The sequence below is a fragment of the Pituophis catenifer genome, unplaced genomic scaffold (assembly GCF_029215685.1).
Source record: "Pituophis catenifer annectens isolate HBS135680 unplaced genomic scaffold, rPitCat1.0.hap2 SCAF_8, whole genome shotgun sequence".
Lineage (NCBI taxonomy): Eukaryota > Metazoa > Chordata > Lepidosauria > Squamata > Colubridae > Pituophis > Pituophis catenifer.
Genome location: NW_027256888.1, coordinates 44,193,816 through 44,265,904, shown reverse-complemented (window position 1 = coordinate 44,265,904; position 72,089 = coordinate 44,193,816). Strand labels below are relative to the sequence as shown.

Genomic DNA, 72,089 nt, shown 5'->3' with positions numbered 1-72,089 from the left:
GTTTTTAGTTTGCAGTCATATCTCATTATGCTGCTCAGTTATAACCATAATTTTAAGGAAAGAAAAATGTACCAGATTTTGGTACTTTATTCTTCAAGCTTTCTACTTAAATATATTTCTTCCCCTAGCCTATTTCCTGCCTAAATTATTGATATCTTGTTTTCAGATGAAATAAAATGGTTTATCATCTAAGGGTGATAAAAATAGAATGCTGCTAACCTATTATTGTTATTGAATTCAGGTAACATAGTATATTTTCATACTAAATTCAAATTAGTCATATCAAATTGCTTCATATTTTTCAGCATAGTTATATGTTAGCCTTACTGACACTGTGTATTCCCATCATGACCCTTTCACAATTTCTTTGAAGTTTAAAAAAAGTTCTCCTTTCACAATTTCGTTTTGCATCCTTTTTCCTTCTTTTCTGTTTCTGATATATTAAACAGTAACAAATGGGGTACCATAATTTAGATACATTTGTGTTTCTTCTTCTAGATACTTATGATCTATTTTAAATTCCAACTTCTGTTGTATTATTTACCATTCTTCAGAGTATGCTTTTATTGATTAAATTAAACTATTAAAATTATTTATTTCACAGTCTGGTGAATTGTGAAGTATTGCTCACCTCTAGATTGTAAAGATTTCAGGTATTTCTACAGAAAAAAGAACAAATAGTCTCTCAAGTATTATTTTATTTTATTTTATTATTAAATTTGTTTGGCATCCATCTTACAGAGTATTTCTGGGTGTTAATAAATTATTAATTTATTAATAAATTATATATGTGTGTATATGTTTGTGTGTGTGTGTGTGTGTGTGTGTGCATGTGTATGTATGGATGTATGGATGTATGTATGTATGTATGTATGTATGTATGTATGTATATGTTTGTATGTAGGTCTTTGGTTATTCAGGTTTTCTCCCGCGTAAAATTGGAAGTGTCTTGGCGACATTTCGACAAAGTCTCATTCGTCATCTTCAGGCTGGTGTTTTCGGCTTCATGCTTCTAGGAGCAATGTGTGATTGCAGCTGTTTCTTCCTTTTAACTGCCAGTGGGGGTGTGAACTGATTGGGTGGGAGCTTGGCTGTGTTCTGATTGGGTGGAGGTGTGTTCTGATTGGTTGGGAGATTGTCTGTGCTCTGATTGGATGGGGGTGTGTTCTGTTTGGGTGGGGGCTTGGTTGTGCTCGAGATAGTCTGAGTTGCAGGGGGATTTGAGCTGGTGAGCTGCGTTGCTGTTGCTGTATCCACCATCCTAAGAAACCCCAAAGACAAAATTGAGTTAGAAAATCAAGGAGTATATGAAATCCCATGCACTGCCTGCCCCACCGCATACATCGGACAAACCAACAGAAGAATAAGTGCACACATTGAAGAACACAAGAACTCAGTCAGAAAAGAGGAACCAACTTCTTCCCTGGTCCAACACCTTAAAGCCACAGGACATGAAATTGATTTTAAAAAGACCAGAACTATCGCCAAAACTGAACACTTTAACAACAGAATAATCAGAGAAGCCATCGAGATAGAAAAATGCCCACACAGCATGAATAAACGAGACGATACCTCCCGCCTACCAGCCATTTGGAAACCCACCCTTATTGACAAATGAGTCCCTAACACAAAGAATGACACAGACCCACACTCACAAAAACCACACAGGATGTCACCACCACACATCCACGCAAAAAGCAAACTCAAACCCACACCGATGATGAGGCACGACCACAAACCAGAAGCCAGACCACAGCTGCATCATTAGCCACTTTAAACCCCTCCAATCCATACATGAAACAAACTGATACCCACCATGGAGATGTGCCACGACCATGAATGCGAAGCCAAACAACAACAACGCAGCTCACCAGCTCAAATCACCCTGCAACTCAGACTATCTCGAGCACAACCAAGCCCCCACCCAAACAGAACACACCCCCATCCAATCAGAGCACAGCCAACCCCCCCCATCCAATCAGAGCACAGCCAATCCCCCACCCAATCAGAACACACCTCCACCAATCAGAACACAGCCAAGCTCCCACCCAATCAGTTCACACCCCCACTGGCAGTTAAAAGGAAGAAACAGCTGCGATCACACATTGCTCCTAGAAACACGAAGCCGAAAACACCAGCCTGAAGATGACAAATGAGACTTCGTCGAAACGTCGCCAAGACACTTCCAATTTTACGCAGGAGAAAACCTGAATAACCATAGACCTATATATATGTATGTATATATATATATATGTATATGTATATATATGTGTGCATATATATGTGTGTACACGCACACACACACGCACACACACCGTGTTTTCCTGAAAATATGACATGCCCCCAAAATAAGGCCAAGCCTGATTTTTGGGATGGGTATAAATATACACTCTCCCCCCAAAATAAGCCCGAGTGAATGGGTGGGCGTGGCCAGCACAGGAAGCAGCCCTTCCCTTCCCCTGTCGCCTCCTGGAGGTTCAGCCCCTTAATTGCTTCCCATTGATCAGCTGAGTCAGCGTGGGCTGTGCAACTCAGCCCAGATCTCCAGAGCACCTCCCCAGCTGCCAGCCTCCTCCCCCTTTTCCTGCCGATTGTTCTTTACTTGGGATTGCAGCACAGACACACATCCCCAAAATGCTCCATCTGAAGCCTTCAGTCTTGCAATCCTGGGAGGGGCATCTGTGCTGCAATCCCAAAGAAAGGACAGGCTGCAGGAAAATCCCCCCCCCCTTTTTTTTCCCTGCCAATTGTTCTTTACTTGGGATCGCAGCACAGATGCCCGTCCCAGGATTGCAAGGCTGAAGGCTTTGGATAGACAATTTTGGGGATGTGTGTCTGTGCTGCAATCCCTTTTTTCCTGCTGATCGTTCTTTACTTGGGATCACAGCACAGACACACATCCCCAAAATGCTCCATCCGAAGCCTTCAGCTTTGCAATCCTGGGAGGGGCAACTGTGCTGCTATCCCATAGAAAGAACGGTGTGTGTGTGTGTGAGAGAGAGAGAGAGGGTGGGGGGAGAGAAATCCTATCCAACCTCGGAGAGTTATCCAGGGCTGGCAGCAATGTTCTCTCCATCTCCCCCCCCCTCTCACTCATAGAGGTCCCTCACCCCCCCCCCAACCCTCCCAAGGCAGCCACATCCCTTCACTAACCTGCTTTCCAGCTCCGTTCTCGACTGTCACATGCAGGGCAAGAAAAGTAGTCTGTGGGACTACAGTAAAAACACCTTCCAACTTTGCGAGATTTTTTTTTCATGAGAAGTTGGAAGGTCTGAACTACTGGTATTTTTTTTTTTTTACCATAGTTCAATGGACTACTTTTCTTGTCCTGAACATGCAGTGGAGAATGGAGCTGGAAAGCAGGTTAGTGAAGGGATGTGGCTGACCTGGGGGGAAGATTTGGCAAGGGTGGCCTGGCTGAAGAGCCTTCAGGTAAGCCAATGCAGGCCTTGGGGTAGCTCCACAGCCCCTGCCTTGCTTTGTCCTCCACCACCACCCCACTGCCTTGCTTCCTTCTTTGCAACATGCAGCCTCTCACAATAAGGAGAATTGCGGGCAATTCTCGTTACTGTGAGATGCTGCACGTTGCTTCTGGGCAAGAGAAGCTTGGTCCTCTTGCCTGGTTCCCCTCCACAGTTTCTCTTTTTCTCTTTCTCTGCCGCTCACACACACAGAGAGATATTTGATCTCTTGAACTGCCGCACCCTTTTCACCCAGAGGGAGACAAAGCGGGTGAAAAGTGTTTGGGCCCCCAATAGGCACTGGCCTGCACTGTGAAATGTTTGGGCTGCTGAGTGCCGGCCTGTATGCCTATTCGGTACTGCAGGGGCCAGGCTACAGCTACGCTGAGTCATGTTTTTCGGGCCCTAGTCCTGGTGGCTGCTTCAGCTCTTGTGCCAACTGTGCGAGAGCAAGCAAGCATGCAGCTGCCCTGGTTTCCTGCAGTGGCTCTGCAACCACCTCGCCTTCTGCCCAGTACAGCCTACTGCCAAGCCCCGGTTGCTACCCAGCAGCATCCAGTACCTCCCACTGGAACTACAGCTGGCCCGACAGCTGCAGCACCTACCAGACCCAGGATTGTAGCCTGGTACCTGAAGCACCAAGTAGGCATGCAGGCTGGCACTCAGTAGCCCAAAGGAGACGCCTTCCTGTTGGAGTTCCATGTCCAGCCAGGGAGCGGTTCCCAGGACTGCCCAATTCTCAACCAGCCGGCTGCATGGTAGGAAGGGGCTTCCTGCCCACCTGAAAGAGAGGCTGGGTTGCGTAAAGGGGCTTCCCCCCCCCAAGAACCTGTCAAGCACTGGGCTGTGGGCTCCACCCCAGGGAGTCTCAATCAGGGCCAAGCTCTTGGCAACCGATTGAGGTACAACTGTGCTTGAAGGGGGCGTGAGATGTGTGGGACCGTGATTCTTGCAGTCTCTTCTCCCCCCCCCTCGCTGAGCATGGCAGGGCTTCCTGCCCCTTGCTTCTCCCCCACCCCACCCCACCCCTCCCCACCTGCCACTCCCAAATTGTGCCCCAAAATAATAAGACCCCCCCAGAAATAAGGCCAAGCCTTTATATCGGGGTTCAAAAAAATATAAGACAGAGTTTTATTTTCAGGGAAACATGGTGTGTGTGTGTGTGTGTGTGTGTGTGTGTGTGTGTGTGTGTGTATGAATGAATGAATGTATATATGTATGTATGTATGTATGTATCTCTGTGAAGGATGACAGAGTAGAGTTTGTCTTTTTATATATAAATAAAATGAAAAAGTCCTTATCTGCTATGTTACATTTAAGTATGCTATTCTATTAATATCTCTATGCACTATGTCAGAGCTTATCTACTGTTATCTAAGCTATTCATGATGCTGATAGAATGTGAGATAACACATTCTAATGTCTCTAAGCAATCCAAGTCCAAACCTTGAAGAGAACAAGAACAAAAGACATTTTATACCCACCAGGAACTTGATTAATTGGGAATGACATTCTCTGCCTAATACAGGTGGTCCAATTATTAGGTCATACCCTGAAGCCTTATGTATTTTCCAAGGACATCAGTAAAGAAAGCATAGTTAACTGATACCAATCAATTGCTGTTTACACTTTTCAGAGTTTCAGTTGGTTTAATAATGCTGGCAAAGGTAGATACAAGTTGAATTGGCATTTGAAGTGGCAGATAGATTACCAATGGTCAACACTGATGCCAGAGTGCTAGAATGAAAATTACCAATGACATTGATGATGTAATATTTCTGGCTTCTCATCATGAACTGAACAAATGTGGAGGGTTTTTTTTTTTTTATTTCAGCTAGACTATAAATTATATTTTAAATTTATAATGTGGTAATAGAACTACATTAGGGGAGATTTATTTTCTCCTAATTGCTCTAAATAAATCAATACAAAAATGATCATTTGTGCAATCCCACTGGGACCAGAACTAGCAAATACAATTAGTTTCCTGCAGCACAATGCACTCAGATGGGAAGAGTCATTATATACAGAAACTCTCTGATATTTGTTTCCAATGCAAAAAAAAAAAAAAAATAACATGAAACTCTACATTTTCAGCCTACACTGTTGGTAGAGGTTCCTTTTAACAAAATTAAATGATCCCCTTTACTGATTGTCTAATATTTTCTCTTCCTGATGGCAAAGTTTAGCAACTTCATATTTTTGATTGATTGATTATGACCTAAAAATTGATGTTGACACTTAGCAACTATATAGTTAGAATTTTTTTCTGGAAAGCAATTTAATATATTGAAGCATAATAGTCTGATTTTTTTATTAAAAAATTAATATTTTAGTTACTTTTTTAGTATACCAGTGAACCAAAATTTTATGAAATAGACATGTATGTTATCATGCATGCCAAATAATAAAAATGTTATTTCATACTTTTTCTATTTCCAGTTTTGATCCACACTTTATATTTATCATGTATGATATTTTTCTAAGAAATGTTCAGTTTGGCTTGCTGCTGAAAAGTATTTTCTATAATCAGTAGAATAATCTTTTTTTTTCTTTATCTACTGAGTTTATCATTTTTTCTGTTGCAATATCTTTTCACATTAGATTAAAAGAAAAGAATCCATGTTTTAATACTTGAAGTAGTCAATTACACTTATCAGTGCTGCAATATATTTGAAAATAAATTATGTTTCTGATTTTTCTTTGTACTTATGTATAAAGAAACTGATTTTTCCAATCAACTATGAAAAAGCTAAAAATACCTTGTTAAACCAACTCTGTAGTTATAGCCATAATGAATTGTTGACCTTAGCAGAAGAAATATCTTAAATAGGGTAGCTGCATAGTCCTTATAGTTTTTGGTTTTCTACTAGTATTATGTAGTTTTTGAAATACTTAATATTTTTTTCTAAGTATAGTGTCTAAATAAGTTGCCCAGAATTATTAAGAAGTCAGAAGCCTTGAAAATTAATTTTAAAAATAAATGAATAAATAAAAAAATAAAATAAGTTTTCTTTGTTCCTAGAACAGATTTTATTTTTAAGAATCCATAAACTTAATAGGGACTAATTAGTGTAACATTAAAATGTTGTTTCCTTCGATTTGCCTCTAGATAAATCATGCTCCAATTATTCTTTTTGTGGAGGGAATTCATGTGACCTTGGTGGAATTAGAGCAATAAAAAGCTTGACATTATAATTAATGATGAAACATTTTTCATCATTCATTTCAAATATTGAATACTTCAATATCTCTTTTATAAACTGTACCAATGTATATAATATATTTAGAAGAAATTATAGTCTTATCATGGGAATGTCTGTTATTATAATAAAGTCACAACAGTTTTTAGCAAGGCAATCCAATGCCTGTATGTTCAGAAATAAGTCCCACTGAGTTTAATAGAACTTATTCTCAGCATGTAGTAAAAGATTGCATCATAAGGAGAGAGAAAATTGCACCTGCTTATTTATAGCGAACAGCTCTTCAGAGGGAAAAGCATAAATTTTATAGAAATTATTTTATTTTTAGATTTCTGCAATAAGTTTCACCATTTTTGTATAAGAAACATTAGAGAATAATTATGAGAAACAGAATATATAATTATATTTATTTCTGTCATTAAACAGTATGGCAGGACTAGATGGAAGATTTAGCAAGAAGCAGAACCTATCTTATTTTAGTTGATTTCAAAAAGCTAAATAGCAATAGCAATAGCAATAGCACTTAGACTTATATACTGCTTTATAGTGCTTTACAGTCCTCTCTAAGCGGTTTACAAAGTGAGCACATTGCCCCCAACAATTTGGGTCCTCATTTTACCCACCTTGGAAGGATGGAAGGCTGAGTCAACCTTGAACCTGATGAGATTTGAACTGCCAAATTGCAGGCAGCCGGCAGTCAGCAGAAGTAGCCTGCAGTACTGTACTCCAACCACTGCTCCATCATGGCTAAATAGAGTCAAATCTGGTTATTCTTGGAAAGGAAAGCAGCAGGAAATACCAAGGGTATAGATTAGACTGGGACATTTTTTTAAAAAAAAATCATAAAAAAGCAGTGGCAAACTGTGTCTGTATTATTGCCAAGAAAACTACACATGAAAACATGCCCATGTAGTTATAGATGTTAACTAGAAGAAAGGTTCATTTTCACTTTATGACAGTGTCATAAAGTTAAAGGATGTAATATTACTATATGCAATTTTAACTTAATTTAATCCCAGACATGGCAAAATATTCAAGTCTGCACTGGAGAATCTATAGATGTACTGAGCAACCTAAAACAAGAAAAATGCACTATGATCATTTCTTTTGTATTTTAATGAATAAACTAGATATAAAGAAAGGCAAAAATGAGACACATAGTACAAAACATAAGAAAAAACCCAATAAAATTATTCCTAAATATTATTTTCTATTCATTGTAGTTAATTAGTCTTTCATATTCATATCATTACCATGAAGCAGAACAGAACAAATGACCTTATGCATGAAGTGTCCCATGGAAAAGGAAAGGAGTTCCTGCAAATTTTATTCCACTAGTTGTTGACTATAGAGCATGGTGCTCATCTCCATTTCAAGGCCATGAGACAGTGGTGTCTGAAGACATTTCTGTAGTCATGTGGCCAGCATGACGTCATGGAGCACTGTTTCCTTCCCCCCAAAGTGGTACCTATTTATCTACTTGAATTTACTGCTAGGTGGTGAGGAGCTAGATGAAGATGGGCACTCACCCCACTGCACAACATTCCGATCCAGAGGTGGTATTCCCTTACTTTCGCTACCAGTTCGCAAATGTGAGTGCACATATGTGTGCGCACACTTCGCTCGCAAGTGCCACCTCAGCACATGCGCAGAGCGTAAAAAATGGGATGTCATGATGTCCGGGAGGGTGGGCAGACCCTCCCACAGCCGCCGCTACCGATTTGCCTGAACCGGATAGGACTGGCTGAATACCACCACTGCTCCGATTTCAAACCTGATGTCAACTTGCAAAGTTTTCCAGACCAGCTTTCAAGTTGCCATAAGCGGGGGTGGGGAGAACTGAGGGAGCTGCTCGGCTGCCCCAACTGAAATCACATTCCATACGTGCCTTTCTCCAGATTGTATTTTAGGTTACTGGAGTCAGCAGGAGGGGTGGGGTTTTACAGCCCGCCAACGTGGTCCATTGGAGAATGTGATTTCAGTTGGGGCAGCCAAGCAGCTCCATCAGTTCTCCCCCCACCCCTGCCTATGGCAACTTGAAAGCTGGTCTAGAAAACTTTGCAAGTTGACACCTGAGTTGTCTGCTTTCCAGCTGACAAGCCCAGCATCTTATTCGCTGAGGCATTGCATAGCCACATGGATGCATTTGGAATTTTCTTTTCCCATTTGAACTTCAACTTTTAGAAGCCTCTGACTGATCACTTCTTGAAACAGAACGTTTTTTATTGACCACACTAATACAGCAGTAATTTCATGAATGGGCATCCTCCATTATCCTCATTCTATGGTTGTGGCCACACACTTTCCAAAAAATATGATTTTTAATACAAAATATAGGATTTCATTTGAAAATTCTCTGGTCTTCCAAAGTTTCCATTTCTGCCATTGCTTTTTGCCTTTAGCCTCTGCCACATAAAAACAGTTAGAAGTAGACAAAGTAGGGTTATGAAAACAAACATGGCTGAAGGCTGGGATGTACCATACTAGAACTAATATCCCTTATAATATAGAGTAATTTACATTTCAAAGCATGTTAAATACATTACACCTAATTATTCCAGATTCTAGTCATATTCTCTTGCACAGGATAAAAATAAAAGATTTTATGTATATGCACTAGTGCTGCTCAAGGAACAAGGCCAAGTTTCTCCTGATACATGATGTGCTCAGAAAAGGAGTTAATGGCATACATGTTTGCTCTTAGTAATCATCCCTGACTCAGAAATTAACACCCTCTTTAAGTTTATCTCCTTTTTCTCAGCTCTCAACAGATAAACTAAAAACAGCATTAAGCTTCTAAAGTTCAACTTCATATACAATATTCAATCATAATTTCATAAACATGATAGAGTAAAATGACCTCAGGCAGTAACAACTGGATCATAACCAGTAACATTCTATTTCCCATCTGGCAGCATTGATTTATCCTCTTAGCCTCCTACTGAGGATTCTCCATTTTTTTCACTGGGGAATAATGTAGCTAAAAGCTAAAATCTGATATTACAATCTTTTTCATCTTGAACTGGAACACGGGCCAGCTTGACTTGATAGCAAACATCAGTAGGTTATAGTTTAGTATTATATGAGCATCTATCACTAGGAGAACTGTTCCTTTACTCGGTGGATAACTAAACTATGGCTGCAATAAATTAGAACTCTCTTCTCATTTCAGTTGTTCTTAATCTACATCAGGAAGGTATAGTTTTGTTTTGCTTTTTAAATTTCTGCCATTTTATGTTACTTTCAACTTTTAATTTGTACAAATTGTGGTAAGTTGGCTAGGAAGCCGTTGAGGGATTTCAGTGCTTTTGTTTACATTTCTTTTTTTCAGATCTGTTTCATTGAATAATTTCTCATCATAGGAACTCCTCAGATTTAAACCACAAGAGAAATGCCTACAAATATCTGCATTGTGAAACATGGCCAGGAGATATTGGCAATGTTTTTTATTTGTATAGCTTGATTCTGCAAAGATAAGAGCAAAATTTAACTATTGCTTTGAAATCAGCCTACTTTTCCAGAAAATTTATGGACTGGGAAGAGAGATAAAACAACTTTTCCTAGACCTGTGATGGCGAACCTATGGCACGCGTGACACAGGTGGCAAGTGGAGCCATATCTGTGGGCACGCGAGCGTTGCCCTGGCTCAGCTCCAGCGCACTGGCCAGCTGATTTTTGGGCCTTCAGAAAGTTGGGAAATGGGCTGTTTCCGCCACTCCCAGAGGGCCTCCGGGGGGATGGGTAAGGCCGTTTTTGGCCTACCCAGGCTCCAAGAAAGCTCCTGGAGCCTGGGGAGGGCAAAAAATGGGCCTACTGGGCCCACTGTGCCATCACGTGCCAAAAGCAGAGGGAGCGGGGGGTCACGCGTGCATGCAAAGGGGGAGGGATGCATTGAATTATGGGTGTAGGCATGCGTGCGAACCACCCCACGCTCCCCCTGCTTTTGGCACACAATGGCAAAAAGGGTCACCATCACTGCCCTAAACTAAGCTTCTAAACAACTCTGGAAGATTGGGGAAATGAAGAATCTTCCTTCCTGTTTCCTTTTTTAAATTACCTAGATATTGCGAGTGCAATTGCGGCAAAAACGATCCAGAAAAATGAAGGGGTTATTTCTATTTTCCTTTTGTTCTTTGGGCAGACTTTCAAAAGCTTACCAGTAAGGCAACTGGTTTTGGAAATACTCTAACAATTATCATTTTTTCATCTCAATAAACTGTAAAACTCAGCAAAATAATTGTGTTGGGAATTGTAGAAAAAAATCTTCCTGTTCATGCCACTGCCATTGTGACTCTTCAGATTGGAAACTGATCCATTAATATTAGTATTTTTCTTAATATCCATGACACACTGTTTTTCATCTATTATATATTATGTATTGCATTAAATCAGCTTAATATGCTTAAGGTTTTAGCCTTCATTTTGCAGGAGAGTACCCTAAATTAAGAACAAAACATTTTTAAACATCACCAGGTGAGGAACTTCCCAATCCACGTTCTTCAGGAATCATTTAGTCTTTTTACCTGTCCACTATAACAAATTGAGAATCGGGTTTTTTGTGTTTGTATTTAAGGAAATATTAAAAAGGGGTTTTCTTAACAAGAAAACAAAAGAAAAGACATTTACTTAACAACATGTTATTAAGCAAAAGACATTTGCTTAATAACAGGCTCACACAAACATTCACTACATATATTTGGAAATAGGGACACAATTCAAATTTACTAGATAGAAAGGTTATGCAAATATCACTACTACATGTGGGGCAATAACCTCCTAAGTAATCTAAAAACTGCTTCACACTGTCAGAATCAGAAAACCTACCAGTCACATTTTCAAAAAGATTAGCCCAATTGAGTTTCTATATTTGGCCAAAGACTACTATTTGAGGACATGTTACTTTAAATAAAAGAAAAGGGAACAACAATTATTGTCAACTATCAATCAAAATACACTATAAATACAAATAAAAAAAAAAAAGGTATCCCTTCACTTTTCCCAAAGAATCCCAATTTGCCCAAATGAAACTGACACAAGTATATGTTTAATGGATTATGGAATAAAGAATAGTAGATGTCATTTACTTGTGTCATTTTCTGTTTATTTCACCAGAAAAGTAGAAGTATAACAATATAATTAACTAAAAATGTTTATTTTGCTTTCCCTCTCAAGAAGGAAAATTATATAATTCTCAGAAATCTTTCTTCAAAAGTGCTATAAAAAACCCTTTACTTTATTTCTTTCCAAAAATAATGACAGTATTAAGAGTGAACCCATACATATTGTGTACATATGTGCTTACCTGAAAAGCAGTATGGTGCAATCAAGTAGCTGGAAATTGAATGATAGCTTTATAGAATTCACAAATAGTTGTATTATCTATATATTCTTAAAGTTTTTAATTCCACTAATTGATTTAGTTAAAGTAATAAAGAGAATTGGGAATCCATTTAAATTTCTTCTACTTGCAAAGTGTGAAATAAATATTTCTGGTGCATCACTTTCTCACTTACTCATATGTACCTGCAGTGTAATAGCAGTTGCTACTTTCTTCAAAATCCCTTTTAAAAAAAAGAGAGAACACATATACTACAGTATGTTATGCTACTACCATCTACTGGACAATTTTTAATAAACCTTGTCTTTTTTAGGCCTAGAAATTATCTTCCCAAAACCATTATTTTCAAGGCTGAAAACAAAAATTTCCTAATCTTAGCTACAAATAGATATCTAAAATAAAGCACAACAATTCTTAGGTATTGATCAGTCTCTGCACACTTTACTTCTGGCAAAGTGGCAAGTTCACTTCATAACCAGGAAATGTGATTAATATTAAATAAATGTTTTAATGCATATAACAATAATTTTTTTAATAAAACAGCAAAAAGTCTAATAATTATTAAAACTCCATACATAAAAGGAACATTACAAAATTTAAGAAAAAGAAACAGAGTATTTAGGGAGTTGTGATGAATAAAAACAAAGCTTTCAACATTGGTATACAAGACTCATTGGCAAATGAGTAGACTATTCAGTAGAAAGGTCAGGGAGACTAGAACTTATTTTCAAATATGTATCAAGTACAAAACAGTCTCCATATTGCTTGATTTTAACAAGAAGACTTCAACAATCTCCATACAAGATGAGTTCAGCAGTACTCTAGCCAAGCCTGAGATGGGTATTACTATCACACAGATATTGATGCTACTGAACATGAACAAAAAGATTGCCTCTGACAGTTCCATCATAAATGTATTAAAGAGCAAGGGGGAGATAAATAAGCCTTGCAGCAACTTCATCCCAGACTGAAGTTAATGCCCTTCAGAGTGGTTGTTTATTCCCCAGGCACCTCTCAATAACCTTTCCCCCAAAAAGTAGATTGGAAACAGGGTAATAGTTGTCAGGCATAGCTAGATCCAGTAGGATTTCTTAACAGGGGATTGAATCACCATGTCAGGATGATGGCATTAGCTCCTCTCAAAGGGAGACATTAATAAAGTAGAGAAAGCAAGCAAAACATGCCTGCTTGAATTCTTTCCGATGTCTTATAATCGTTCAGCTTTGGTTCATGCAAATGGGAAAGAAGATAGTGCAGATGCAAGACTTTTTTTAAAAAAAAAATGCTTGCTAGGATGAAAGTGTCTGAATAAATTGTGAATGATAATGGTCTGCTATTTTACTCAGAGCACTTTAGGTATATTGCGCAATGCAATATCACTTAGCACTTCAGCTATGGGCATACTACTTAGCTACTAATATTTGCACAATGCTGAAGAAGCTCTGAAGATCAGTTAGTAAAAGCTTGTCCAATCTTTATTAATATATCAGAATGTGTGATATGCACTACAGGTCAGTAACCTAAAATATTGTTTGTGGGAAGATGTATGTTCTCTCACCTGGATCTATTGAAAGCACACCTGTGAATTTGTATTAAAAATAAACAAGCTAGCCAAGGATCTACAGGTGAAACTCGAAAAATTAGAATATCATGCAAAAGTTCATTTATTTCAGTAATGCAACTTAAAAGGTGAAACTAATATATGAGATAGACTCATTACATGCAAAGCGAGATAGTTCAAGCCTTGATTTGTCATAATTTTGATGATTATGGCTTACAGCTCATGAAAACCCCAAATTCACAATCTCAGAAAATTAGAATATTACATGAAATCAATAAAACAAGGATTGTACATAGAACAATATCAGACCTCTGAAAAGTATAAGCATGCATATGTACTCAGTACTTGGTTTGGGCCCCTTTTGCATCAATTACTGCCTCAATGCGGCATTGCATGGATGCTATCAGCTTGTGGAACTGCTGAGGTGTTATGGAAGACCAGGATTCTTCAATAGCGGCCTTCAGCTCTTCTGCATTGTTCGGTCTCATGTCTCTCATCTTTCTCTTGGCAATGCCCCATAGATTCTCTATGGGGTTCAGGTCAGGTGAGTTTGCTGGCCAATCAAGCACAGTAATCCCATGGTCATTGAACCAGGTTTTAGTACTTTTGGCAGTGTGGGCAGGTGCCAAGTCCTGCTGGAAAATGAAGTCAGCATCCCCATAAAGCTCGTCTGTGGAAGGAAGCATGAAGTGCTCCAAAATCTCCTGGTAGACGGTTGCGTTGACCCTGGACTTAATGAAGCACAGTGGACCAACACCAGCAGATGACATGGCTCCCCAAATCAACACAGACTGTGGAAACTTCACACTGGACTTCAAGCAACTTGCAGTGTGTGCCTCTCCATTCTTCCTCCAGACTCTGGGTCCTTGGTTTCCAAATGAGATGCAAAAGTTGCTCTCATCAGAAAAGAGGACTTTGGACCACTGAGCAACAGACCAGTTCTTTTTGTCTTTAGCCCAGGTAAGACGCTTCTGACGTTGTTTGTTGTTCAGGAGCAGCTTGACGAAGAATACGACATTTGAGGCCCATGTCCAGGATCCGTCTGTGTGTGGTGGCTCTTGATGCACTGACTCCAGCCTCAGTCCACTCCTTGTGAAAGTCCCCAACACTTTTGAATGGCCTTTTCCTGACAATCCTCTCCAGGCTGCGGTCATCCCTCCTGCTTGTGCACCTTTTTCTTCCACACTTTTCCCTTCCACATAACTTTCTATTAATGTACTTTGATACAGCACTTTGGGAACATCCAACTTCTTTTGCAATTACCTTTTGAGGCTTTCCCTCCTTATGGAGGATGTCAATGATGGTTTTCTGCACAACTGTCAGGTCAGCATTCTTTCCCATGATTGTGATTCCTACTGAACCAGACTGAGAGACCATTTAAAGGCTCAGGAACCCTTTGCAGGTGTTATGGCTTAATTAGCTGATTAGAGTGGGACACTTTGAGCCTAGAATATTGAACCTTTTCACAATATTCTAATTTTCTGAGATTTTGAATTTGGGGTTTTCATGAGCTGTAAGCCATAATCATCAAAAGTATGACAAATCAAGGCTTGAACTATCTCGCTTTGCATGTAATGAGTCTATCTCATATATTAGTTTCACCTTTTAAGTTGCATTACTGAAATAAATGAACTTTTGCATGATATTCTAATTTTTCGAGTTTCACCTGTATGTTACTCAACTGCTGGCATCTAGAAATTGTCTGTAAATAGACAATTACCAATAACTTCTAATATGGGTGGTAATGACAGCCAGATATAGAAATCAAATGTAATTTCAGCATGGACTGTCAAGACAAAATTAAACTTACACCTTCTTTTATGCTTTAGGAACAACAGGAACAGCATGGATATTCCAGCAAGCAATTTGATGAACATTCAAGTCAGCTGAGATGTTATGGCCAATCATTGATCTGGACTTAACAAATCCTAAGGACAATGTGCAGAAGGCAAATATTCATTACTTGGGGGGGGGGAAATGCAAAGTACATGAAACACTTCATTGTAATTTTAAAGTTTATTTTGTTCAGACTGTTATAATTATTCAGGTGGGTCACAGATTTTAGTCAGCGTGTCCATATATAGAGAGTGAATTTGCAGTTGTGTTTATAATTCACAAATTATGTTGAATCTGCTGCATTGTATTATATAGTGATTCACACAATTAATGTGTCTGTCGTATATAATAAAAAGATTTGAATGGAGAGTCAACCTGGTGTGAGTTTCTCCTTGAATTTATGTATATCAGGCCAACAAATACACCATACTCATCAACAATGTTTTAAAGAGTAAAATCTTGCTTTTTGTAGAAATCACAAGTCACTTGTAATTTATCATTGGGCTAGTTGCATCGGTGCAATAAAACAAGTGGTAATTCATTGAAGCCTATTGTGTAAGAAATATTACCCAAATAAATGCCATAAAGTGCAGTACATATTGCAATCAAATTCTAGGCTTTAGAATCTTAAATAGCTCTAAAATATGCTCAAATCCAATCTTTGATCAAGACCTAGCCTATATATTTCCTCAGTAATTGGTTGAATCTCTTTGTTTATATTAATATATTTCTACTGGCTTAAATATGTCCAAGATCCTTGAATGGGAAACTTCCATTAATCTCTCCATATGCAAATTGAAGGGAAAAGAAAATATTTGAAAATTTAACTTTTCAACACATTTAGAAACATGGTAAAGAATAAACCTCTTACTGTATTCTACAATAATAATATTTGTCAAATATAAATGTGTTACCTTATAACATTGTTTATCATGATAGAATACATTTCATGCCTTTGTTCATTTTCTTTAAAAATATGTAATCAACATAAAATTATTCATTTACTTTTAAATAATTACTCATTTTGTGCAGAAGTACAGTATAATATATTTCCATATTTTTTTAGTATGTGTATATGAAGATGTTACCTGCAATTCTAAACTGCCTTGTCAGTATATATCTCTTTTATTTAGTTAGTTCCTTTGAGCCAGCATTGACTCCTGGTGACAATCGGGACCAGTCCTAGCATTTTTCCTGGCAAGAATTTTGGAAGTAGTATGCATTGCCTTCTTCCTAAAGTTGATTGAGTATGACTGGCACAGCTGATTTGTGCCTAAAATGGTATTAGACTTCAGTTTCTTAATTCCAAACCAAACTGAATCTATAGAACTCATTTACTCTAGATTAATCAACGTACCATACGGGGTAATATTGCAATTATAACTCCTTATCCTCTTTGTTTCCATCATCAATAGCTACCCTAAGTATGTACCCAACATGTTACTTGTTTTTGGAGAAAGCAATGTTATGGAAATAGAAAAAGAACGATAAATATTTTAGATTTAAAAGACATGATACAACAGAAAGAAAAGGAAGCATAGTTAAAATAGTTTACCATTACAATTCATTATACTTTTCCATGTTTTCTTGCAAAGTATTTTGGCTTTCCACATTCATGAAAGGATTCATCTATTGCCTTTTATTCTTTAGACTTTTTACTTCTAATTTTGAAGAGCTAATCAATTATAATAATTATCTTAGTCTTTGATATACTTTTTATTTTGATTCTTATTCAACATTTCTATATGAACAAACTATCTCAAAACATTTCTTTTAATTGGTCATTCACTTTTATGTTCACGTTTATTCAGAATCCATTCATTTTTAATTGTATTATATATCTTCATTATACCGCACACAGGGCTGAAAGGCAGCCTTTTAATCAGCTCATTTCAGCAATGAATCAGTGAACTAACCTGAACTACCAATTCATTTTTTTCCCTTAAAAACAGCACAACACAGTCTTGTAAAATTTCAATACGAGTTTTATTCTCCATAACTGCTGGCTGGGGTGACATGAGGTGTAAAATAGTCAATTGAGTAAATAGTTCTTGCCACTCATAGTTTTCCATCCATGTGAAGAACAAACAGTTGAAATGACAGGAATCGGTGTGAACAGCAGAAAAATTATCCAATGAGATACTATGATATCTGCAGTCTGGTGTGTAACCTTTTCAAAATATTGCCAAACCATTTCAGTCTGGACAGGTTTTTATTAGACTTAATTCAGCCTTACGTTGCCCTTAAAGGGACTGAAAATATGCCCTGAAAATGTATACTTGTATATTGTGCTTTTAGGAAATGTAAAGGAAGCAAACTAAAACTTGTGTAAAAAGATGATCTTACTAAGAATGGAGCAAATCACAATTATAGGTGTGTGTTTCATAGAATAACTTTGTAGCTTGGCCCGTGACTCTTTCTAGTCATCTTAGAGAAATATTAATTGCCTGCACTTCTACAACAAAGGGTCTAAAATTCAGCTTTCTGTTCCGGAAGCCTCTGTTTTTATATGAGGGACTTGGCTCAATTACCAGTGAGGAGACAAAATACAATCTGCAGCTCTCAGGAAGTAAGCTCTAGTATATGAAACATTTTCTTATTTTATAAAAAGATTATTAATTTATAAAAATTAACTTCAATTAACTGTACATTTGTAGGATTGTTTTATCTTGCTCTATGTTACAATTTTGGTTGTAAGCCTATACAATAGAATATTGCAAAGATCACTTCTGGTGGCTCCGCGAACGCCGAACGGACGCTTCTGTAGGAGCTCCAGCCCCGCGATCTGTATAGCCGCTGGAACAGCGAAAATCAGCTGTCTAGCGGCTAAAAAATCTCCCCCTGGGAAAAAGGGGAAGAGAAGAGCAGAAGGGTCTGGGTAGAGCTCCCTAGACCCCCAGGTTTTTTTCTTTTTAAGCCTGGGGTTTGTAGGGTGAGAGCTCTCTGAAAGCCCTTCTTAGCTCCGGATCCGGGGTTGTTGAATAGATAAAGGTACAAATATAAAAGCAAATGTGGGGAAAATGTTACAACAAATGAAATGATAATATCAAGATATGATAAATATTGGAGGAGTAAAAGGAAAAAAGATGTATTCAGATGATACACTGATTGATTGATTATATATTGTATGTATGCTTGTTTATAAAATAAAAACTTTTCAATTAAAAAAAAAGAATATTGCAAAGACCCATTAATTTGGTAGCAATTTTAAACTGTTACAAATTCAAAAAAAATTGCATTTTTCATTATTTTGAGATGGGAAGGTCCAATGCGAATAGTGGAAGAGGAATTAAGTATTTGTTTCTCCATTATTTGTCACATTGTGTTGACAACCAGGGGAACTTTATTGTTCCCACAGATAAAAAATTATTGTGCATTGACAGAGACATCATAGATAGAAAGCATTTACTGCAGGTTCTTTCCAATATAAACAATTAGCAACTGTCTGTTAGTTCTATAAATGAATGTATGCTTGTTTACCATGTAAATGTCTGCAATGAAAAGCCTTGCTCTATTGTATGTGTTGCAGCTCATATGGAAGCGATCACATGCAATGCTGGCTGACCACTGCAGACAATCATATTCTAACCATGAAGACCAAAGGCCACTAGAATGATTAAGAAGTGGGAAAGTCTATTCCTCATGACTTGGAAGATTACACCAAAACAGGGCTAAGGTAAAGCAGCAATTTCTGGCTGCATTTAATTTGTCATTTACTGTATGGGAAGTAAACTGATTTTGTAACCTATGCAACATTTTCTACCTGCTATTTATCATTGTTCTATCCTTTGTACTCATTTATTTTCCTGTGATGACTCTAAATAAGACATTAAAGTGAATTGAGTTACATTGTTCTAATTTATGACAAAGAAGCATAAGGTTTGATTAAGTTCAATTGACAATGGAGGAATTAGAATTTTTCAGAGAGAGGAGAAACTGACAAAACTGGATTTATTACTTTGAATTTTAATATATTCCTCATATGATCAACAGTTTAACATGTTTCAAACTAACTTTTATTAAAAAAAAGAACTTCAGTTTCTAACTTAACACATTTTAAACATTCAAATTATGTTTTGATGAATGTTTTAAACATTCGTCAAACTAATACAAATGGGAAAACTAATGCACCTTTTTTCAGAGAAAGTATTTTTAATGTAAATCTTATGCTGAACAATTCCAAACATATTTCATGAAGTGCTTTAAAGCCATTATAATGGTTTAAGTAATTGAATTCATTACTTCAAAAATATAAAGAGTTGAGCTGTTACACATTATTGGAGATATATACATTCATATATACATATATATATATATCTGTAACACATATATGTATATGTATATATATATGTATATGTGTGCATGTATCATAGACAGAATGACTAATCATATATAACAAATGAATTATATTCATTGTTAATATAATATATTAATTTGTATATAAAATAATTAGGTGCAGCTTAGACACTAATGTACATATTACAATGGAAAACAGCATAATATATCCCTTTGGCTTATAAAGGATAGGATAAACACATATTCAAATCTTTAGGCAAATTAAAGAGGTAAGAAATAGAAACTGACAGTAATATTATGGTTGATTTTAATTTTGCTTTCTAGCCATCTATAATTTTTTTTAGCTGTTTCTCTACTTCTTCCACAAATGCTGGAAAGTGTTGATCCAACAGGCACAAGCGAATAAAGCTGCTTAAATCTTCAGCACTCCATGTGGATTTTTGATATGCAAGAGGAAGTTGATTATCTGGTATCAGCACGCACTGCCAAAGAGAAAAAAAATAGTCAATTTTTTTTTTAAATTCCTAACAATTTAAAATAAAATATATTTTACTGATTTTTTTTTAGTCAACATGGATTTTCTATCTCCCTAGGAGATATAAGTTGTAGCTAAATTTACTTGTTTTTATTAGTAAGAATCTCTAATGTGTTTAATCCCAATAAAGTTTCTTTATCTTGATATTTAATTGACCATTCTGGACAATATTCATCCAGTTTCTAATTATAGAAAGTGTATGTTGCTTATTCAGAGGACCCTGGAAGAACCAGATTATCTGGGTCCCTTTTAGTCAAGGTTTGGGCCTAGGGACTGGGATGGCATCAATTGCACTCATAGCAAAAGCAGAATGGAGGTGATTCTTCTATTCTTACTCGGTTCTTGACCTGTCAGTGACTTTTGAAAGCATTGATCATAGTGTCTTTCTGAACTGGCTCTGGGAGTTGGGGGTGGGCAGCATGGTATTGAGCTGGTTCTCCCTCCCTCCCTCCCTTCCTGATGAGTTCCATTTGATGTCGATGAAAGGAGATATTCACCAGTGGCTTCTCCTTTGCGTGTTGCCTTAGTGCTCAGGACTCTTTTCCCTTCTATTTAACATCTACATAAAGCCACTGGGTAAGGACATCCAATGGTTTGGGGTGAGTATATTGTGTGCAGATAATACGTAGTTTAATATCTTCACTCCAGGCTGTCTGAGTGTTGCTGCAGAGGTTCTATCTCAATACCTGAAGGCTACGGGGGCCTGCACAAAATGAATTTTTAGTTAAAATATCTCATTACCCACAGTTCTATTAACCATTATTAAATGGCTGGAACAGAACTTCTATAAATAACAAGGGCCATTTCTGTGTAGATTGTCATTTACAAATTTTGGTTCCATCTTTAAGTGTTTTCTGTTACAAATCTGAAATATCTTAAAAGTAAGAAACCTTTGGCTTCTGAAAACTTTTCTACAGTAATAAATTAGCCTTTCTTTTCTAATAGATAAATATTAGGAATACCTGGGCTAGCTCTGCTACAGACATTGTTCCATGTGTTGGAGATACGTTTACAACCTAGAAAAGGTTCAAAATAAATTAAAGATACAAAGCAAAAAAAATGCTACCATAAGCTATTTAAAGATTAGAATATTTCCCCATACAGTACATTCACCAGCTTACAGTATCTTGTAATAGGACATTTTGTTCTGTATCTTTCAGTTGACTTTCATCAGTGAGAAGCAGAGAGTGGCTTTGGTGTAGTTCCTGCGTTAATGCATCTGTCACTTGAATTGGAATATACTCAGCTAGTTTCTGCATGCAGTTATGGCAATGCTCTTCTGCCTCGGTTTTGGAGTCTCCAGTAAATTGTATACGAAACATACGATGTTTGCTCTAAATTGAATCCACAAACAGAAAATAAAAGCTAAATTTCATTATTGCTGCATATTAGTACTTACAGAAATATTTGTTAAATTAATGCCCATTACACATTTCAGCTTTATTTAACTAATCTTTTCTGTGTGATCTAAAAAGCTATTTGAATTTCTAACCAATAGTTCATTTTTTAGATATTATCTTTTTAATGTTTTCTTGTGGCAATTCCTTCATTTTTTTCATTACATCACTACTGCTTTTATTACATTTTAACTATTATAGCTAAGGTAGCATTTTGTGCAATCAAATATTTCCATCTTCATGAGATGTCACTGTGTATCTCATAGTGACTATATATGATATATTAGAAAAATCTGGTCCATATAACTCCTCCCAACATTAAAAACGAAAAGAAAAGATATTTCAATATAGTCAAAGAACAGTGCTAAGTGCTAACAGTGCTAACAGTGCTAATTGTTTCAATTACAAAACAGTTGAAATTATTTCACATACTCATTAATACTCAGGATTTTGAAGACTTAATAAATGGAACAATAAAAATGCAAATACTGCAAAGGGTATAAATGGGATTCAGGAAAGGTAGTGCCCACTATAAAAAAAACAACAACCTAGTATTTAAGAGAAAGGCAAGGGAATTTTTAAAAGTAATTAATTACATAAAAGCTTTTGACTGTATTCACTGTATCAAGCTATTGACAACCATTAAAATATATGATTCATCTATTTATAGAAGAATTTTTAAATGACTAAAAACAACAGGGAAAATAGAATTTTAGACAGGAGTGCCAAACTTGCAGTGTCATGTTGTCGTCACATGACGTATGACTTTTTTCCTTCGCTAAACTGGGGGTGGGCGTAGCCAGTGCATGATGCATCCGGGCCACGAGTTTGACATCCCTAATATAGGACAACTAAATAGTTCATAATTGGGAAAGAATTATGTCAAGGTTGAATATTCTCACCATATTAATTCAATTCAATTTCAAGAGACTTATGAGCATCCAGGAGTCAATCGCTAACCTATAATGCTTGAGAGGAAAGGCTATTAGATTTGAACTTCAAAAATCCAGACAACAGTGTTTCATGGATTTTTTTGCTGCTATCTAAAGGTCATTCATTGCAGTGTAGACTGATAACTCTATTGTGCGGTCTACCATATATATTACATTACAACTGGGAAATAAAAAATTCACTTTGGTATGCTCTGATTTCTTAAATACAATGTTACCTTCTTTTAGGTTGTGTTCAGAATAAACTTCTCAATGGTCTTTTGGAGACATTAAGCAATTGAAAACTTCAAATTTCAGAGCCTGAACACTAGTCTTACCCACCACTCATTTAGTGACCATTTGACATTATGGTGGTGCTGAAAAAATAACTCTAGGGCCAATTTACAACTATTTATGATGTTCACAGCATTCCCCAGTCATGCCTTTATAGTCAGTTCACATTGTTCTGTGCTTAACCTGTGTTTCTTTTTCGCCTCCCTTCTTGGAGGGAGAATGATTAGACAGGAAGGTATTGCAAGAGAGTAAGCTGTTTGATCTTCAAAAGCAATCAAAACATCAAAAGCAATATGGCTGCACCAACAGTTGGGGCTGGGAGCTATGCCATGCAAACAGTTACAGTACTCTTTTGAAATCTCTTCTCCAATTTTTCCACTTGTGGAGTAGGATGAGGGGTGGGGGGAGAAAAAAGGCAAGCAATTTCTGTAGGTAATCTCTTTTTTGCCCGACCCTTTTACAATCTGTCCTAGAACAAAGAGATTGGAAAGGGATTGCAAGAAGGTAAGCTGTTTATTCTACATATCAAAAGCAAAAATGCATTACTTTCTGTAGAGTACAAAGCAGTAAGCAGAAACTCAAGCATTTCAAATGGTGGCAGAACTGTTAGAAGGCAAACAAAACCTAAAGGTATGAATTAAATAGTCTTGCTTCTTTCCAGCTGGAAAGCACAGTCATGATCATTAGATTTACTACTTATTGACCCCTTTGCCTATTGGTGGAGTTGTTGGTCCCAATTAGAATTCTTAAGTGAGCATTACCCAAATGAAAATATAGGTTTTACCTTCTAAGATAGCAAACTAACACGAACAGAAATAAAAGCTCCAGTACATCCAAAGATACTAACTCTGCATATTATGGATATCAAGCTTTATAGAAGCTTGCTCAAATCATTCTTTCCTCCAGGCATCCTTATTCTCCTCCAAATCTGTACTGCAACCTTGCTATTACTATACAATGCAATGATACAAGAATCTTGTTCAGAATCTTAAGTTACTTACATCATACATACTGCATGGACTAATTTTAGTATATGAAAACAAGTCTAACAATAGAATGAGCAGGAAAAAAATAACCAGATTAACATTCAGAAGAATAATTCAATGAAAAATATAAATGAAAAAATATTTTAAGTAAAATATTGATATACTGTATGAATAAACGTACCTTTAATTTTGAACCAACTAACATGCAATCTGCTTTTCGTACTACCTTTAACCACTGAGAAGCACCAATTAATGAAAATCCTTCCTGAAATAAATGCAAAATTTACATAAAGGTGGAGAAGCTCTGAAAATCAGAGATAATTTAAGTGAAATAATACTGCTCCAATTCTTGGACTTATTAACATATAATTTAGTAATAAATTTAGGAAAATTAGTAATAAACTCTAAAATAAAGAAATAAATTATAAAGCCTGGTGAAATGATATTTTATATCATAAATCAAAAATTATGTTCCACAATCTTAATTTTTAAAAATTATTTACAGTTTTTCAGAAAGGGTTGAAAATGATTCCTTACACTGAAAACTATATGCTTCAAAACATTTTAATGAAAGTTCATATTCTCAGGATGCATAATGACTCTGCTTGAATAATAAAACTTTGGCAATTGCCTTGTACATCAATAGCTTTTGATTATAAAGTGTCAGATTTTCATGGTTAGTTTCAGGGAATTAGTGACAGGAAATAATATACCTACAGGCTAGATTTTTAAAATGGTTTACATTTATCATTTGGTTTACTAGTTTCATCTTTCTTTCTAACACTATCCAAATATAATGATTTTGTGTTAATGGTAATGCTTAACTAGATAAAACAAAAATACTCCAGGTACAGATTGTTAATCTTAATAACCCTTGATAAGGTTCTCTTGTTTTTCCTTCTTATTTTTCTCTCCTTTTATACCTAAAGGTTTCCCTTGTCAGTTGTGTTAGACTCTAGGATGGGTATCAGCAACCTGCAGCTCAGGAGCCACATGCGGCTCTTTGACCCTTCTCCTGTGGCTCCCTGCCGACATGGTCACGCAACCTGCTCTCCACCCCGAGACACTAGTCCAACCCGGCTGTGGCTGATGCCAACATGAGGGCTGGTGGGGTGGGAATGGGATCCAGAGGAGGATATGACAGAAAGGGTGACAGGCATGCAGCTGAGGAGTGAGCACGAGCCGCAGTGGCAGCTTCTCTGAAGACGAACCTGCCTCTTCCTTCTCACACAACCCTTTGGGAGAGAATGAGAGAGAGGAAAAAGAGAAACAAATGAGAGAGAGAAGGAAAAGAGAGAGAGAGAGAGAGACAGGGCAAGGAAAAAAGAGAAAAAAGAAATGAGAAGGAGGGAGAGAAAGAGAGAGAGAGAGAGAGAGAGAGGGAGGGAAGGAGAGAGATGGACCCATTTCCCACAGAAAACACCACAAAACCTGGGAAGGCATGGAAGATCATGTGACTGGGTGGGAGTGATGTTGGCCACGCCCACCCAGGTTTTGAGGCTACCGGTGTTTTCTTTTCTGTGGGAAACGGGTACAAATGGCTCTTTGAGTGTTTAAGGTTGCAGACCCCTGCTCTAGGGGATGGTGCTCATCTCTGATTCACACCTGAAGAGCCAGCATTGGCTGAAGATGTTTCAATTGTTATGTTGCTGGCATGGTTATACACTGATGACACACAGAAACTGTTAACTTCCCACAAAACTGATACCTATTTATCTCCTTGCATTTAGAGTACATGCTTTTGAACTGCTAGATTGGCAGGAGCTGGGGCAAGTAACGGAATCTTACTCCATCACAGGCTACTTAGGTCTCAAACTGCCAACCTTACAGTCAACAAGCCCAACATCTTAACTGCTCAGCCACCATGTTACTTGTGAAATTTTGTTATAGAATTATGACAGGGCTTTGAGATAAATTCTACCTCATCACTGGATGAAAAATTGTGCAACATTTTGTTGACTGGTTCTTGAATTAGGGTTTGTATATCAATTCTATTCATATAAGTTTTATTCATATAAGTGCTAACGGTGCCTGGGAACTATGCTGACTTAATTCACTTATCAGCCGAGACTGTGTAATATTCCTTTCATGAAAAGCATTATACCAATGAGAGAGGATATGTTTAAGAAACAAAAATATATAAAAGTTAATATGTCAATAGTTACCAGTACTTCTTTTCCTCTGGAAATGAAGAAATGGCCTGAAATAACTATACTGAGAACAAGAAAGCCAGATTCTTCGTTTGACTCCAAAACCTTTTAGGAAAGAGAATGTTAACATGACAAAAATATAAAGGAAGTGTTTTCCAAAAAATAAAGACATATTTTTTTTCTTAAAAAATATTGCATACAAAATATGTTTATGTTGGATATCTATTTACAAGAAATAAATATAACTATATTCATCATTATAAGCAATGGAATAAGAAATAAGAATGTACTGATTTAACATGCTTAGTTTTATCAGGGTGTAGAAAATTTGTTTTGTTCTCTTTTTAGCTAGGATTATTTTCTATGCAATTTCCTCTTTATTTTAATACATTATTTTTTGTAAGCAACTTGGATATCTTGTTTGGACTAAAAGAGATACTATGATATATATATATATTTTACAAAAATAGATGCTAGTATTCTGCAATGCTAGATATTTAGTCAAACACAGAGGAAAGACAACTAAGCTTAAGAACATAGGAAATATCATGCTGAGTCAAAGAAATAATTCAATTCAGCTTTCATTTTTGCACTTCAAACAAAACCAGAGATGCCAGATTAGGGATGCAAAAATCCTGATGATTACCAGAGGACAGACATTGTCTCTTTTTCTTCCATCTAGCAAACACAACAACCAAATATGGAAGTCCTTCACAAAATATTTCTCAGAAGAAACTCACAAACAAAACTTAAATATTATTCATGAAATTTTAATCTTTAGGAGCTGAAACAAAATGAATTTCTAAATGATGGCAGATCAAATACATAGCAAATCCTAGCATTACATCTCCTGATCTAGATGATGTGCTATCTAATATACTGTAAGATGTGAGAAACCTACGAGTTGTTGAAAAACATGAAAACTGCACATTATAATGTACTCACAAATATTTATATATTTTAAGGAACAATATATAATTCTGAGCCCTAATGAAACCTTTTTCAAAGAAAGATTTGCTTCTGGTTCTTACATTAATTCAGTAACATATAATTTTTCCCTCAAGACACAATGAATTCAGTTTACCTTCCAAGATCCTGAAGCAGTGCCCAAAGCTCCAGGCATAAATCGGCCATAACGCCGCAGTGGCCACTCTGCAGCATTCAAGCAGGAAGTATCCCGTGACTGTTCTGTCATTTGGTCTAAAAGTGGCTGGTCGACTTCAGACCATGAAGCTGGATCACAATTATTTAGTATATGAGCATTATTATTCCCTGTTGCCATTTCAAATTCTTCACAGAAAATCACAATATCTGGAAGGGGAAAATAAGTATGAAAAAAAGATTTAGCCAATAAATCCCATAAACTTTTTTTTCTGTTAATTCAAAACTTTATTTATATAGTTAGGCACATTCTTACAAGAAAATTTAACTATGACCTTGACTAACTCTACTGCACTGAGGCAGAAACCTATGATAATCTATGCGTGGATATGTGCAAATGTCTGTATATGAATATATATGTTTAGTTTCTTCTTATTCACTTTGTCCATAATCATTTCAGTCCTCTTTTCATATAAATGCACATATATCCTTCTTGAAATATAATTGACAAAATCATCACAAGAGAGCAAGGCTACTTGCATGATAATTTATGATTCAAATTCATTTTTTTTCATAAGATCTGAGCTGTCTTTAGGATGGGAAGCTTCTCCTAAACACAACTTGCTGCCACAATGGGCAATCAGGAATCTATGAGACAGACATAAACCCACATGGGCATTACATCCTCAAATAGTTAATGTTCAGAGGCATACTGCCACTGCTAACTAATACAACATATAATCATTAAGATTAGTGGCTATCACTTAGTCACCATAATTTTGCATAATTCTCTTTTTCTGCACATTTTTGCATGTTTTTGAAAAGTACTAGCCCTTTTGAAATGTAATGAGGTGCCATTTGCGAATTATAGCAGCATATAGAAAACTATGAAAGTCCACTATGAATTTTCATGAGTTTGATGGAGGTCAAGTGTAAATAAGTTGATTTGTTACTTAAAAGGAATTAGTGATTGGTGACAAATATTGTACTTATATTTTTCAATAATTACTATTTGGGTAAGGAAGAATGATCTCTCCATAATTCTTCATGCTATTTGTAGCTAGTTATGGAAAATATTGAAGAATAATAAAACATTTTTCCCCTTGGGAAATGTTCAGTGATAAATGAAATAGATAGATAGATAGATAGATAGATAGATAGATAGATAGATAGATAGATAGATAGATAGATAGACAGATTACAGACAGACTAGTGTTTCTTTCAACAAAATTAAAATATTAAGCAGTATTAAAATTTATTAAAAATGCATTCCAAATATCCATGAGGATTCATGAGAAGCTACTTTGCCCAATATTTTTAAGGATAAATTTGCTTGTTTGAAGGAGCTTTATCTCCGTGTCAGAAAATTCAGAAAAACTGGTCTAGTAATAATTCCTAAAATCTGAAATCTGATATAAAATTCTGTATATATATATATATATACATACATATATATATATATATATATTCTGTATATATATATGTATATGTATATGTATATATACATACATATACATACACACACACACACATACACACACATATATATATATATATATATATATATATATATTCTGTATATATATATGTATATGTATATGTATATATACATACATATACATACACACACACACACATACACACACATATATATATATATATATATATATATATATATATATATATATATAGAGAGAGAGAGAGAGAGAGAGAGAGAGAGAGAGAGAGAGAGAGAGAGAGAGAGATGGATGGATGGATGAACGGATAGAGAGATATATAAAAATATCAGTCTGTTCCAGAAGTATGTTTTCCATATGATCTCAGAGTGATAATGTATTTTTATAACATCCTTCATTCTCAATTCATTTTATTATTAAATACATATTTCTTTGCACAGACATAAATTTTCTATGCCAGCTGATTATGATCTGCTAAGCTTACTGTTATGTAGGTGTATAAAGATTTGCAGACTTTCTTTACATTAAAAAACATTTCATAATTAAAATGTTATTACAAAATTGCCATAATTTTATTCCATAAAAATATAATCGCACAGTAGTTAAGGAGTCCTCATAAACCCTCCTATAAATATTTCAAATGTCCATGCAAACACCACCCAACCATTTGCCTTCCTAGTTTGGTTGAAATATTTTCGTGACAGAACTTCTTCAAAGGCATTGTCCTTTTTAAATAACATACTTACAGTATCCAAAAATTTTGTCCCAGACTTAGAGATATAATATTTGAGATAATAAATTAACAATCAAATCTGTTTGGACACATATGAATTAAACAGCTGGTTTCAAATTCACAACAGCTGTTTCTTTCAAGATAGCTAAATACTACAATTGGCCTTCAATATGCCTAATCAGTGGAGTGATAGTCTCACCAGTGCAATTATATCTCCTTCTGAAACTATTATAACTTTTGGGAAGTCACATTATTAAATTGTTACTGACATTATTCTTATCATCATTGTTGGATTCTGCCATTACAAGGTATTTTTAAAATTAAATTTGTAGACTGCCTTAGTCCATATCACTCAGAAAACAATGTTTATGTTTTAATTGAAATAGTCAGCCATAGAATACAAATCAGAAACAACAACGGAATAACAAACAACACACACACAAAAAGGATAGGCCAGCTACTGCATTGCTGCTCTGCTTGTTGGTGCAGACCTGGAGAGGCCTTCTGAACAGTCCTGGAAAGCGAGTCCTCCCCTCAAGCAAATCTCTCAATGTCTGAATTCGTCTCTTACTTCCATAAGCTGCGTTTACAGTCTTCCCTAGTGGCAAAATTGAACAGAGGGTGAATGAGAAAACTAGTAAACACATAGACACACAAACATACAGAGTAACAGGACATAGTTAATAGCATGAACCACTTACGCCAAAAAGCCTACTGGGAGTTTGTTATAATATGGGCAACTATAAAAATGTTTTAAACATATAAAGGGCTGATTCTTTAATAATGGAAACCTTGCTATCTTACCTCAGCATTGATTGTGAGAAAAACTGAAAAGGGGAAGTTGAACAATTTAAAACAAAATGTTTTCTTAAACTTTTTTCTCTCAGGTCTCCTTTCCTCTTTTAAAAATGATGGAGGATTTCAAAACAGCTTTTGTTTGAGTGGGTTATATTTATCAATATTTCTAATATTAAAAATTAAAATTGAGGCATTCACTGCTGCCACTTCGCATGATTGTTTGATGGGTTTTTAATATTATGTTATTTTTCAACATAGACTGGCAAATTATTTGGATTTCACAGACCCCTGTGAGGGTCTTAGGGGAACGCATGCCAGGGATATTGGGACTACACTTTCAGAAACACAGGTTTGAAAGAAAAAGTATTAAGACTGAGGCCATTATCAAAACAACTATTTATGGATATGGAAAATATTTGCATTTCCAAATTTATTTTGCTACTTCCAGGCTTCCACTAATTATTATTTCAGTTTAATTTTTATTTTGTTAGTGTGCAATATTCATGGAAAAGTTATTCATGGATTACTTATAGAGGCAGTCCTTGAGTTACAGCCATTTGTTTCAAAGTTACAGCAGCACTGAACAAATGGTACTTATACCCAGCCCCAAAACAATGTCTGTTGAAGAGTCCCTATCATCAAAATTCGGCTGTTTCAAAGCCCACCTGAATTATAACCACAGGATGCTTCAGCTCAGGGGTGAAATCCAGCAGGTTCTGACAGGTTCTGAAGAAAAGGTAGCAGAAGTTTTGAGTAGTTTAGAGAACTGGCAAAGGCCCCAGAGTGGGGTGGGAATGGAGATTTTGCAGTATCATTCCCCTGCCACGCCCACCAAGCCACGCTCACAGAACTGGTAGTAAAAAAATTTGGATTTCACCACTGCTTCAGCTCCTCCCACTTGCCTGTCTTCTCTCCATTTCTGCCCTTATAGGGTTAGGGTGAGCTCAGGGCCTTCAGCAGTCTCAGCCAGCCGACCACCTAGTCTAGTCCTCTACTTTATCCTAGCACTGTCATTGCTGAAGAGTGCTGCTTCAATCACTGTGCCACAGCCAGCTACCTCAGTGCCATAGCACAAAACCCCAGATTCCCTGACCAACTGACTTTTGCATTTTCCTCCTGCTGCTCCTGACGGGTGCCCTGCCTGGCCCTATGTGAGGCAGCTGCTGACTCTGCTAGGCCTTCTTTGTAAGACTGCTGTCACAGTGTTTTCTTTCCCATGCCTTCCTGTATTCATGGGTACCCCATGCCCTCCTTCCCTGCACCTGTCTTTCTTCACACATATGCGTACACCCATCAGTGCTCTCCTTTGCACCCCGCACCCATTCCCTGGCCTTTCTGCAGTCGTGCCGCTCTTGCTGAACTACAGTGCTCCCAGCTCATGCATGCCTTGAATCAGGCCCATTCACCCCTGCACTCCTTCCCCATTGCTTCCTGCTTAACAACTTGTCTTGGGTCACTACAACTGAGATTGCCTGGATTGCGTTGCTAAGTGGTGTGATCATATGACATCACATTTTATGACTGAATCACTTAACAGTGGCATTCCCATTAATCTCATATATTAACTACAAATATATCCAGGCACAGTACAATAAATATACTTGTACCTATATTATGCATCTAATGCCTGTTACACAATGTTTCAGAGAAAGGCATAGGTATTAATAACTGCAGAATTACATTGTGTGTTTGGGGCAAAAAAATGACTGACGTGTAAATTTTGTTTTTTGCACATGACAGTCCTATTCAGAACTAAACAAAAAAACTGCAAAAAATATGCAAATTCCAGGACTGTGTTCTATAGGGCTCTGGTAAAATTTAAATCTTATGGGAAATGTAAAAGACCAGAGCTAGATGATTTTTAAATCAAGATTCACACAAATCAACATTCTTTTATACATTTTTAAAAAGGCTGTAATTTAAGATCAGAAGATGCAAGTGAGACGTGATGGCAATCAAATAAAACCAGCTTTAAAGGAAAACATGATAATATAATAAAACTTCATATATAATGAATTATTCAAATATATTATAGCAGAAATCAGTGTCAAAGCACTGTATAGTTCAGTACATAGAAATTGAACTAATGATTAATTCCAAAAATAGGCAACTGTAAGGGATGAGTCCATGGGTCCAAAAAAATAGTGACTGTTCTCATGTCCACTTTTCCACATTGTGCTCCAAAAATACTGTATGTCAGGGAGAAGCTATTATTCAAAGAATGTGCTTAGGAGACAGAAGAAGAAATCAAGAAATCAAGAAATTTCCAAGAAACAAGGCCTATGCCCTATTTATCAGGCAGCTTTAGAGGACATAGTCTTTAGAAAAAGGGTTGTGACCTCTGATTTAAATACTGAATATTTGTTTATTAACTTTTGAATTTGAAGATAATATTGGTCAGCTAATCTAAACAGCTATTCTAAGAGTTCAGTTTTAATATTTATGAAAAGGAAGGTTCAACTTAAAACACAAGAATACTCTGCTTTCAAATGAGATTCTTATAAATAGGCATACAGTATAGGGCAGGAAAACACTATTTCTTCCCAGATTTTCTAGGTAAAAGCATGTACTTGTTGTGGAGGCAAGAGTTCCTACATCTGTTCACTTTTTTGTTAATATAGTAGTCATTGCTGTTAGGATAAGGAAAAAATTAACAATATTTGCTCACTCTTATTCTGGACACCTTACTGCATAAATAAAAACTAGACAACAAATCAGGTTTAAGATTTTTAATAGACTTTTAAATTTCTGACAGGATTCTTTTTCACATTTTTCTGAAGATCACAAAGACTAAACTTAAAAAGGGTTTCTACGCAATCCTATTCCTCCAAATAAACATCCCTTCCACAAATAGGCTTTAATACTGAATTTCTAAAATGTTCATTTCATATTGCATACATAAAGTAGTAGACTCTCTCTGTAAGAGCACAACTTTGCTGTATTGTGATGTTAGGATGCTATTAAAAGTACAGTAAACCTTATTGAGCAGAATGATCAATGTTATAACTTTATGTAAGACAGCTTATTTTAAAATTTTAATTTATTTTCAAAATGAAGTATTAAAATAAGACTGATGAGAAAAAATGAGCTATACTACTGGGAATAATCAACAGTAATGGAGACGAGCCATATGTATTGAAATAGGTTCCATGCCAAAACAGATGGGGTTTTTTGCTAAACTTTCTAAATGCACTTGCAGTGAAAAATTTCTCAGTTTAGACAAAGTAAACACATGAAAAGAAGCATAACACTCCAGGCTTGTTTCTTCCATTAGGGAAAACAAGATTCTTCAGCCAAAACCAAGTAAGGGTATTTAAAGATTTAAAAACAGACACAAAACAAAACGTTTACTCTTGGGAACAGAAATATTGCAATTCTTATAAATCAAAGAGGAAGGTCTAGCAAAGGTCAACATTCAGCTAATTTATTAGCAAGGTCTATGTTTGGAAGCAAATACATGAAAGGGGTCCAAGAGTATTTTACTCAAAGGCCTATCCACTGGACGTTTTATTCCAAATAAAAAGAAGTTGGGACCTGGATGACAGAAATACATGAATTATTAGTTGCAAAAGCACACACACACACACACACACACACACACATAAGATTTCTACTAAATATCCAAAAGCATGTAAACAATAAGAATTAGATGAGGCCGTGTGGAATAGAGACAATGCACCATTTCAGACTTGATGTGGTAATCTTCACATTAGTGCCTTTAGATGACTAAAAGGCACCACAGGACATAATCAATAATTCATATGGGCATAACACTTTATTAGTCCTGATCAAAAGCCCATTTCTGCATAGGAGATGAGGGAATAAAGAATATGTTTCTTTACAGACTCTTTCCCAGTTCTCAAATTTGAGTAAGCCTTAGAATAAAGACAATGTATGGGGATCCCATTAAAGAAGATTAATTTGTTCAGTGAATAACTTGGGAGTCCTGCAGTTACATACATGATAATCAGCTATATCAAGACAATGATTTTACTATGCATCATTTTGTATCTTTCAGTAACCATTCTATATTTTTCCATATTTTTTCATCTATTTCTATAAAATTGATTTTGATAAAAAGATAGGGTTACCTTTCCATGTCAAAAAATGAACACTGGTAAATAAATAAATAATGATTTTATTCCTGAAGAGGACTGGCAATGCATTCCATACAAGTTCCTTTTTAACTACTTAAGTGAATTTTTTTTTAAAAAAAGCTTTTTTTCTATCAGTTCATAATTGTATTCCAAAATATTAGAGCAAAAGCATCTTTAGTATTAGACGGTGTTATAGCAACTGCCTGTATCAAACAGATAGTACGTTTTTGCTTCTGTTCCAGTGTCTTGGTACTATCTACCTCTTCTTCATGACATAATCAATATTATTATTTTTAATCATATTCTCATGTCTAAATAATGATTTGATAGAGCTTTATTCCCAAATACTTTGGTTTTAATTTAGAAACAATGATAACTGGTAATTACAAAGCAAAGCTTTCTTGTCTCAACAATTACAGCATACATTGAAAGCATTTGTGATGCTTTCCAAAACTAGATACTAAATTTAATGAATTTCTATTTTGTTAAATATTACAAAAATGACTAAAATCTCTATGAGTAGGAGTCAATTAGTCACTTTGATTAGCAACGTTTTCCAGGCTCACAATAGGTGGCTAGAAAAGATCTGGGCAGGGAAATCAGCTGCTAATTGTTTATAACCAAGAATTGGATTGTTAGCAGGGTAAAGTGCCAATAGTGCTGATCTCATATTAGTTTTAAAAGGCCTAAAAGTAAACAAAAATAAGCAATTTCTGTCTGTAGCACATTACAAATTAGCAATGTTATCTTACATTTCAGTTATAGAATATTTTTCTATTTATATTCAAGAATGAGAAACCACACGTTAGCTACAAGTTATGGTGAATTAACATTCATGATCCTCTCAGTTTTTAGTATGGCATTAAAGGTTCCAATAGCTTATCACTTGGAAATATTGATTTCCACTGATGAAAAAGCCTTGGTGGTGCAGCAGACTAAAGTGCTGTTAAGTAGCACTTAGCTTCCAGCTGCCTGCAATTACTGCAAGTTTAAATCTCATCAGGCTCAAGGTTGACTCAGCCTTCCATCCTTCTGAGGTAGGTAAAATGAGGACCCGGATTGTGGGGGCAATAAGCTGACATTGTATAAAAAAGAACACCGCGGGGTGTGTGTGTGTGTGAAAGCCCTACTAAGCAGGTATATACAAAAGTATGAAGGCTATTGCTCAACGCATTGAAAGCCGCCCTGAGTCTCCGGAGGGCAGCATATAAATCGAACCAATAAATAAATAAATAAATAAAAATTCATGATACATAAAATGTAACTAATTTTCATCCATGGAAATTAATATTTTGATAATAACCTGCAAGGGAGATTGCAACCTACTTGCTCTAACCTACTCTATCATGAAATAAATTGTAGCTTGACAAGATGGAATTCCTATGATCTATAGAAATGCTATCTTGCTGACAAGATGATCCATTTGAGTGTTGTAACCATTTTGAGTTCTGGCATTTGGGTTGGTGAGACAGTGTAGGGAAGGCCTGTCAAATTGGAGGCCTATGAGCTGGATGCGTCATGCGCAGACCACACCCACCCCAGCTCCGTAAACGCAAAAAACCTCACAATGTCACAATACATCACGTGATACGATCGAGTTTGACACTTGTGATGTAAAGATACTGTTTGTGTGTGACCACCCTATTTCCTAATGATCTTTACAAATTAGCAAGATTACTAGATTACTGGTACTTCATTTTCTGGAGGTTTTTAATGTCCATAGTAGGCCAGTATTTCATGATGGCCATGTATGGAAACATACTTTGTTTCCACACATGCAGCAGAATACATTGATGTATCTTGTTCTATTAAAGTTAGTAATCTGAAGATGGATATGAGGGTCAGATTGTTTCCTTGTTGTCAAACATCTGTTGTCACTCACTCTGGTGGTGGGTGATTCTCAGCACAGAAATGTGGCTAAATTAAACATGCCATTGTCAATGAAGACATAGTACAAGAAATGTAAGATAAAAATTAAGAGACAAAAAAAAAAAAAGGAGCTGTTGAGTTTGGACTAAGATATTTAACTTAAGGACCAGGCACATACCACCAATGACTGTCAACTTTGCAATGACTGCAACTTGAATGACTCTGACAAGTTACTTGAAATCACTGTCCTATACATTCCTATACAGAGGTAAATAATTGCTTTAAAAATCTGAGTTAGACAATCCAGATGCATTCTTACTAGCTGTACTCTCAAATGAGATACATTATATTTCTTCATTGTTTACCCACATTATTTGGTAATATGCAATAGATAATGCTTTCTGAGTTTAACCTGCACATTTTAAGATTTGCTTAAAGTGGATTAAAGAATTAACTTTAAATTTATGCATTTTCCTTAAATGCAACAATAAAGCACTGTTTTAAATGCTGTAAATGTGGTCTTTAATTAGCTGTAACAAGATCAGCATTCACGCTAATGAAAATGGTATCTAACATGACTATCAACACTTTGGGATGTGCAAATAAATGCCCACAGAATAGATGTTTCAATTTCTTGAGAACAAAGAATATTTCACCATAACATTGTCACTGCAAAAAGGTGTTAATTCAATGCAGATATAAGTCAGACATGTTTATTTTAATGCAGATACCTATTTCCAGTGTGAAAAGAATCATTTTAAAAACTTGAATATCGTACTTTTTGCTCCTGCAAAAGGAGTTATGCCTTTAGTTGAACTTAGTTTTAGAAATGCTCACTCACTTTATACAATATATATCAATCATATATATACGTCATCAATTTTCATACAAAGTTGCTTTTGAATGTTCAGTTTTAGACAGCTGGAAATAAAAGTTGCCTTTATTATAATAGTCATATTCTAAAAATCTTCATTAGAAAAGAATTGAAGGGATTTTGAAAGGGAAAAATGACAAGAGAATTTTATTTACTTTTTGTATATTTAACATTATTTTTCTATTTTTAAAAGTGAGTCTAATTTAAGGTGGGGTACGCAGTGGCTCATTGGCTAAGATACTGAGCTTGTCGATCAGAAAGGTTGGCAGTTCAAATCCCTAGTGCCGCATAACGAGTCAGATCCCATTACTTACCCCAGCTTCTGCCAACTTAGCAGTTCGAAAGCATGTAAAAATGCAAGTAGAAAAATAGGGACCACCTTGGTGGGAAGGTAACAGCGTTCCATGCCCCTTCATTTAGTCATGCCGGCCACATGACGGAATTGTCATCAGACAGTGCTGGCTCATCGACTTAGAAACAGAGATGACCACTGCTCCCTAGAGTCAGGAACGAGTAGCATGTATGTGCGAAGGGAACCTTTACCTTTACTTTAAGGTGTGTTTCTCTAAACTTTGAAAACTCTTCTAGTTGACTGAATTGGACTATTTGTGCTTAAATTTCACACAGGAAAATACACAAAACATTGCTAATCACAATTAATTTGGGTGCCAAATCTTCTCGGTGAGTTCAGGCAGCATTGGATTCATGTAATATTTCACACAAAACTTCTCATCTTTAACAAGTTGTACTTGTAATGGAAGTGTTTTGCTTTGCTTTTGTAAGTCAGAGTTGTTTATCACTTACACTAGATCACAATTGCAAGAATTTCTTATACTTGTGGAAAGTAATGTTTGCAAGGATGCAGATGACATGGTGTATCGTGAATCAAATTGGACCATTAGACAGATGTTCTTTTTTTATATTCAAGATAAAGTTTTATTTAAATGTCTTAAAAAGCATGTCAGAATTCTATTTATAGTGATTAACGCAATTTCAGCTTTCTAGAATGTATGGTAGAACAGAGAACTTTAAGATAATATTGCACTGTTGAATGGATATCTTTGCTCGTAGTTTTATTTTTAAGAAATGTGAGATGCATTCTTCAAAAATTACAAACATATGCTATGTCAAAACTTCTAAATGAAGTTTCTGTGAGGGGATCATTAATGAAATTGCCAAATCTAACTCTCTTGGCCTGCATGAGAATGGACATATAGGAATGATGGAAAAAGTGATACATAAAATAGTCATAGGTATTCAAAGTGCGGACCTCCATAGGAAGTTGAAATAAATGCTGGAATAAAGTAATGATAAAGTATTAAGAATTTACTTACTTAAATTTTAAGGCCACCAACCTCCACAATGACTCTGGGATGCATGCAATTAAGACATTAAAAGAAAACAACATATTTCAGATAAAAGGAATACAACTGAATGAAAATAAATATAAAACAAGTCACTAAAGCTTGTAGTCTTTGAAACAAAATGTTTAGATTTTGTTTCTTACATTTTTCTTAGATGCCTTGAGCATTTGCTATTGCTGAATCAACCTCTGACATTAAGCAGAACTGTCCATCATTTGCAAACGCACCTATTAAGAATTCATTCCCATACTCACGGTAGATTGGTTATCAAAGATGCAAATTCAGAACTGATATATCTAATGAAAATCAGGCCATTATCAGATAATGAGGGTGGCTGGGAAATTCATACTTTTATGCTTTTTTGTTAAGATTGTTTTCAGCGTATCATAAATTAACAGATGAACAGTTGTATCTACAACCCTTTCAATATTATGAAATGTAAAGATCAGAGACAAATGCAAAACCCCTTGTATCCAAATATTTCAACAGTTTCTGGATTTCTTCTCCTTAAAAGCCAAGCAAGATCTTAATTTTTTATCAATGCACTTAAAATAAAAGATTAGGTTTACAAGAAAAAAAAACCCTGTATATAAAATACAATGCTGTTCAAATCAAGTTTCAGATTGCAGTCTTTGCAACAACAACACTGCTACCATAGACTTATTTCAGAAGTAAAGTCAAATGGACAATTTTATTTCCAAGAAAATAAAGTGACACCTTTTCTTTGAAAATATTTACTTTGCAGCTTGTATCAACATTTGAGGGAGTTTATACCTTTGAGGTCTATTTTGAAACCTTAAATTCAAGAGTTTTCCCTTAACTTTTGTTCAAAGTTTTTCATAAAGTGAAATCTCAGAAACATTTTCTAGGTTAGTACTGCCATCTTGTGATAATTCATGTGCAAAGCTACCACACTCCCACAAATCTCTTGCTAAGCAATATATCTTTTTTGTATAGTGAAAGGTATTTGTCTGGACTTTGTGAGGGAAACAAAAATCTAAATTTATTATAATAGGAAGTAGCTGCTATAGTTTATTGTCCTTCCCCAAGTTCTTTCCAGATTTATTAGAACTACAATACCCAGATTATAGTAGTCACTATATCTATTATGTCGAGTTTCTCCAAACTATAGAATTTCACTGATTCACCCTTTTCAGATATTGGAGCGATTAAAAAAACATGACAATAATAAACATTCATTGAAACTTTAAATATCATAGTGAAGAGATAATAACACATAACTTTAAGTGTGTTTTCAACCAAGGGAATCCAATATTTATTAATCAGATAACACATTGGTACGGTAGCTAACAAGTTAAATTTGGGAAACAAAGAATTAGATTATTTATTACATCTGCTTATTTATTTCAAGTCAGTATCAGTCCTAAATACATTTCAGTAGACTTTAACTTTTGCTAGTGTTGTAGTTTGGAAGAGTGCTTTGTGGAAGAAAATAAAGTATTACATTTCTAATTCCTGTCCTTTCAAAATAGAGGTGAGAATGGCACCTACCTAAAACTCTGGAGACTGATTGACATTACTAATGAAGGCATTGCCATTCTCTATAACAAAATCTGAGTTGAATAAATTTCCACTTTACTTATGCTAGACTTTAGAAATGTCCACTAGAAACAAAACCCTACCTTCATCCTAAAATAAGGATCCCAAATAAATAAAGTTATTATAAGAAGCAGTTTCTTTAAAAAAACAAAACAAAGCAGAACATTATAGAAAAATAAGCATTTGAAGTGCTAACTAAAAGCAAATCTAAATTAATCCGTAAATATTATTTAAAACTATTAATTGGGGGACTTCTAGTAAAACCTGTGATAATTCAATGATTAAGCAAAAACACCACTTGGCAAAGACGCAGATCCTTTTCTCAATCTCTCAAATCACTAATTAACAAGAGAAAGTTAACATCAGACAAAACAAAATAGGAACGAACAAACCCTCCCCGCCCGAAAGGCTAACGCAGCTGAGCTCAATCCATTCTGCCCGCCAAATATTCGCGCTTGCGCATTAACTCCTATAAAAGAAACCAGACGTGGAAACCTCCTTTGCTTGACACGTTAAAAAGGAGCGCAGACGCCACCGGCTGCTCGGTCGCAGTAGCGTGAATCGCCTTGTACTCCCGCGAGAAGTGAGGGAGGCGGAGCTATATTTCAAACAGGTGGCGGGACGTCCGTCGTTTCCTATCTGGGCCTGTAGCGTAAAGAAAGGCTTGGTTTTTTTCCGTTTCAGTTTCAGCCCAGTTCTGTTTCACTGTTTCGGACGCCGATGGCGAAACAGCAAAGCCGGGAGCAGGGCATCACCTTGCGGGGCAGCGCCGAGACTGTGGCGGAGTTTTTCTGTGAGTAACCGGGCGGGTAGGGAGATAATGCTGGTTTAAGAATATGAGTCAGCTCGGTCGGAAGACAGGGACCCACATCCTTCCGGCTCTCTTTCTGCTTTATGAGGCTTATGCCCAGGGATGGTGCTCGACCACAAGTCCTTTTGTGCCCGCTGGAATTTGTGCCCACCCGAATAGATGGGCTCGGGGGAGAAAAGGACTCCGAGTTGCGTTTTGGGGCAATGAAGTGGGGGCTCATTGCGAGAGTGCTGCACTCGGTCCGTTCTTTTCCTCCTCTATTCCTTCGGTCTCCTTCCATTGCCGCGAGTTATCCTTGTAGTAGGCAAGCGTCCGTCTTGGCAATAAGCACAAAATGCTAAGAACTTAAATTTGCAGTACAGTGTGAAAGAAAGAAAAAGAAAGGAAGGAAGGAAGGAAGGAAGGAAGGAGCCTCTAGAGGACCTAAAGCAGTTTGAAGGAAGTTAATTACCTAATCATCTATAAGTTTATTCTCAAACATGGGAGACCATTGTAGGGACAGTAACTTCAGCCTCAGTAGGGAAGAAATGCTTAAAAAATGAATGTGAAGAGCAGATCTAATGGAGGTTTGGGAGACTCAATTCCAAGCTCTGCATCTTGGCTGCCTTTGAGTTCTAACTTAGGTTCTAAGAGTTCTTACTGAATACAGTAATTGATTGTTGGATATGATGAAAAAGAAAGTCCTAGGATTTGGTGCAATATACAGAATCTGAAATTTTATGTACCGGTAGTATACTTTGAGACAGGTAATCCTTGATTTATGACCACAATTGAGCCCAAAATTTCTGTTACTAAGTGAGACAGTGAAGTGAGTTTTGCCCCATTTTATGACCTTTCTTGCTACATTTGTTAAGTGAATCACTGTTGTTGGTAATTTAATAACAATTGTCAAGTGAATCTGGCTTCCCCATTGACTTTGCTTGTCAGAAAAGGTGATCACATGACCTTGGTATGCTGGAACCATCAAATATGACTCAGTTGGCAAACATTGGAATTTTGATCATGTGACTACAGGAATGCGGCAATGGTTGTTAGTTTGAAAACTATTCGTCACTTTTTCAGTGTTGTAACTTCAAATGGTCACTAAATGAACTGTTGTAAGTCAAGGACTACCTGTATATTCAAAGCAATCATAGCAACCATGCAGTGGTTAAGGCACCAGTCTAGAAAGCAGGAAACTATGAGTTCTAGTCCATCTTAGATGTGAAGCCACCTGGAACTCTGGAAACTTTATCTTTGAGGGATGTTATTCCATAAGGTAGAGGCTGCAACAGAAGGCATGATTTCTAAGCCCTACAAGATGGCAACATTTAATGTTAAGGACCTAGAGAACACCCACTATTCTGGATCATACTGGACAGGTAGAAACAATTGTTGAGATAAGTGATCTCTCAGATATCCAGCCCCTATGCCATACATAATAAACAGTATTATTTTGTTGCCAGTTTGCCGAAGGCTTAGATAAGAAGACAAAATAAATATTAAAACAACATAACACGATGGCCATGAGCAGTAACATAAGGTCTGAAATGCCATGATAAATAGCTTTTTCAGCCTGTATATCTTTGAGTTTGCTAATATTAATTGGTATAATTATAACAACACATGACAAAGAGCCATGGTGGCGCAGTCCACTGCCAGTTTGATCCTGACCAGCTCAAGGTTGACTCAGCCTTCCATCCTTCCGAGGTCGGTAAAATGACCCAGACTGTTTGTGGGCAATATGATGACTCTGTAAACTGCTTAGAGAGGGCTGTAAAGCACTATGAAGCAGTATATGTCTAAGTGCTATTCTATTATGATACTGCTTTTTAGATAATCGGATTCAGTACTATATATTTTCTTCTTTCAGCCTATGGTATCAACAGTATCTTATATCAACGTGGAATATATCCTGCTGAAACATTTACACGTGTTCAAAAATATGGGCTTACCATGCTTGTTACTGCAGACTCTGAACTTAAAAATTATCTGAACAATGTTGTAGGACAACTGAAAGGTATACTTTATTTTAATCAAGGATCAAAATATTTAGATGCTTTGCAATGTTGCAATCTAATAGGTATAATACAAAAGGAATGAGGAAGCACAAGTGATTAAGTACATTTAGATGTTGATTCTTTTTAAAAAATTGTCATTTAAATTGATTACCACATTTTCCATATAATGTCATTGTGATGTTAAATGGTAGTGTATCTATTCAATACTATATCTGCTTTTGCTTTGCAGCACTTTTGTATTTACTCAAATTTTGCTATAAATTTATCTGCTCACATTTTACTTCATTAAATTATGTGCCATCAAGCAATTGTCAACTCTTAGTAATGACACATTTTTCATAATCTGCTGTAACCTGTTTAGTTGTTCCAACTATGCTCTCATTGCCACTGTAACTGCATCCATCCATTTTCTTTCTCTCTCTCTGTCTATATATATATATGTATAAACACACCTGCACACAAACACATCATATATACTGTATATACATTTACTGTGTATGTGTACTATAATATACATACACACACACACATGTACACATAGTTTTCCCGAAAATACAACGTACTCAAAAAGTAAGTCCTAGCTTGATTTTTACATGTGCACTCAATATAAGCCCTACCCCCAAAGCCCTAATTAAGACCCCGCCCACTCTAGGGTGCACACGTAAAAATTAAGCTAGAATGGGGATGGTGGGGAAGCTGCCCTACTACTTACCTTCGGACAATTGCAGCCAGGCCTCTCATACCTCAGCCCATTTCTTCTGCTGTCAAGCTTTCCTGAAGGCCTCTGTAGCTGATACAGAACTTTGGTTCGATCCGGAGCTCTGTTATCAGCTACAGAGGCCTTCAGGAAAGTCTTGCTGGCGAAGAAGTTCTTGAATACCTCTGATAGCAAAAAAGAGGCCGGGGGTGACACACACAAGTGACATCCCGCCTCCCCCAAAAAATAAGACCTGGTGCCTTTTTTGGTGGCAAAAAAAAATGTAAGACAGAGTCTTATTTTCAGGGAAACACGGTACACACACACACACACACACACACACACACACACACACACACACACACACACACAGTGTGTATGTATCTCAACTTTTTTTTTCCTTTCTGTATTATATTTTTGTTAGTTGTATTACTATTTCTATTTTTGACTACAAATATACAAATTAAAAAGGTAAAGCTTCTTTGCCCAATAGGGTTCAACTACTCAGAAACAAATTATATCTTATCCTATAACTATTGTATTTTACCCTACTCTTATTTTAAATTGTTTGTATAGGATTTTATTGGCGATATGTGTCTGAACTTTGTGCTTTGATATGGTCTATCGGCTAAAGCCTAAAGCCTCGATAAAGCTATCTTTCTAATTAGCATAAACAAGTTATCATGATCTGCAGGCTCCATAGAGCAGGCGTATCACCCATACCTAAACATGGGTTGCATTGCCATGTTTGGTTGCATTTGCTCTTTACTTTCCATCTGCATTACTCTAGGCATCTCATTGAGAATCAAGTAGGCCCCCAGGATCTGAGACCAAGAAGAGGCTGCTTAGGGAATCTCATTTAGTTGCCTCTGAATTCCAGAGTGTGACCACATAAATAGCAGGCTTACCTGGTCTATAGCTACCAGTATAATATTTTTCAGTTGTCCTCAGGAAATCTTCCAGTTTATCTTAAATGTTTGGGGCAGACCATTTTATCCAAATCCTTCATCCCACATAGTCAAGCAAAGCAATATTACGTAGAATGATCCAACTACACCAGGGGATAGATAAGAATGTTGTGTATTTTGAATTTTCTCTGTTATTTAGCATATTAAGCCACAATCTGTTAAATAAGCCATGGTTTATTTGTTGATACAAGTGGGATAGTTAACGTGCCCATGTATTTGACAGTTTCTCATTTGTAGAATTCAGGAAACTAACTTCTTGCTCTTTTTAGAATGGCTCTTTGAATGCCTTGTTCAGCGGCTAGTGGTAGTGATCTCTAGTAAGGAAACAAGCGAAGTTCTTGAAAGATGGCAATTTGACATCGAATGTGACAAAACTGCCAAAAATGAAAAGTAAGTATATTTGTTTCAAACAATGGAAAATGTAGGGTTTCTCTCCCACATCCCCCCCCCCCATTATTTCTTATTCAAAAGTTCTTGCCATCCCTGAAGTATATAGCCTTCCCAGTCCACATCACAGGCTTTGCTTTGTTTCTAGCATTATTCAGGTCTTACAAAGATTCCCACTCAACATGTTATTGAGAACCAAGAACATTCTTGTTCATTAATTGGTGTGTGTCTCTGTTTTACTGCCAGAGTAAGAATTTTAAAGCTATTTCACAAATATTAACATCTGTTATCAGTTGTACTACCTTTTCTTTGTCTCCATAGTAGGAACAAAAGTGCTCAAAAGAAGAGAAATAGTAGATTGAATTTGTAATGTTATAGCCAAAATGTGCAGTTATTAGGATTAATATTAGGTTATTAGATTTAGTTTTAAGGTTTATAACTGCTATGGATGGATCAGATAATTTAGAAAAAGTACAGAAAGATGGATTGTAATGCTTGTATTAGCTTCTCATCTTGGACATGTTAATCATTTAGGAAGTTAGTCTATTATGCCTGCCAGCTAGTAATATTAGTGGTAAATAGTATTTGATTTGTATTTTACCTTCTTTTACACTGAGAACTTTTAATTCCTATTTTAGTGCACCAAGGCAGAAATCTCAGAAAGCTATACAAGATGAAATCAAATCTATTATCAGACAAATAACAGCTACAGTGACATTCCTTCCTTTGTTAGAAACTACCTGTAAGTAATATTGCTTAATGGGGGAATATAAATTTGGTTTTGGTACATTTCACATGCTCTATCTAATTGCAATTCTCACAAAAATTCTATATGGGATGAGTCCTGTGACCAAATGCCTAGAAACCATCTGAGTTAATATGAAGCTGACTAAAGTTGCAATGTTTGTCATGTTTAAATAGTCGTCTATCTCACAATCAAGTAATTCTGGGTGGCATACTGGGGTAAGGGACAATGGAAGAGTTCAGGAGTTACAATCTGGTGGTTTCCCATGATTTATGTAACTGGGGTCACACATCACAAATTGGGATTTTTAATTATGGTTTGCTAAACAAGTCATAATTGACTGGAACTTTTGTTACTGTAAGCTTATACATTGCACTCAAGGAATGGATAGTTTTATTTAAATGCTTATTCCAGATTCATGTAAATAATTATTCATCTGTGATTCTTCCAGGTGCATTTGACTTACTCATATTCACGGACAAAGAACTGTCTGTTCCAGAAAAGTGGGAGGAGTCAGGACCACAGTTCATTACTAATTCTGAAGAAGTCCGCCTTCGTTCTTTCACTACTACAATACACAAAGTTAGCAGTATGGTGGCCTACAAAAAGGACACCTTGCTGTAATTTAGTAAATAATGTTGTATATGTATATGTGCCCTTTTGTAAGATTCCTTACCCAACAGTAATTAAGATTCTTTCAAAATACCAGCTTGGCTATCTGAGCTGAAGCATCATCTTGTAAATATACCTTAAGATTAGAATCCTGTCCTTTCAATATTGCAATTGAATTCTGTCAGTGTTTTCCATGTAATAGAATGTATAATGTATATGTCATTTTTATTAAAAAATAAATTCACATGGTTTTTATTTGGTCTTGATATCTTAATTAGTGAAGTAGCTTTTTGGTTTTAAAATCAAAAGTTTATTACAGATAAACTAGTTATGTGAAAAAGAAAATACACCCTTTTTTAGTTCTATGGTTTTAGATATGAGGACATATAAAAATCATATGGTCCTTAACAGTTAAAAGAAGTAAATACAACCTCAGATGAACAGCACATGACATATTACACAATGTCATTTATTTTACAAAAAGAACAAAACTGGAGAAACCATCTGTGAAAAACTAAGTACAACTTTACTAAGGTACTTCCTTAGATATGAAGAAGCTAAGTAGCAGCCAGGTGCTGCTAATCAAGTGTCCTTGATCAACTGATTATCATCAGCAAGTGTGACTACCTTTATAAAAGCTGAAGTTTTAGGAGTTTGCTGGTCTCCAGTATTGAGGTATGACACAATGTCAAAAATACATCAACAATGATCTTAAGAGAAGCAGTTATCGCTGCCCATCAATCTGGGAAGGATTATAAGGCATTTCCAAACAATCCAAAGTCTACCATTCTACAGTGAGGAAGATCATTCACAAGTGGAAAACATTCAAGACAGTTGCCAATCTTCCCAGGAGTGGACAATCCAGCAAATTCACCTCAAGGTCAGACCATGCAATACTCAAAAGAAATTGCAAAAAATCCAAGAGTTATATCTTGGGCTCTAGAGGCTTCAGCATGTTAAATTTTAAAGTTTATGACAGTACAATTAGAAAAAGGCTGAACAAGTATGTTTTCTTTGGAAGAGTTGCCAAGAGAAAGCCTCTTCTCTCTAAAAAGAGCATGGCAACATGGCTTAGGTTTGCAAAGTTGCATCTGAACAAATCACAAGATTCCTTTTGTAGAGATAACATGTTTGGTCATGCCTAGAGACAATCAAACAGCATATCAACAGAACACATCTCATACCAACGATCATAGGGACTGTTAGAGGGGTGATGATTTGGGCTTGTTTTCCAGCCACAGGACCTGGGTGCCTTGAAGTCATTGAGTCAACTATGAATTCCTCTATATACCAACATATTCTAGAGTTAAATGTGAGGACATCTGTCCAACAGCTAAAGCTTATTCAACATTGGGCCATATAACAGCATAATGATCCCAAGCACACCCCTACTTACAATGGCTGAAAAAGATGTTGCAGTGCCCAGTCCAAGTCCAGACTTCAACCCAATTGGAATAATGTGAGACCTCAAGAGAGCTGTGCATAAACAAATCCCCACAAACCTCAATAAATTTTATGAAGAGGCCAAATTTCTCCACAGTGATGTGAGACTGTTAAAATCATACAGAAAATTATCTCAAGTTATTGCTGCTAAAGATGATTCTACACGCTATTGAATCATAAAGTGTACTTAGCTTTTTTACACATGGCTTCTCCATTTTGACTTTCTTTTTGTAAAATAAATGATGACATGGTATATTTCTTGTGTTGTTTTTTATCTGAGTTTGTATTTGCCTACTTTTAAGAACTAAGGACCAGATGATTTTTATATGTAAAACCATAGAACTCAAAAATGGTGTACTTTTCTTTTTCAAATGACTATATTTGATTTTGCATATTGGATACAAATACATCATGCAAGTTAAAAATTTACCTGTTGAAAATGTTATATTCCAATGTTGACTACTGCATAGGGAAAATAAGAGCTTTAGCATAAGTAAACTATACATAATGGAGAATCAAGATGATAGTTTTTTGTTGCAATTGGAATGGTATAAATCTACTTTATAAATAGATCCTATATGTAAACTGAACCCTGGACTTTCAGGGAAGAATTGGCAATTTGAATATGGCTACGCAGAATAAACAATGGACAAGGAGAGAACTTGAGATCACTCACAAGTATTCCATAGTTGTTCCTTGGGAGGAGACAGCAGTCTTTTACAAATTTAGAGTTCTGGATGATTAGGGAAAGCCTTCTTTTGCTCAAACCAAGGCTAGCACCTTTCAAAAGAACATACCGTACTTCCTTTTCTAATCACTTAGAAATTGTTTAACTGCTTTTTAGTTATTACAAACCTTTGAATCAACAGTAAAGTGCAGGTGACTCTTCTTTAATCCTTAACAAAAAGTTTTAAACACAAGTTTAAAAACTTCATCCAGATTGATTTGAAATAAAGTTTTGGAAGTTATTATAAAAATCCTTTATGTGAAAATACTTTTGTTTTGAATTCTCCTAAAAAAGAACACGAATAGAAAGCCTTTCAAGCACTAAATACACACTCTAGGCAGAAATGAGTTGTAGATAAGATGTGAGGGAGAAAAAAACCAAAAATATCAACCGAAAGCAGCCACTGAAGGAGATGAGTAAGTCTTTTGGGGAAGGGGGGGGGGGGCATATAGTCCTGCTTTGCCTTTTCTTGATTTTGTTTAGTAGAATCTCGTATCACCAAAGCACATTGTTTTGGTTTTGCCAAACCATAACTGACTCAATTGTCCTATAGAACTCAAACACAATGGTTCAAAATAAAACTTTTATTTTGTGTTCATCCCTATTCAACTTTTATATAAACTGAGCCAAAGGAATTCAGTACCTATATTTCATTCTTTTATTTATTAAATTTGTTTGCCGCCCATCTCGCCGCAAGCAACAAAAGCTTTAACTTTTAAAAGGATATTTTACAATTGCTTTTATAAAATAATTTTGGATAAGTTGTATTTACACACATGTAGGGAAATTTGTGTACATCAGGTTGCATTGCTTAGTGTCCCTCAGTTTCTACATTTTAAGTTTTCTCCATTGTCCTTTCCATATTAATTTGGAAGTCAAAAATTGTAGATGCTTCACGTCTGAGATTTTACAAATTCTTTTTCCATGTTCAATACACATAATCATATTTTGCTATTGATCACATCAATTCACTTGAAGCCTGGTTGCTGGATTACCTTTGTTTTCCTCCTCCAATTATAAAATAACTATGCCACATTATCTCACAAGCTTCTGGAAAATGAATGTACATCATGGAGTACAAATAGATGCCTTTCAGAATTTCCTCTGAAAACACGTTTCTGAAAAACAGTACAGGTCAATTTTAAAAGCATCAAAACGGCATTTACTTCTTGAGAAGAAATGCTAAGAAAATATTTTAAAATTGAACTGAAAGCAAGTTTAAAAAGAAGTTACAAATGAGTTGTAATTTTATCACAATATTGCAAACTTTAAGAATGAAACTTTAAAACTGAGTACATTCCATTTGAATGGGACTTACGTAATTTAATAGTTTACTGAATTTATATGCTGCCCATCTTGCTATCATGACTGGTGGCTTACAACATGAAAAAGCAATATTATAAAACATTACAACAGTAAATATAGCAGTAGAATTAACGATTAGTTAAGGTGAGTATGCAATGGAGTGGAGATGGGATCTTCTATTTAATCCATTAACCACCTCGAGTGGCACACTAACATTTGGTCAATCACCAGAGCCAGACTTTTAAGGCTCTTTCAAAAGGATGGAAGCAGATCTCACCTCAAGAGGTATGATGTCCAGAGGATGGGAGCCAAAGCAGAAAGGCTCTTCTGGATCCCGCCAGCTGGAATTCCTTGGCCAAAGGGGTCGAGCAAGCCCCTTCTGCCAGCACAGGTGGGGTAAGATCCCGTTGGAGTCAGATAGCTCCTCAGTTATGGGGATTTATACCATTGGAGTTATACAGAATATAACCCTATTGAATAGCCCTGACTTGAATCTTATGCTATTCCTGCTTGTGGCTTATTAAGATCGTCATATGTGAGGATAACAGAATATAGTCCTCATTTAATGATCACTTGTTCAGTGAATTAACATATATGATGATGCCAAACCAAGTGGTAGTTATAGTCGGCCCTTGCACTTATCTCAGTTGCAGTGTCCCCACAGTCACATGATTACAATCTGGATGTTTGGTGTCCAGCTCGCAACTATGTTGTTGCAGTCATGTGATTGCCATTTGCAACCTTTGCTGCCTTCCTACAAAGAAAGCTGACAGCAGGTTGCAATGGCAACCAAGTGATGTCCTTGCTTAATGACACACAGAGATTTGCTTAACAAAGGCAACTGAAAGTGCTGAAATTTTCTTCACTAAGTGGCATGATCATGTTGCACTTTTACAACATTGCTGAGCAATGGAAATTCCAGCCCCAACTGCCATCATTAACCAGGGACCTGCTTGAACAGTTCTAGAGTTCTGCTTTAAAACTGACCACACTATTGATTCATTTGGCTATTATCTATTCTTGCCTGAACTCAGCAAACAAAACCAATAATCAGTATTATTGAAACTCTAATTCAAAACACAGAAGAAGCAAGGTTAGGGAAGGCTAGTGGAACACATCAAAAAGATGAGCTTTAGCTTATATATCGTTCTGAACAACTGTACTTTTAGGAAGAATCCACTGAAAAAATTTAATTTGTTTAATTTGACTTCTGGTGACTTCATAAACACATTTGTATCTTTGGCAGAAATGGTTGACAAGTACCATTTTTGAGGTTATTTTTGACATATCAGTCTAGTGCTGTAAGCTGATGAGTTCAGAACCCAACAATTGCCAAGTTAATGCAGTACCTACCTGTATCTAGTTCAAAAGACGTATGAGCTGATTAATATCATTGCCTCGAAATCCAGGATTACCCATCTCTTTCTGAAATCCCATTTTATTACGGGCTGCATGCCGAGCGACGGACAGACAGAATGGCCACAAAAAATTATTGACTTCATTAAAGTACTTTCCAGCCGAGTAAACTTCATGAATAACATCTTCCAGACAAATAATGCCATGGTTTCCTATGGAGAGAAAAAAGTGTTTTGGAAATGAAATGCCCTTCAATTGTCATCGGATTGCAAAGAAACACTGTCCCAACATCCCATGCCATTTGTTATCTTACCCAGATGTTCCTCTATCAGAACATTATCTGTCAAAGCAACCTTTTTATTTTGGATTTTTGCATGGCCTCGTTTCAGTATCAACTCTCGAATAGATTTGAGATTGGGATACCTGTGTAAATATAAACTTAGTATTAATTTTGGAAATAACAAAAAACTCAAGACAATTTACAACATCCTAATGGAATTATTTGTCCAAACTGATCCAAAAAGGAAAGTACTATACTATATATTCTTGCTAGCTAGCTTTTGTTTTTAAGACATTACATTTTGTATCTTACAAACAACCTGAACAATTGTGAGAATTTTTTCTTAAATTGCTCTTTCAAAAACATGCACATCATCTCCATTCATATTTTCTTTCTGCCAGCTTAATGTCAACCTTCCAATGTCACAGCACTTATAGTCTAATTGTTCCATCAATTTATTACCATGATTCAAATTTGAAGATGTGCAATATCCCAAATAATTCATATATGATAAAAATAGAAAACTGATAACCTATTAGTATGTATTTGAATACCAAGATAAACACTATATTATTAAAACATTAACAAAAACTTCAAACTTTGCACAACATATAATAAATAATAATAATAATTTTATATACCGCCCTCCTCCTGAAGGACTCGGGACGGTGTACAGCCAGAATTAAAATATAAATATACAATATCATAGTTAAAATTAATTAAAATCATTAAATAGTTTTGGCCGAATTTTAAAACCCAAAATTAAAACCCAATTTAAAATCATTCAGTTAGACAGCCCCGCCTGTCGGAACAGTAGGGTCTTGAGGGCACAGCGAAAGACCCGGAGCTCAGAGATGTTACGAATATCCGGGGGCAATTCATTCCAAAGGGCAGGAGCTCCGACAGAGAAGGCTCTCCTCCTGGGTATCGCCAGCCAACATAACTTGGCCAACGGTACCCTGAGGAGTTCCTCTCTGTGGGAGCGAACTGGGAGGCTGTTGGTGGCAGAAGGCGGTCCCGTAGATATCCTCGTCCTATGCCATGGAGGGCTTTAAAGGTGGTGACCAACACCTTGAATTGCACTCGGAAGACCACTGGGAGCAGTGCAGCTCGCGCAGGAGAGGTGTTACATGGGCGTAACAAGGTGCGCCCATAACCACCCGCGCGGCCGCATTCTGGAGCCTCCAAGTGCTCTTCAAGGGGAGCCCCATGTAGAGAGCATTACAACAGTCCAGATGGGAGGTGACAAGAGCGCGAGTGACCATGCGCAAGGCACCCCGGCCCAGAAAGGGACGCAACTGGCGGATCGCGCAAACCTGATAAAAAGCCCCCCTGGCTACGTCTGTCATATGCTCTTCTAAAGACAGCCGTGAGTCCAGGAAGACACCCAGATTGCGGGCCCTCTCTGTGGGGGGCAAAGATTCACCCCCAATAGTCAGCGATGGCACCAGCTGACTATACCAGGACGCCGGGAGCCACAGCCACTCAGTCTTGGAAGGGTTGAGCTTGAGTCTATTTCTCCCCATTGAGACCCGCACGGCAGCGGGACATCACATCAAGGGCATCATTAGGGTGGTTTGGGGGGGGGGGGGGGAATGTACAGCTGGATGTCATATCCCAGTTTATTGCTTGGCAATAATCACTAAACATTCATATCATGTTATAATTGTATTTCACTCATAATTTTGCAAAGTTTTTGGCCTCCAGATGGCCATATTTTTCCAAAGGCAACATAGGTACAGCATGATTCAAAAACTTAATTTTTAAAAAACAACTATATAGGAAAATAATGAAGAAAAATTGTGAACTATGTTATGATCCGTTTTAGGCATCACCATTAATTATGTGATTTAAAAAATTATATACTAACCCCCATGCCACATAAGGCTCCACTGTTTGCAGCATTTTTAATGAAGCTGGTGTCAATTTAACAAATGTGCCACTGTAAATCTTTCTTAATCTCAGCCTCTGTATCACAAGTCGCACCCGAGAGCTGACTCCTTTAATTCTAAATCAACAGAAGTAAATATTGTCATTAGGCAAATCTGCATTTTGGATTTTCCAACAACAAAATAAGACGGATATCTGTCAACAGTACACAATACTACTGCAAACCTAAAATCCTTTTAATTCAATAGCTAATTCTCAGACATAGATGTCTTGATATAACATATGCAATGATTATTTTCAATTTCAAATCAATTTCAAATCTTTATTGTCAGTGCACAACATATGTACAATGAGATTGGTTGAGCTCCCTCAGGTTTCAAGTCTTTTCTTAACGTACCATGATCTGATACTCTAGCTCAAAATATTTCCATGTCATTTGGAATTTTAGAAATTGTAGTTAAAGACACATAGAAAGCATCAACTTGATAATAAAATGGCCTGATTTAAAGGTTTGATGTTAAAAAAAGCAGAAAGTTATAAATACTTGTATAAATCTTAGAATTGAGGATTCAATACCAAGTACCCAGTTAATAATCTTTAGTGCTATCACTAGGTAGCACTAAAGATTATTATCAATATCACTGTGATGTGTACTGCTGCACTAGGACTTAGATGCTCAATCTGGAGATGGGAGGAGGGGTAAGATGCTTGTCTTTGTATTACTCATTTGTTACATCAGTAACACCTATAAAAAGTAGCTGTTTATGTAAGCAACTCTACAAGATCAAATTGTTTATTACAGCCATCAAGCCAGATATTATAAAATATATAATAGAACTGTTACATAAAGAACAATAGACTGTAGTCATCTGCAATTTTAATATTGTAAATAATTTCCTTGCCAGTCCTTAACAATTCCAACTATCAGAGAGAGGACAGCCTTCCCACAAGTATGTCAATTCATCAGGAAGGAGCCACCCTATTAAGGTAATTAATTTACAATCCCTTATTGGTGAGAACATACTACCCTTACTTCACAGGGTTATTTTTATTCCTTTAGAAGCAGTAAGAGCAAACTCCTGTTAAAATAATTATACAAAGAATGAAGTGTTCCTTACACTGCAATTCGTACAGCAAATGCCAGTTTGTGTCCATCAGGCATTGTCATCTGCCCAGGCTTATGTTCCATGCGCCGCAGACGGACATCATCTCTGTGTTTCCTCTGAGAGTCTCTCAAAAAAACTTCAAGGCGTTTGAATCTGATCTGTTTTCCACTCTGATGCTGTTAAAAAAACAAAAACAAGTTTTTAAAAATACACATACTTAAATCACTGTGTTGCTATTTATATACTGCAATTTTAATGAGAACTAAGTGTTTTAAAAAGCTTCCAATGATAGTGATCTAAAGGTTAATAGTTAATTAGATAAGGGATAAAGGAGTAAACTACAAGGAGGCCAAGTGAAAAATAAAATATGTCTGGTTTTTGATGAAACAAAATTTTTGTTATAGCAAAAAATAACATATTTAAAAAGTGTTTATGTTTATGAAATTCATCACTTAGGTATAACACTCAACCACAGTATTTTATGTATTCATTTTTATTTTTACCTGCCTTTTATTTTGATCAACTCAAGGTGGTATACATACCTAATACTTTCTCCATCATCACTACTACAACGCTGTGAAGTGAATTGGGCTGAAAGAAGAGTGACTGGGCAAGCTTTCATTCCTAAGTAAGGACTCGAGTCTCCCAGTTCTAGTCTATGATCCTAATTACTATAACAAATTGGATCTCAGTAAGCTACCATGATTCATACAACTACATGAAGAATATTATAACTAGGTGTTTATAAAAAAGGAACATGAAAAGAGGAAAGATTTAAGTTTCGTGAAATGTAAGCATCAATCTGCAAGGGACAATGAGGAGACACCACCTATTCTTGGACAAAGAGCCGTAAGACATGTGAAGACAAACCACAGAATTTATCAGATATGACATCAATTCCTGTAAACTGAGAAAGAGAGCATGATACAACTTAGGTGTTTATTCATATTGCATCCCTTTTAAATTTATTTTTTTTAAAAAGAAGATCCTCTGGTATTTGCTTCTTCTTAATCTCACAGCCCCAAACAGAAATCCTGTTTGAGAATATTTCTGCCCCAAGAAATCCAGGCTCTTCATCTTACCGATCTTATAACATGGTTTGCCCTACATTAGGTGACCCCCTACCTTTCTCTTGTCAAGTAGGGCTTGCTTTGCCTGGGTGGCCTTGATTGCCTGATAGACCTTTCTTTTCTTTAGGATATTTTCTGGTACCAAAGGAATCTTCTTTGGAGGCCTAAAAGTAAAGCAAGCATTATTTAGTATAATTCAGTGCATTTGTATTTAAAGAAAGCTATTTTTACACCCACCGACAAATGTTAACAGACCTTCGTGCTTAGCAAGAACCCCTGGTAGTCCCACAAATACCCATTGGGTGCATGCATAGTATGAGAGAGACTACATTTAAACTCTCCTTTGGCAGGGAAGGTGCAGTTTCCTATCTAAATTCTGGTTAAATGCATCTGGACCCGCATACTTCTTTGGCCCGATTTTCCACAGGGATTTTATCAACTGCTTTTCTCTCTGAAGAAGCCAGCATTTTAAATCAAGCAACTTTACTCTGTTTCTCCTTCCGGCCCAACACGAATTAAGCCCCCCTTTCAAAATCTTGGTCCATTAAACGTTCCCGTCCCATCCAGGCACAGCTTCTAAGAAATCAAGGCTTTCTCGCAACGACCTTTCTCTACCGATTCAACGAAAACTCAACCCCCACCCCTTTTCATTAGCCTCTATTTACGAATATACAGTCCCACAAACTTTCTAAAACTGCGCCCTATCGGGAGATGGAAACGGATTTTCCTATGTATCAAAACTCACTCGAGCTCCGCCATGGCGCCTTCCTACAGATCCTGGCTAACGGCACCGCGCATGCGCAAACTGACGGCCGCAAAATTGAAGGAAATGATTCGTATTGGAGTCGTAAAGCGTCTCTGTTATGAAACCTCGGCTTCGAAAGAAGCGTTAGGTTGGATTCTTTTTTTGGTTTAAAACGTAATCCAATGTATAGCAGGTTTTTTTTTTTTTTTTAAATAACTGGTATCATTGCGGAAAGGGACTTTTCTGGATAGCTTTGAAAACTCTGAGGTGGAGGCAGAAAGTGGCGCTTCCCCATTGAAACCCGCTGAGAAAGAATTAGCTTACCAGATCTGGGTTATACAAATCCAGGTGATTTCCCCCTAAACGATCCGGAAGATCTAGAGCAGTGTTTCTCAACCTTGTTAGCTTGAAGATGGGTGGACTTCAACTCCCAGAATCCCCCAGCCAGCGCTGCTGGCTGGGGGATTCTGGGAGTTGAAGTCCACCCATCTTCAAGCTAACAAGGTTGAGAAACACTGCTCTAGAGTTAGTCCAGATTAGATAAAATTACAATTTAAGTGTTTTGTCTTGAAGCCACTCAACAAGATCTGGTAGGAAGTAAGAGATGGAGAAATTGTACAACCACTTAGAATTTTAGTGCAGGTCTTATTTCAAGTTTTGTGTTGTTTTCAAGGTTTCCGGAACTTCGAAAATGTAATATCGGTGCTAAAATAGCCATGAATGCGTAGGAAAGTTTTATGCCGAGCCGTCAATATTAGTACTGCACATCCTAAAGAGATGGCAATTAATTTGCAGAGATGGGCTCATTCTACACTTAAACTGCCTGTTCCAATAAGGCAACACGAATGCACATGCTTAGTTGCTTTGTGTTTCATTGATTTCATTGTGAATACTATATTCTTTTTCTTTTAATATGAAAAATAAATGAAGGTACAGTATAAGGAACATTGTGTTGGTGGTGTTTTTTTTTTTTTTGTTTTGTTTTGTTTTTGCAGAAACAGGACACATCTCCAGTTACAACTGCTTAAAATTGTAAATATTTTTTCCCCCAGTTTCTGATTTTTTTTCTTCAGCAGAATTTTCAGAAAAGGATGGTGGGGAGAGAGGACTACTGAAATTGAAAAGTTAGATTTCTCTAATAAAGTATATAACAAACATACATTTGAAATGGAGTGATTTTGTTATTTCTTGTCTTTTTCTATCAGAAAGTTTTGTCCCCACAGCAGTCTTAAGTTGCTCGGTCCCTTTAAGTAAATTATCTGAAAATGAAACTGACATAAGAAAACCATTTCCAGATTTCAGCCTCTTTCTCCACTTCTGATGGCCTGGCACTCTGTCCTAGCTGCTTATCACAAATTGGATTGATGCATTCCTCTGCTGTTTGACTCCTCCCACCCTTACTGGGAAAGCAAGGATCTTTCCATAGACAGGACATTGAGGGCATGTGGGATCCATTGAGGGCATTTTGTATGGAACCCTTTCTAATATGTTCCCTAACACCTTCCTGCCTAGAATGCCTGACACCTTCCTGTCTAGAGTGGACATAGATAAATTATTTTTTAAGGAACCAAAAGAAAGTGCACATCGCAATTTTGATGAGGATGATTATTTTAGCCATTCAGTTGTATCCAACTCTTGGCGATTCTATGGGTCAGGTCTCTCCACATCGTCTGATCTTGCCCTGCTTTTTTGAGTTTTTTTATGCTCCGGCTGGTATCAGCTTTGATGTGTCTAGCTATCATATTCTTTCGCAGCCTGGTTTCCTTTTACAGCTAACTCTTTCAGGCATAATTGCTTTCTCCAATGATTGCCCTTGGAATTATGGCAAAATGAGATAGAGTTTTGTGGTTTTTCCTTCTAGTGACATGTCTGGTGTTATTCGCTACAGTATTTGCATGTTGGTCACTAAAACTCAAGTTGATTTTCTTCCTGTCTTGCTTCTTTAAGGTCCAATTTTCACAACCATAGGTATACAATAGAGCAAACTAACCTACATTTGGTTGCCAGGCTGATGTCCTTGCTTTTCCATATTTGGCTCATGTTCATTGTTGTGTGTGACCCAGTGCAATCTGATGTTTTATTTCTGGGCTGCATTCATGGCTTTGAAAGATATGAGACCTTAGGAAAATGGATTTTTCTAGGCATTCTATCTTTTCACTATCAATTTCTATTTCTATTCTGTGTTTCCATTCCTTTCAGTGATCATGAACTTGGCCTTTTTGATGTTCAGAAAGAGACCAAAATCCTCACTTTTTTTGCTTACATGTTCCAGGCCTTCTTTGGCTTTTGAGAGGAGAGTTATACCACAATTTTATCACATTTTAAATATCCCTTGGGCTAGAAAGGGAAAGTGGCAGCATTTTTGTCAATTCTACCAACTTTAAAAGAAAAAGAAAAAAGCCATTAGCTGTTCATATTTTTCTTTCATAAATTTATAATAAAGACAAAAGTACCTTTCACCAGTAAATAACAACAGTTTTCATAAATCCACTGGTGAAACAATGTGGAACAAAAAAAATAAGGGTATATTCACCATTCAAGGTCCTTTGAAAAGATAGCAAACAGCCCAGTAGCTCAGGACAAATTGACCATGGACTAGAGATTAGATGTAATTTACTTTGCACAGTAGCTAAGTAAAATAGAAATCTTTGCCTACTACGAAGGGCTGTAGCCAAATCAGATAGTGTTATTTGTGCTAGTAGAAGTTGAAAAACACTACTTTGGATGTGCAAAAGTAAAAAAAAAAGATTGTTTTCCTAGTGAGCTGCATTTCTTGAAGGCAGAAGAAACGTGTGTTTCTGCCCTCAAGAAATAGTGATTATGAGTTAAAACTAGAGCAACTAGTAGTGCAAATCCTCCTAAGATTTATCTGTTGTTACAAAAGTGTAGCAATCCTAAATAATAACAGGTGCACATTTCTTAATGATTGCCCTATTTAACATCACTCAAAGTTGCAGTGGCGCTGAAAAAGTAACTTTATGACCAATCCTCACATTTACAAGCATTGCAGCATTCTAGAGTCATGTTATCACAGTCAATGGAGAAGCCAGCAGTAAAATTATAGCTCATGGTCACATGATGTCTTACTTAACAACTCGCCATGATTTTCTTAATTATCACTGTGAAGTAAGCCTGTTGTGGTCACATGATATTTCACTTAATGACTACATAAATTCATAGAGTGGAACTTCTGAGTAATTGTGCATAGGCTTGGAAAACCAAATATCTTCAATTACACAGACGAGTCATTCTAAAATTGTCCTCTGTATAGGAATAATTGTTTAATAAAAATTAAACAATTATTCAGCTATTCTGTTGTCAACACATATAACTTTTAATTATCTTTGTCAATCTTTTGTAATTATTCAAGGAGTATTTCCATAAAGCTTAATAATAACTGACAACTAGTGATATTAGGCTTGCTGTAATCTGTATAATGATTGTTAATTTTTTAAATTGGAGTTTAAGAATAAATTAACACATGTACATGCATACACATTCCTCATTGACAGTGAAGCTGGAGGAAAAATGAAAAGCATAATTTTCATTTTCCTAAATCTTATACACCAATTGTTTCCATTCAGTGTTCCTAATTAGTTTGCATTTTGAAGTTAGGTCATCTGTATTATTTTTTTTTAAACCCTCACTTGTAGAATGCAAGGATTGAAGAGAATTGGCAGAAAAAAATGGGAAGAATAATGGGCACAGGTGAAAACATGTGAAGGAAATGAATATATCTTCCTAGAATTCTTTTATGGAGTTTACTACTATTGACATTTTCATCAAGTTAAAATGTGCATATGTTTGAGAGAGACAGAGCAGAGAGAGAGAAAACAAATGGCAAAAATAGTACTATAGCATTATACAGTTGCAGGTCTAATATAGATATTTATGCTACTAAGGTAGTAAATACTATACAGGTAGTCTTCAACATACAACAGTTTGTTTGGTGACTGTTCAAAGTTACAACAGCACTGAAAAAAAATGACTATGACTGTTTTTCACACTTACAACCCTTGCAGCATCCCTATGGTCACATGTGATCAAAATTTGGATGCTTGACAAATGACTCATATTTATGACAGCTGCAGGATCCCAGGGTCATATGATCCCCTTTTGTGACCTTCCGACAAGCAAAGTCAATGGGAAAGCCACATTCATTTAATAACCATATTATTAATTTAGCAACTGCAGTGATTCACTCAACAACTGTGGCGAGGAAGGTTGTAAAATGGGGCAAAATTCACTTAACAAATGTCTCACTTAACAACAAATTTTAGGCTCAGTTGAGGTCATAAATTGAGGATTACCTATACATAGCTAATATTTTGTATATTTGTCCAGACACAAATATTATAAATCATACATATTAGAGGAACTGTCATAGACCTATTCTGAAATCATACCTATGACTAAGCTTATATTGAGTACATGTCCAACTCTGCTTTGACAAAATATATGTACACTGAGAAACAGGAAACCTTGGCGATGTCACAATCAAATAGTATTATTCTTGTATATTGATATTTTGACCTATTCATTACAAACAAAATATATTCTGTATGCTTTGGACAATGACTGAAAGAATTGATATGTCCAATTGTGTAAGTAAATACATACTCCTTACATTTCTCTGAAAGGTTTACTACCTAAATAATCTTGGGATATAAAATTGTATGCAATTGCCAAATTTCAAGGTGCTGTTCCATCTGAATGAATGAAACAATTACTAATGTACTACAGGATGGAACATATTCATACTTAAGTATTATCCAGCCTTATGTTCAATATTTCTAACCTGCAGGCTGTAATTGTACTAAGCATAATTTCTCTTTATGTTAGTTATAGTTTTCAATATGTATTATTCAGTGCTGTTTCAACTTTTCCTGTAAGATAGAAAACCTATATAGAGTAGCACTATTGAAAATATACCTACAATAGTGGCCAAAATTGTGGAAACCTTTTGGGAAAAGTGTATTTTTGAGGTTTGATGGCTAATAACACCACTTTTTTGGCGGAGTAGTACCAATAAAATTATATATCAATGGAAAGATAATTTAATCAAGGATCTTTTCAGCCTTTGTTTGAGAGATAAAAGTGGCGTTTTTTGTGGAATTCTAGATTTTAGGACAAATTCTTGCAGTCTGCGCCGATCAGTCCTTGCACTCAACTTCACATTGCACTGCGCCATTTCATCTTGTATATAGCCAGATGATTTTCTTCTGTCACGTAGGGAGAGTCTCTTAATTCTTCAATCATCACTTGCTGTTGTGCACCTTTTCCTGCCTTTACCAGTGTGGTTTTATAGTGACTGAGTCTCCTTATATCTCTTCAAAAACTTAGAAATCCACCTTTGGTTAAGTTTCCACTAATTTTTTCTTCTAATTTCTTTATAACTGTACCCTTGTTCACTTAATAATACTATTTTATATAGCTTTCTGTGCAACCAGTCAACTCTTTGCACCATTACTTAAATTTTATTACATTTAACAAGCTCACTAAATGAAAGAACACAAAAAACCCCAACCAACTTGATAGTGATCATATAACACACTGACAAATGTCCTCCTCTCAGCTTCAATACATGACATCAATAACTGAATCCTACTGTGATCTGACTGGCTCATTGCCAAAACAAGATGACACCTGATTGGGTCTCTAAACACTCATGTTCATTGGCTACAATCAGATGAAGGAAAGCTACCCGATATCAACTTAAGCAAGTTGTGCTTCCTTTTTCTGGTTATTTGGCTATAATTTTTCATAGAATACAGATAATTGAACAGATAATTGCATTACATTCTTGATTAAATTATCTTTCCATTGATATATAATTTTATGGTACTACTCCCCAAACAAATGGTGTTATTAGCCATCAAACCTCAAAAATACTTATCCCGAAAGGTTTCCACAATTTTGGCCATTACTGTATATGGTGACATCGGTACAGATTTTAAAACCACAAAATTTATGAAGCAGTAGAACTGTAAACAGAATTATATGTATTACCAAGTGTAGAGGCCTTAAATTCTGCTGAACAACTATATAGAACTATAAAATTATGATTCTTTACAGGAACTTCAAATATGATTAAATTGTATATTTATTGCCATTAAGGTGTCTATTGCACTTAAAGTGTCTTTCACTAATTCTATAGACAACAAGTCACAGCATATTCCACGTTTACATTTATCTTATTTGAGCAGTCAGCTTTTGCTGGGGCACTCATTTTAATCATTGCTATACCTTTTAAATTAGATGGCACTGAGAGACATAACAAGACAGAACCATGAGAAAGTGAGTTTTGCCACCTTGATTTTCTTAACACATAAGAAGGTGTTAAATAAGCATTTGTTTTCCACAGTACTCATGAAGTTCAATATCTCACTCACTGAAATTTAGATCTGATTTCTATTTTTAAATTGTCCTTATAATGCCCAAGTGCTATTAGAATGAGATAAATTTGGAGCTTCATGACTATGAGCACATTTGTTCTATACTGTGGGATTAAATGTTTCTGTCAAGTAATTTTAAGGATCATAGACTTCAATCACAGAATTAAGAAAGCTTAGATCCATTAAATACAGTAAATGCTTCTAATTCTGAGCAGGAGTAAAATTTTAGTTGTTAATGTCATAATTAATTTTGTCTAGACTATTCACTCATGTTTTGGTATAATTCAGATATAGAAGAGCCTTTCGTTTTCATTTGAAAATCAGTGGAAGCTTTTGTAGGTTATCATTTCTGATAGAATGAATAGACAGACAGACAGACAGATGCAGAGTCTCTTCATTTATTATCACTTTGTATAAACTTTTCTCGTTTGAGAGATCTATCATAAACTACTCTAAACCACACATCCGATGAGTTAATATATCAAACTGTTTTGTGCACGAACATCTGTTTTGTGCAATTTAAACATATGAGTATATATTTGTAATCATTCCAATACAGCTGAATTATTCAAATGGAAAACTTGTCAAAGGTGGTGTTCATCTCCATTTCTTAGCTGAGGGAGCCAGCATTGTTCTAGCAGGAGCTGGAGCAGGAACAATAGCTCACCTCATCGTGTGGCACTCAGGTCTTGAACCCAGGCTGTCAGCTTTGTAGCTGACAAGCTTAACGACTTTAACCCCTAAACCACTGCACCCCCCCCATTATTATTGATAGATAGCTGTATATGCATTAATATGTGTGTGTGTGTGTGTACACACACACACACACACACACACATATATATATATATACACACACATATACATATATACACATACATCTCTGTGTGTATATACTGTGTTTCCCTGAAAATAAGACCCTATATTATATTTTTTTGAACCCTGAAATAAGTGCTTGGCCTTATTTTTGGGGATATCTTATAATTTTGGGGCGTGTGGATCAATACAGGGCTCCTCTTGCCATCTTACCTGATTTTCAGCTCTGTCTCTCTAACCTTAACCAGACCGGCTGCAAATGTGTTTAAATATTTTCTGGAAGGGCTTATTTTCAGGGTGGGAACTTATTTTAGCACATGCACTCAAAAGCTTGTGCTTTTGAGCTGATAATAAGATTGGGCTTTGTCACATGTAAATGCCTTATTCTCTAATATGTAAATAGTATATGAATGGGATATCAGGGGTTAATTCATTCTTCACTTCTTAATGTATTCATATTTCACCACTCCCATACCTAGCTCCGCCCATTGTATATATAAGGAGCTGCACACACTCTCTTCTTTGCTTCTATCTGTGAATATTCAGTGAATATAGAATGCCTTATGTAAATAAAAGAAAATATATTTGAACTCTTAACTCTTATATAATTTATTGAGTCTGATCCTGAAAATATTGCAACAAGCTGGTAGCAGAGGATGGTTGAATTGACTCAATAAAAACTTAAATATGTCTAAGAGAGATAGGCCCAACACCAGGGCATACAGCAAAGAAATGGAAACGGATCAAGAAATAATAGATGAGTCCACAAATGCAATTTCGAGAGAATCTGAAGAATACACGACTGAAGAAGAAGAAATAATAGATGAAGATGATGACCGAGAGGAAATTAAAATAGAAAACAACGAACTCAGGTCAGAAATATTAAAACTGTTAAAGAGCCAGAAAAACGATGAAAGCCTCATCGCGAACCTCCAAGACATGTTGAAAAACAGCGGAGCAGCGAGAGAGAAGCACATCGCTACCGAAAAGTCAAAAGACTCAAAAATAGTAAGTGATACGACTACAGAAAAGAACGCTATAAAGAAGAAAAACGGTGATCCCGCGCAAAATTTTGAATGGCAGCCATCTTGGTTTCAACAGACCTCCAGAGTGAGCGAAACAGAGCCAATCAGAAAACTTGATTCAAAACTTCTGGCGCGAAAGGCACTACTAGATAATGAAAACGAAAAAGAAAAATCAAACACCTCAGAAGAATCAGAATCAGAAAGTGAAGGTGATTCAACAGATACTCAAATAAAGTCAGCAATGAAGACGCTTTTTGCTGCATTTGGACCAAAACTAAAAATTACCAAAAAGTCAACCAGAAAACGGACGAGCAAGCCAACGTCTCAAAATCTACCCACTCCCATCCTGACGACGAGAGCACCGACGCCTGAACCAAGAGAGCCCTGCAAATACCGTCCCACACCGCAGACCGATGCAAGCACCAACGCTCACAAGAGAAGAAAAAGAACAACCGCCATCGTCAGAACCCCTAAGATCGAGCCAGAGACCGATTCATCTGAGGAGGAGCTGAACGAGCGAGCCGCAACGACGAGAACCTCTCACGACGACTCCAGGAACGAAATGAGCAACGCGCATGCGCGAGACTACGCAGACGGCCCGGGAAGACATGAGTTGCTGAAAGGACCCTGCAGACTCATCGCGAGCATTCCCACGCCGTTTTGTAATTTCCACCATTTACAAGACCACGGACTACCTCCGGTTGTAAGTAATGGACCTAATAATGTCGGAAACTTGCCCAGTGACTTCCCAAAGTTGAGAATAGATGGCATTAATTTACAAGAATGGTATCAGCAGCTCCAGGTTGTCTTTATGAAAGAAAACTTACTGTTTTTCATCACTAATCCCCCAAAAAGACCTTGGACTTTAAAGTTAGACTGCTTACACCATAGAGCATTTTTCTTATTAAATTTCTAGTGTATCTCCTGCCATGTATCACAGCATTAAGCAAAATCTGACTGTCTCAGAAATTATTCAATGCATGTTCAATTTGTTTCACAGTGATAGTGTAGCTACCACCACAAGAATGTCTAAAGATTTCTTTTCTTCTAGGATAAAACCAGGGTTTCCATAAGTGAACATTTAATATCTTTAAACAAAATAAGAGCTGAACTGCATTTAAGGGGGGAGGTGATTTCAGACCAAACAATGAAAAGTGTTATCATCAACTCACTTGACCCATCATGGAACAATTATATGTCACATTTAGACACAATCAATCTAGGATACTTATCCATAGAAAGTCTATCCAATAAGTTAATAGCTGAAGACAATTAAAGGAAGAGTCGCTCTAACAATCACATAGAACACAAACCATATAGAAAAGTAGCTTTCCAAGAAAGATATAATGAAACATTCAGATGCCACAATTGTGGATCCAGGGAACACAATAGAAGAGATTGTCCCAAAATTACAAAAGAAAGACATAGGTCAGAACACAGAAACAAATACACCTATAGACAGTCTTCCATTGATAGACATAGATATAGAAGCCCACCAAATTACAAAGAGTATAGAGGGGGCAGAGATAATTCAAAGGACAGAAAATCTGGTTCACTAAATGGACTAAACAAGCAAGACAACACTAACATACAGCAAACTGAGGATAATAATTGGCTTATTGATTCTGGAGCAACCAATCATACCACTAATAATAAAAATATATTATCTTCATTTATAGAAGATAAATTTGTAATAAAGGTAGCTAACCAAGAAAAGGTCCAAGTATTAGGTAGAGGGAATGTAACCTTACCTGGTCTAGGAAAAATAGAGGGGGTATTACTGATACCTGAGATACCTCATAACATATTAAGTGCCATAAAACTAAGCAGAGATTCAGATATTAATATTGTGTTTTCAAAAGGAAAAGCAACTTTGGAGAAAAATAAAACAGATATAGGTACAGTAATGATTAAAGGAGGCCTACCTTATTTAATAACTAAGGAGAAATGGTTACACAACATTGATTCAAATATGGAAGATTGTATTGAACCAGATAATGAAAACATTAGCAACAGTGACAATGATGAATGTAAAATAGCTCATGATAACAAGGATGCACATAATGAGAAAAAACCAAAAATAGGTAAGCCAATTCATGATGAGTGTGCTCATGTCTTACATAGGAAGTTAGGACATGCCAGTTTTCCTGTAGTACAGAAAATGACTGAACACGCAGAAGGTGTTAAAATAAAAAATTGTGAAAACTATTTGGAATGCTCAGTATGTAAATCTACAAAACTAAAAACTAGTCCCAGGCCTAGAAAATCAACAAGGTCAACTAACAAAATTTTTGATTTAGTACACATGGACCTGGTTGGTCCACTAACTCCATCAATCATTTATAAAAAACGTTACTTCTTAACTATTGTGGATGACTATAGTCGCTATGGATTTGTTTACACATTAAAACACAAGGATGAAACCTTTCAGAAATTTAAAGAGTTTTACAAACGCGTAGAAACACAACACAATATCAAAATAAAACAAATAATGACAGATAGGGGATGTGAATTCATGTCTAAGGAATTCTCCCAATGGCTGAAGGACAGAGGAATGTTACATTACACATCTAGCCCATTTTCCGCGTTCCAGAACGGAATTGTAGAGAGGAAGAACTCAACATTACAAACCATGATTAGATGCACATTGGAAGATGCTGGCTTAAGCAAACAATTCTGGTCAGAAGCCCTACATTATTCCAATTACACACAAAATAGAACTTGGTCCAGCATTGTAAATAAGACACCATATGAAGTGATGTATAATAGGAAACCAAAATTAGCACACATGCATATATTTGGAGTCACCGCAGACGTACACATACCTAAACAATTGAGAAGAAAGGGAGAAAATGTGTCTAGAAGACTTAGATTTATGGGATATGAGACAGGTACAAAAGGATACAGATTCATTGATAATAATAACAAATTTATAGTTTCCAGAACAGCTGTGTTTCATGAACAGGCCAACTGGTCTAAAATACATCTTAATGAAATATTCCCAAGCAACAACACAGATACAAAATCCCAAGAGAAAAAATCTGTAGAAAAGCAAAATGACAACAAATATAGAAACAAAACTAAAACATGGACAAACAGTCAACACAAAATAAAGACAGATACATTAACAAAAAAGGAAGCAAGATATTTGCATGACAATAATAGTAAACCTGAGAAAACAATTAGAAACACTAGAAACCAAATGCCAAACAAATACAAAGATTATATAATGCATATGGATGGAGAATCTACGACACCTAACACATATGAGGAAGTGTTAAAACTTCCTCCTAAAGAAAAAGAAAAGTGGGAACTAGCAATGACAAAAGAGATGGAAAGCTTACAAGGATTAGATGTATTTACACCTGCAATTGCACCAAAGGACAAAACAATTATTGGCACTAGGTGGATATATAAAATTAAAAATTTAGAGGGAGGCAATACTCTATACAAGGCTAGATTAGTTGCACAAGGTTATGCACAGAAATATCCAGAGGACTATACTGACACATACTCCCCCACAGTAAGAACTGAAAGTGTCAAAACGGCTCTAGTTGTAGCATCAGCACTCAATCTCGATGTATTCCAGTATGACATACAGACTGCGTATTTACACGCAAAATTAGATAAGGAAATATATGTAAGAGCACCTCACAGTCAATACACAAATAAGGATGAGATTTGGTTATTAAACAAAAGTCTATATGGGTTAAAACAATCTGGTAAACGATGGTATGATTGTTTAGTGAAAGTACTTAAAACTATGGAATTCAATGCTACTACTGCTGATAATTGTTTCTTTGTTAAAAAGGGTAATGATTACATAGAATTTGTATTAATCTATGTGGACGACATTTTATATATAGGTAAACATAAAGAAAGAAGAGAAAAATTTGTAACAAAGTTAAATGAACATTTCTCATTGAAATCTTTAGGTAAAGTAAATAAGTATCTTGGTGTTCAAATTAGTAAAACTAGAAGGGGATTCAAGCTTTCTCAGAAAGATAAGATCATAGAACTTTTGAACAAATGTAATCTAAATGATGCAAAACCCTGTGATACTCCAATGCAAACTGATTTCCTAAGAAATGCTGATGAATTATCCCCTGAATTCAAAGATAACACGTTTTATAGATCAATCATAGGTTCACTTCTTTACATTTCTAATTGGACAAGACCTGATATCGCTTTACCCCTCAATTTATTGTCCAGACATGTCAGCAAACCAACAATGTATCATTGGGAAGCTGTTAAAAGAATATTAAGATATTTAAAAAATACTTTAGATTTTTGCTTAATGTTAGAACCTAATAATGTCAAGGAACCGAAACTCACATGTTACGCAGATGCAGATTGGGCTGGAGACACTTCATGCAGAAAAAGTACATCTGGTTACTTATTTCTCCTAAACGGTTGTCCAGTTTACTGGTACACTGGCAAACAAGATTTAGTGGCCACTTCAACGACAGAAGCGGAATATGTTTGTTTATCTAAAGCAGCAAATAACCTTGTATGGTTTAATGATCTAATTTCTGATGTTTGGAAAAAACCTGCCCTACCTTTTGTCATGCATGAAGACAATAAAGCAGCTATTGAAATATCTAGATCTGACGCTATTGGACAGAGATCTAGACATATAGACATAAAATTTAAACATGTGAGACAATTATCTCAAGATGGATTTATTAAAGCAGTGCATTGTGAGACATCAGAACAATTAGCTGACATATTGACAAAGCCTTTGCCATCTAAACAACATAAATACTTGACTTCCAAGTTATATGTATTATATTGTTCTGAATCTGAATGTAATAGATGTAGCATATCGAATCGGCATTTAGAGGGGGATTTGTCACATGTAAATGCCTTATTCTCTAATATGTAAATAGTATGTGAACGGGATATCAGGGGTTGATTTATTCTTCACTTCTTAATGTATTCATATTTCACCACTCCCATACCTAGCTCCGCCCATTGTATATATAAGGAGCTGCACACACTCTCTTCTTTGCTTCTATCTGTGAATATTCAGTGAATATAGAATGCCTTATGTAAATAAAAGAAAATATATTTGAACTCTTAACTCTTATATAATTTATTGAGTCTGATCCTGAAAATATTGCAACAGGCTTATTATCAGGGGATGTCTTATTTTAGGGGAAACAGTGTGTGTGTGTGTGTGTGTGTCTGTGTCTGTGTCTGTGTCTGTGTCTGTGTCTGTGTATAAATTTGTATCATACTAAATTTGCTTTGAATATTTTCTCTCATAATTTGGAAACATCTAATTCCTTTAAAATTGGTTTGTTTTCAGGATTTTATATGGCTATGCAATAAATAATGTAATCAATAATGTTAAGATAGTAATATGGTACCATCTATTTATTTATAGTTCATATTTTTAAACTGCCCATCTCTGTCAAAGAGGGACTCTGGGTGGTGTACAATATAATTGATAAATAAAGGAACATATAAAAATTAACATTAAGTTAGAATTATTTTTTTTAAAAATTATAGAATAATGACATTATAAACTTAAAAGAATAAAAATTCCAAGTGGCTATTTATTACGGGTGGAGGATGGGGCTCTCATTACCTATATCATAAATATAGTCCTCTACAGAAAATCTACAGAAAATACACCCTTGACTTTTAGATAACATTTTTGACAATTGCTAGGATCCTAGCAAGATCCACTACTGAACCTAATCCATTTTTATTTTTTTCTTGTCTAGCACATTGAAGAGTACTACAAAATTGTATCTACATGCTAACATTTTCCTGCCCCTGTATTGTAGAATTTAAATGATAGCTAATTCTTGCTGCCTGTCCTTAAAACTACCACATGTTCTCATTAGCATTTGAGCTTACCAGATCAGTCTAACAGAAGAACAGTATTAAAGTTACATAATGTAAGTAAAATAAGGAAGAGAGCATTACTCTGTCATATCGTTTTAAAAGGAATTGTGATGTTTTTGCATTTGGGACATTAGTTTTTATAGAAATTATTTATTTTATATCCCATCTTTAATATTTTTATAAATAACTCAATAATCCTATTAATGAACCAAGCACTACTAAATGAAAAGTTGGTTTGTTCCTGATTTACATTGTGGGAGATCATCTTGCAATTCCATTTAAGTAGGGGAAAAAGATGAATCTAGTTCCGAAACAGCCTCATTTACTGCACTGAAATCAAAAGTCACTTTGATCCACATTGTGTTTACAAATGTATCATACTGCTTTAATTCTATTAATTTAGGTATGAGCATCAGTTCTTTCAATCCAGTATGAATTTATTAGTACTGGAAGTTTAGTATGTAAGGAAAAAAGATATCTTAGTCAATTACAGATTAGAGAATGGAAGGGGAAATGTAAAATAGCATCAATTGTGCACATTGTAGCCAAGAAATTATTTCCTTTAGCAAAAACATGAGAAACTTGTATTTATATAATTCAGATAATTCTGACTTGGTAGTACAGTGGTCTAAAGCACCTGTTATTAAGACCAGCTGCCTGCAATTACTGCAGGTTCGAATCTCGCCAGGCTCAAGGTTGACTCAGCCTTCAATCCTTTCTAAGGTAGGTAAATTGAGGACCCAGTTGTGGGGGCAATAAGATGACTTTGTATAAATATACAAAAGGATGAAGGCTATTGCTTAGCACATTGTAAGCCGCCCTGAGTCTCCGGAGAAGGGCAGCATATAAATCAAATTTAAAAAAAAAAAAAAATCACAATAGAAAAAGAGAGCACAGATGTCAAAAAATAAACTTTCTTATGCAAGAATACTTATATGTACTTACATATAAATTACATAAATAAATAAATATGCAGTCATGCAAGATTTTTTTTTTTTGCATATTAAAAATGTGATTTAATTTTGAGAGTGCCTTGCACCTGTAGGTGCCATATTGATGACTTTTCTTATCTGTTCTCTAATTTAGCACTCAGGTTATCAAATTAGTCATGGTATAAATACTAATAGCATTTTTAAATATCTGTAAGGACAAGACATTGTTGGTAAACATTTGTTCCATGTACTTTAATATTCAAGCAAAAATTTTTAGATTGATCTCTCTGTTTTTCCAATAGCTTCATAGTCCAAGCTGAAAATCCAGTGAAAGCCAGTCCAAGTCTCTTTCTGACACTTTCTCTCTCATGCACACTAGTTTAAGTATGGTTAAATAGAATAACACAAACACAAGAAAAATGGCTGATCTAGAAAATATTCTTGTTCAGAAATAGATGGGTGAGAATACAAATTGTGCTCTTTATTTAAGTGTGACTTTTATGCTGTATGAAATAAATAATTGTTAGCAGTTTGGTTCCAATTAGCGAAGAAAACAAGCAGGGAGAACATGCTGATACTTGCCATTTCAAAACAGAATTAATTGCAAGTGCTTTGTGTCCCTCTCAGCTGTAGTAACTAAGAGTTTGAGACTCTACTGTGTTTTACAGGTTCAAGGACAAGTTTAGAAGTTTAAGGACTATATGAAAGGTTTACACATGGATAATTCCTTTTACTCCAGCTTAAGTTCTAATATAGAAAATAAATAATACTGTTTTGTATCTCTTTTCCTATAAAAATTTAATATTTTGCTGTTCAAGTTTTATAGAAAGAGTTATTATGGAGTCACAGTCTGACAAAAAAGTATATCACATATTAATATGATCATGATATAAATAAATTGTAAACTTTCTTATTTAGAAAGTTGATACCCAAATCTACATTTTTAAAAGAAGACTGTTAAGTTTGGATTGCAGTATAAACTTATACTGTATAACACAAGTATAGGATTTTTGCTTGAGCAAGGTACTGGACTAGAAGACATCCAAGGTCCCTCCCAACTCTGTTATTTCTGTTAACATAGAAA

At 36.0% G+C, this 72,089-nt stretch overlaps 3 protein-coding genes across 3 annotated transcripts; 1 reads left to right on the top strand and 2 right to left on the bottom strand.

Moving 5' to 3' along the window:
- Positions 1 to 20,015: 20,015 nt before the first annotated feature.
- Positions 20,016 to 29,834, bottom strand: REC114 (REC114 meiotic recombination protein). The gene is made up of 7 exons (XM_070948983.1): positions 29,769 to 29,834; positions 27,071 to 27,297; positions 26,002 to 26,091; positions 24,018 to 24,101; positions 21,352 to 21,564; positions 21,193 to 21,246; positions 20,016 to 20,177 (listed from the first exon to the last, which is right to left on the bottom strand). The coding sequence occupies exons 2-7, from the start codon at positions 27,266 to 27,268 to the stop codon at positions 20,016 to 20,018; spliced, it is 801 nt and encodes a 266-aa protein (XP_070805084.1). The 5' UTR covers positions 27,269 to 27,297; positions 29,769 to 29,834.
- A 10,662-nt stretch (positions 29,835 to 40,496) lies between these two features.
- On the top strand, positions 40,497 to 46,071 carry MAD2L1 (mitotic arrest deficient 2 like 1). The gene is made up of 5 exons (XM_070948838.1): positions 40,497 to 40,632; positions 42,503 to 42,649; positions 44,585 to 44,705; positions 45,341 to 45,444; positions 45,899 to 46,071. Exons 1-5 carry the CDS (start codon positions 40,560 to 40,562, stop codon positions 46,069 to 46,071), a joined length of 618 nt encoding a protein of 205 aa, XP_070804939.1. The 5' UTR covers positions 40,497 to 40,559.
- A 2,727-nt stretch (positions 46,072 to 48,798) lies between these two features.
- On the bottom strand, positions 48,799 to 56,029 carry RPL7L1 (ribosomal protein L7 like 1). The gene is made up of 7 exons (XM_070948303.1): positions 55,982 to 56,029; positions 55,292 to 55,400; positions 54,179 to 54,342; positions 53,041 to 53,178; positions 51,204 to 51,313; positions 50,888 to 51,102; positions 48,799 to 49,347 (listed from the first exon to the last, which is right to left on the bottom strand). The coding sequence occupies exons 1-6, from the start codon at positions 55,993 to 55,995 to the stop codon at positions 50,894 to 50,896; spliced, it is 744 nt and encodes a 247-aa protein (XP_070804404.1). The 5' UTR covers positions 55,996 to 56,029; the 3' UTR covers positions 48,799 to 49,347; positions 50,888 to 50,893.
- Between the last annotated feature and the right edge of the window lie 16,060 nt (positions 56,030 to 72,089).

Coding starts and splice junctions, on each gene's coding strand:
- REC114 (XM_070948983.1), bottom strand. CDS start 27,268: ATGGCAACAGGGAATAATAATGCTCATATACTAAATAATTGTGATCCA. Junction 24,102..26,001: donor CCAGAGGAAAAGAAGTACTG/GTAACTATTGAC, acceptor CATTTATTTCAG/GAAGGATTTTCATTAATTGG. Junction 20,178..21,192: donor CTGTAGCAGAGCTAGCCCAG/GTATTCCTAATA, acceptor TCTCTTTGGCAG/TGCGTGCTGATACCAGATAA.
- RPL7L1 (XM_070948303.1), bottom strand. Junction 54,343..55,291: donor CCCTACTTGACAAGAGAAAG/GTAGGGGGTCAC, acceptor TTTTTTTAACAG/CATCAGAGTGGAAAACAGAT. Junction 51,103..51,203: donor TCTGATAGAGGAACATCTGG/GTAAGATAACAA, acceptor TTCTCTCCATAG/GAAACCATGGCATTATTTGT.
- MAD2L1 (XM_070948838.1), top strand. CDS start 40,560: ATGGCGAAACAGCAAAGCCGGGAGCAGGGCATCACCTTGCGGGGCAGC. Junction 40,633..42,502: donor GACTGTGGCGGAGTTTTTCT/GTGAGTAACCGG, acceptor TTCTTCTTTCAG/CCTATGGTATCAACAGTATC. Junction 45,445..45,898: donor TCCTTTGTTAGAAACTACCT/GTAAGTAATATT, acceptor TGATTCTTCCAG/GTGCATTTGACTTACTCATA.